The sequence below is a fragment of the Dipodomys merriami genome, unplaced genomic scaffold (genome assembly GCF_024711535.1).
Source record: "Dipodomys merriami isolate MVZ:Mamm:240054 unplaced genomic scaffold, mDipMer1.0.p SCAF_32, whole genome shotgun sequence".
Taxonomy (NCBI): Eukaryota; Metazoa; Chordata; class Mammalia; order Rodentia; family Heteromyidae; genus Dipodomys; species Dipodomys merriami.
This window is the reverse complement of record NW_027204715.1, coordinates 17,337,069-17,409,157: the sequence shown is the minus strand read 5'-3', so window position 1 is coordinate 17,409,157 and position 72,089 is coordinate 17,337,069. Positions and strand designations below refer to the sequence as shown.

Below are 72,089 nucleotides of genomic sequence, written 5' to 3'. Positions count from 1 at the left end.
AGAGTTATATTATTATAATTTCATAGAGTTTCACAATAAACTACAGTAAAATTTTTTGCAATAGAATTTAGAAAATTAAAATAACATACATCTTAAACTCTTCTCTCCAATGTTTGTTTTAAGTAAGAAAATATACCTCAAGTTAAGGACTAACTATGGAAAAAAGTGACCTGTATCATATCAAGCATTGCTTTGATATTATCAATGAAGTCTTATGATACATTATAACTCATAGTTTGATATCCAAAGTAATCACTTGAAGCTGTAATTCTATACTTTTCCCCATAAAATTTTCCTCTTAGGTAATGAACATTAACATTATTTTAAACCCAATTTTTCAGAAGCTGCCTTATAGTCTTGGATCTTGAATGACAAGACTGTTAGCCCAATTTCCACATTTTCTCCAGAATCATTCATTCTAAAAGATCTCAGATCTACATAATCCAAAGCAGAAACTGAGCACCTTTTTTTTCCAGTTTGCAGCAGGAGTGTGTTTAAGTGTGTCATGATCTCTCAGAACCCAATTTCTGTTTCCATTATGACTTTCTCATTTCCATCATTCCCAGGGTATACTGAGAGAAAGAAAATTGCCTCTGTCTAATTTATCAACTATTCCAACCTCCTTCTATCAGCACAATATTATTTTAGGAAATTTGGAAAATTAAGAAAAACATTACTCAAATGGAAATTTATACCATAACAGCAAAGCAGGGTTTAGAGGCTTTTAAAGTTTGCTTTGAAAGAAAAGACAGAACAAATAAAACGTATTCACTATCTCTAGCTCAGCACTGAGGAAGCTGAGGCAGAAGTATATGGAATCTGGGGTTAACCTGGGCTATAAAATAAATTCCAGAAAGGTCTGATCTGTATGACAACTGCCTATATATATATATATATATATATATATATATATATATATATATATATATATATATATTTACATAAATATAAATAGGTACCAAATAAATATGTATGAAAAAAGAAAAGAACAAAAGTAAAGAAAATTTACAAAAGTAAATTTCATTTCCAGTCCAAATAATTAAAGACTTTACTAACAGATATTGAAGATATTACATAAGAAAAGGAAGCATAGATGACATTGTACTGAGGTTTTACATTCCAGAATATTTTCAGAACCTGGAGCATGGTGTCATGCTGATATTCCTAGGTACTCAACAGGCTGAGATATGAGGATCATAGTTCGAAGCCAGCTCAGTTAGGAAAGTCCATGAGACTTACTTCCAATTAACTAACCCCCCCCACCAAAAAAAAGCCAAAAGTAGAGCTGTGGCTCAAGTGGCAGAGTGCTAGCCTTGAGGGAAAGCAAGCAAACCTACAAACACACTAAAGAACAAGACCTGAACTCAACTCCAGTCCTGAGTGTGTTCAGGCCTACACTGTAGACAGAACACAATGCCTAGTTCTACATAGCTTTCCTTCCCACAATGAATTCCTGTGGGATTCCTATGACTTGATATTACCAAGTTGGGGAAGATGTGTGATTCATTAGTCACAATTATTAATATTTATATATACCACTGTGTCAATATTACATTATCTTAATTATTCTAGCTATAATGTAAAACTTTCTAATAGTATAGACCATCTCCTGGCCACTTCATTTAGTCCAATATTCCTGATAATAAAGACTATTTAGTATTCCATATCAGTATTTCAGTCAACTACTGAATTAGAAAAAAATTATTTTTAAAGATACATTACTAAAATTATAGACAATAAAATAAAGTTGTTATGTTAGTTTTCCATTATGTAAATGTCTTTTCTCTCAAGTTATTCTTTGGTTTTTGCAATAAAGATATTATAGTTTTCTTATAAATTGTTTTATTACATTTATTAGATATATCAGTCCGTTAAGATATTTTATTCTATGCCCTCTAAAATGCTGTGTATATGTAATTCATGTATTTTGTATATTTTAAAAATAGCATATGTTCACTGTATTTTACAGTAAATAGAAAATATCAAATTGCATCTTCAGACAAATTTTAGAAAGACTAAATTCGTTGTGGAATTTTATTTTAATATATTATCTTATATTGCTTTAAGAAAACAAATAGTGGCTTTCAAATTCAGGAACTTATCATATATTTCAAAATAGCCAGTAAAGAGTGGAAATTCCCAACATAATAAAGTAATTATCTGAAGAGATGGAAAAGCTTATTATTGTGATCTGTTTGGATACCTAATTCATATATCTCTCTATATGTATATATATATAGATAGATAGATAGATAGATAGATAGATGTATAGATATAGGATCAAGCAAAATACTGTCTACCAAACAGTATTTAAAAGAAATAAATATTTAAAATGTCATCTAGTTCTATTTGCCTACTTCAAAATATATGAACACTAAAGAAATAAAGACTTTCAAATGTTGTTTGAACATTGAGATAGATAGCATTCAAATATTTTAGTGTTACCATTCTTAATTTTGAGATCACCATAATTATTATTGAACTCAAATAATTTTGTCTTTGATTTGTTTGCTAAAAAAGCTAACTGGATTGAATGAGAAACCAGGATAGAAATATTAATCAAAAGAAAATAATATCAAAGTATAAACCACTTGTAGTTTTAGAGTTACAATCCTCTTTAGGTAGCTAGACCTAGTAGTTTTTCTGATAAATTATCATTTGTCTATTACCTAACTTATGAAATTATAATTCTTCTGTATTTCACCTTTAATCAATCAATCAATCAATCAATCAATCAATCTATCTATCTATCTATCTATCTATCTATCTATCTATCTATCTATCTATCTATCACCCATCTGTCTGTCTGTCTGCCTATATCTAGGAGCTTCTCTATGATCCAGGAAAATAAAATTCCTCATTGATTTAGCTTTTTTTATTGCTAGATTTTTCTAAATTGTATATAAACCAATGTTTATGAGAAACAGACAATAAGAATTATAACTGAATGATGTATTATTAAATGATCAGTGTGCTAAATTAATGAAATATGGTTCTTTTTTCATGAATGGTAGTATTAAGAGCAAATGTCCTCCAACATTTGTTGTTTGGATTGACAATGTAGCCAAGCCTTATTGAGGCAATATAGACTCTGAAGACTTGCAATTGTTATTCCTCTGTATGTCGTCTCTATTGTCATAGAAAAGTAAATTAATCTTTTAAAAAGATGAAAGCTCTGTTTTCTTTTGTAAAGTGAAATAGAGAAAAAGGGGGCTATGTTTAGGATTTAGAAATGATCAAAACAAAATGAATAAAACAACCGTTGTGAAGACAAAACACTTGTAAACTGTTTCTTTTCATATCTAATGTGTTATTGTTTCTTGATGTTTAGCATTTCATTTTTGTTATCTTTAGTTCTTGGAAATTTCTTCATATCATCTTTGATGTTTGTAAGGATTTTAGCCAGCGGTCATATTTTCTTGGGTCAGTCCTCCTCAGAAAATAATTGAACAAAGAAGCAATAGGAGTGACCCTGTGTTCTCAAATGGCTTATTGAATGCTGAAAAACCATTAGCTCAAGGGTTTACTGGCACTATCTAAGGTAAGACTTTGCTCCAGAACTCTTCTTGGATCTGTCAGAAAGTGTTAAGCTTGTACTGTGTCCTGCTGGTTCATCCCATCCACAGTACTATTGTCAAAAATAGATTGTTCTAGGCTACAGACTCTCCTGTAGCATCTACTTTTCAAAGGCAACCATTAAAAATAAAAACTTGCCAGAAACAAAAAATATTATATAAATAATTGTTATATATGTTATAAATAATTTTAGAGATTAGTTTAAAAGTATTAATTTTATGTTGCTCTATTATGATTTTAATGCCTGAATTGAGGAAATTTTGATTTAAAATGAATTTATTTATATCCACTTAGATTTCCAACTTAACAAACACTTAAATTCCTTATGCCTGCTACCTCTCAGTTTAGGACCTGTGATATTCAGAATTTATGTTTCATATTCTTTATGTCATATGCATGACATGGCATTCTTCGCTACAAAATATGTAGAATGGTAGGGAAATATTTATACAGTTGTTGGGTCTTCGTCCGTCCCACAAAAGACGGACGGGGTCCGAGGAAAGGTAAGTGCGGCGCTCGCCCGTTCCCTAGCCTCCCTCAGCCCAGGAGACAATCAGACACAGCGGGGAGCCAAATCCAGCAGGCAGAAAAACTCGTTTATTAACAGAGAGCAGCCCCTTTTTTAAAGACAAAGAGGGTGGGTGGTATGGTAAGGGAGGAAGAGGAACCAATCACTGTCAAGGTCACACCCTATCATTCACCTGAGCCTTCACGGGCTGGTTAGGTACTGATCAGAAGATCAATTGGGGTCTGCCCACTCAACCCTCTCCCAGAGCCATCTTGGCTGGCCATGTGCTCCACAGATTCCCCCTTTTTTTTTGTTTTAATGACAGACCCACCTAGCACAGTAATAAACATCAGTCCCACCACAGTTAGAAATGTCCAAAGCAGTTCAATTAATTCCTGGGCACCTGGTGTCTTAAGTAAGCCAGTTCCTTGTACGTGCCTTTAAGCTAGCACAGTAGTCAAGATGACCTTTGAGCTTTACTGTCAGCTCCCAATTGCTCCCAACATCATCTCCCCCCATCTTTGCTTAAAGAAGCGAACCCGCCTGTCTTAGGTTGGGTGGATCGCCTTGTCTGCCTTACCCGTCATCGGGAACTTCTTCAGAGCGAAGCTGAAGGCCCTGTCTTAGGTTGGTCAGACTGACACCCCCTCTTACCCGTCTCTGGCTGCGATTCCTCTCGGGGGGGGGTGGAAATTCATTCATTTGGAGCTTGATAACTGGCTGGCTAAGCTCATAAGAGTTTTGCAGTGCATGTATAACCCAAGGAAGGCATAGAAAAACCATCAGCAAAAGCATTCCCAGGCCAGGAAATGTCACTACTAGTCCTTTAACCTTAGTGAAGGATGGGATAGCAGTCTTTGCCACTTCAGAGTCCAGAGGTGGGGATTGTTCCAATCTAGCTATTTGCCTGTGGGGTTGGACAAAATCTAAGCTGGAAGCATAACAAAAGGTGGTTGTTTAACAATTAAGTATGAATTCAATGCTGTTATACAAGCAATTAGTACAAGAACAATTAAAGCAGGTAACATTAAAATAATTAACTCCTAAAAAAATATTAAATAGTCCATAGGGTGGTGATCAAAATGAAGGTCAGGCAACCAGGTCGAAGGGACAGCTTCTCTTGTGGTGCTCCTGACGATTTCTGCATTGCCAGCGTTGATCACTGCCCAGGTCACTCGCTGAGGTTGATGCAGATTCCATAGGGCCGTTCACAGGATCGGGAGAGTCAGGACAGCCAACAGCTGGAGTGTCAGGACAGCTGGAGTATCGGCATCTGCAATTGTTAGAGAACACAAGAGAGCTTCTCAAGGGCTAGTTGCCCTTGGGGATGGTTAATAATTGTCTTTCTGGCTTTTGTCTTTAGCTTATTCTTGGGCATCCTCCTGTATAGAGGAAATGGGTAAAAACTTAAGGTTCCTGGCAGGGATCCAAATGGGAGCGGACTCCCCTATGGGGAAAACGCATCCAAATCCCCTGCCCATAGTAACTAGGGGGTCAGGTCCTCTCCATTGTTGTGTCAGGGGGTCCTTCCACCTGACTTTCACTTGGGGCTTAGGGTTTAGTTGTCCCCAGTGCTTCTGAAATCTGGATTCAATTGCCCCTTTTGAAAAATTTAAAATCAAAGCTATCTGTAACTGTATATGGGGGCTAACTCCCCCTTTTTTGTTTTATAGGCTATCAGAATACAAATTAAAGGGTTTTTGAATGTCCTGAAGGGCCATAATTATGGCCAGTATTTCCTTATATTGTAATTGTAGGGACAGAAACCCATGGCAACAGCCAGTTGATTTCCCCTAAAAGACTCTGAAGTTGGGTTAAGGTCAGAGAGGCTGGAATATCCAGCAAAGGCTTAAGGGGGCTGGCCTGAGTCAAGGTAAGGTGGGTCCCGAGCACCTTAAAAGGAGCCACCTTTTGAATTTTATTAAGGGCTATGGTAAAACCCCCCTTTTTTAATATGTCCAGAACCTGGGCCAGAAGGCCCTCCAGGCAGCTTGGGTCTCGGTGCCCCAGAATTATATCGTCCATGTAGGCATAGGCAAGGGAGGTATCTGAACCCAGCACAGGCTCTAACAGTGTGGCCAAGTATTGTTGGCAGAAGGCTGGGCTATTGGCCATACCCTGTGGCAGCACTGTCCATTCAAACCTCCGATCAGGCTGGGAAAAATTAAGAGAAGGTATAGAGAAAGCAAACTTCTCGCAGTCATCTGGATGCAGAGGGATAGAAAAAAAACAATCTTTAATATCAATCACAACCAAGGTATATTCTGAAGGTATAGCAGGAGTCCAGGGCATGCCTCTTAGGGGAGTTCCTACTAGCTCCATCCTTGGAGCATCCGCCAAGCCCCGGAGGCTTTTTGAATAACAAATACGGGTGTGTTCCAAGGACTTATAGAAGGGCGGATATGCCCGAGGCTTATCTGCTCCTCCACCAGAAGGTGGAGGGCTTCAAGTTTAGGTTTAGTCAATGGCCACTGCTCCACCCAGATTGGGCTTCCCGGCTTCCACCTAATGGGAGGTACCTGGGGGGCAGTGGCCTTTAGGATTGGGGGTGCACCCGAGCGGGCCCCCTATGTTCTTCTCTGTAATTATGAAAGTTAAAAAAAATCCCCTTCCTTAACTCCCTCTCCATCCTGTTTAAGCATTTGTGCTTCTTCCCCATCCAGGATATCATCATAGGATGCTCGATGGTCTGTAGTGACCACGGCATCCATTTGTCTTAGCATGTCTTGCCCTAGTAAATTGGCAGTGAGGTTCTTTGCCACTAAAGGGCGTATCTTTCCCTGTTCTCCATCTGGGCTAGTCCATGTCATAAGGGCAACCGTTTCTTTGGTCTGGGAGTTGCCCCCTACCCCCAATATCGGGGGCCCAGGTGCAAGCTTCCAGTCCAAGGGCACTTCCTCCTCCCTGAGTATGGTTCGGTCTGCCCCAGTGTCAATTAAGCAGTGAAACCTCTTTCCGCCTATGAGAATACTCATTTTAGGGTGGAGCCCGTCCACCAGGGGGATGGTCCAATGGACCTGGGCTGCCCTGCCATGAGGCTGCCTGGGCCTCACAGCAGAGGGGGTTCCTCCTTGAGTTAAAGGGGCTGGAGGATGCCCCTCTCCAAGTTTAAAGACTTCCCATCTAAATCAAACTTGTATCCCTCCATGCCCCTGGGGCAGGATGTAGGGGGCGGTTTGCCCTCAGGCCGGTTGGCGGGGGATTGTTGTAAACAGTCCCTCTTAAAGCGCCCCTCCTGCCTGCATTTAAAACAAGTCCCTCTTCCCGATAGTCTTGGGGTTTCTTGGCCCTGGGCTGCCAGCGCCTGAGTAATAGCCTCAGTCATTGTAAACGCCTGAGCCTGTAAAGCTAAAGCTAGTGATTGGGACTGGTGATGTTGCATTCCCACATCCTGTGAGGCCACCACCCATCTGCTCAGGGAACTCTCTCTCAATCCCGCGCAGGCTATGCGGTGGTCTGCATTCATCCCTTCCCAGACCAGCAGCTTAGTATTAGGTATCATTGGTTGAGCCTCCTGGTTACTCTCTGCCCACACTCTGCATTCCTCCTTAAAGAAAGCACACCATTTAATAAACTGAGAACTAGTAAGAATGGCTTTGGCCACATCCATCCAGTCCTTAGGGACACAAGGGTGATAGGCAATGTCTTGTAATAGGGTCTGGGCCCAGGTAGAGTTTGGGCCATCCTCCGCCACCGCCTGGCGGAGCTCTTTAAGATCCTTAGCTTCCCATGGATACCATTCCAGGGGCCTGTTAGCCCCAGATGCCACAATGACCGGATACGCTTGGGGAAGCGAATCCTGTGGCCGAGAGTCTGGGCTCTTGGGTGGCCCTTCCTTTCCAGGGCTCTTGGGTGGCCCTTCCTTTCCAGAGGAGGTCTCCGAGGAGGTTACTTCCCCGGCCCTCGGCCCCTCCATAGAAGGCTGGTAGGGGTCTGGGTCTTGCAAGTCCCTCTCGCAGGTCTCGTAGGGTGCCGTACCTCCCCTCCAATCAGGAGAATAGGGAGGGGGCCTAGGACCGTCAGTATCAGCTGGGTCAGAGGGGGTAATATCAGCTGGGTCAGAGGGGGTAATTTTTACCCTGGTTTTGACTTCTACTGTGCACGTCTCAGTGCGTTCTCGATTGGATTTGACCCTTTCCTTTTCCTTCTCACTTCCCACATCCTCCTGTACCCCTTCTAGGCCTGATGTTGCCTGTTCCTCCTCCTTCTGTGATATAGCATTACCCATATTTAGGGTTTCACTTACCCCGAGAGACCGCTTAGCCTCGGCCGGTATCTTTTCCTTTCGTGCCCCACGTTGGGCGCCAGATGTTGGGTCTTCGTCCGTCCCACAAAAGACGGACGGGGTCCGAGGAAAGGTAAGTGCGGCGCTCGCCCGTTCCCTAGCCTCCCTCAGCCCAGGAGACAATCAGACACAGCGGGGAGCCAAATCCAGCAGGCAGAAAAACTCGTTTATTAACAGAGAGCAGCCCCTTTTTTAAAGACAAAGAGGGTGGGTGGTATGGTAAGGGAGGAAGAGGAACCAATCACTGTCAAGGTCACACCCTATCATTCACCTGAGCCTTCACGGGCTGGTTAGGTACTGATCAGAAGATCAATTGGGGTCTGCCCACTCAACCCTCTCCCAGAGCCATCTTGGCTGGCCATGTGCTCCACATACAGTTGTCTTCACTTTTTATGTTATGTTATTTGACAAAATACCTCACCTAAGTGACTTGAGAGATGAAAATCTAACATGGCTCAGTGTGAAGGATTTCAGTTGATGTTTGATTGACTCGACCTGTTGGTTCTGTTTCATGGTCTGCTCAGGACCATGGCATTGGGCACATTGGAAGAGGAGGCTGTTGTTCTGGAGACAGACAGGAAACAGAGCATAAGGAAGGACTAGGGACTTTTTTTAGCCATACCTTCAGAGACCTACTTCCTCTGCTATGTCACACATCCTCAAGATTTCAGCTCTTTCCAGAAGTTTACTACCATCCTGTGACCAATCACTGCATGCATGAAGTCCGCGTGCTATGATAACATTATTGCTATTCATGTGCACATTTTGTAAATTAAACACCCAGTGATGAGAACCCTGGAACGTAGAATGTATTAGAGAATATTGATGATAGCTACAACAGAATTGGCAAATAACATCAACCAGCAATTTATATTGAATGATTTTAGCTTTTAGAGAAAGTTTGCTGTGTGTTGCAAACAAATCTCAAGTTTCTCTTAAAGAACAACTAAGTGTATTTGTGTCTTCTTTATAGACATACAATAAAAGATAATATCAAGAATCTAGGCAGAATCATGGACTGTGAGCTTTGGAATGTGTCTAAAGTAGTGTACTCTGCTTCATGGTACAATACCATAGAAAGTTACCTATAGCCTCACACGGTGCTGATATTGCTTCACATGATAAAGTAATTTTTGGATAACATTTCACTTATCTCACAGTTCTCCCTTTAATGATTTATATGATTGCATTAAATATTACCTGTGTAATTGTATTTAGGAATATCAGAAAATTATATGTATGTATATATATATATATATATTCTTTATAAACTGTATCATACCATTTCATCTGGTGTTCTTTCACCATGATGCTGTAGGAGAGAAACAGACTCAAGAAATTGCTATTGGTGAGAAGTACAAGTTGTCATGTCGAAAACGAACTTTATAACTTTGGTGGGTGGGGGGGAGGATTGGGTGGGGGGGCAGGGGGAGACTGGGAAGGGATGGTAAGGGTAAACAAAGGAGGAGGCTGCAATGCTTGATAAGAAATATACTCATTATCTTGCCCATGTAATTGTAACCCCTCTGTACAGTATGTTCACAATAAAAATAAAAACAACATGATATAAAAAATAAAAAAAACAAAAAAGAAATTGCTATTGGTTTTAGGCAGAGGCATCAAGTTGTTATGATAATAAACCATGGCTGTGATTGTATTTGAATTAGAAATCACATAAAACCCCTTACGTTGCACTACAGGCCAGCTGCTTATTCTTTTCACATGCCAAGCTGTAACAGAGGATACCATCAAGAGAGGCAATTTATAAATTGCCTGTACACAATAAAACATTATACCTGGATAGGAAATTGTGCTCCCTCATAGTATGCAACCTATTCACATATGGTCAATCACAGACCACACAGATTTTCAGGTAGTTCTTTTCCACTCGAAAACTCAAAAGGTTGAAAACTGATATCTGAGCTCATTAGAACAAAACAATGTGATTCTTACACAGGGATTATAGAATACAATGATGGAATAAAAATTTGAGCAGAACATAGATTCCCGTAAAATTACTATAATTCAAAATTGTTGTATTGTAGATACAAAGTTCGATGTATGACAGCTCTCCTCACTGTTCATAGTTCTCCTCTGTTCATCCAGCTTTTTATGATATGCAGGTTATGTGAATAGTCAAAATTGCTTTGCTTATATGACTAAATATTACTTTTTATATTGTACATTGATCTGAAGTAACAAATCAATGAAACTATTTCTCACAATTGGTTACATCTTCAAACCTTTTACAGGCTTTCATCTCTGATATCTGTGATTCCTACTGGTGTAGAAATTCCATAGAAGACCAGGAAAACATTTCACATCTTCTCTTAATAGAAGCTGTTTTGGGGTGAAGTGAACATAATCACATTTAGCCTGTCAATAAAAGCTAATAAAAGTTTTGGCACAGAATAACCCTGTGTTGAAATTGTGACTGACAGTGGTGTTATTAAAAATAAAATAATGTGAAATCTGATTTCACTAGTGTGTCTACTGTGTTTCTATGTTTATATCACAATATTGTCTTTTCTCCCAAGCCAGTTTAAAATACTTTGATTCCATTATTTTGGCATTTTTGTTTTCCAAATTTTCACATTTGTCAAGGAAATATATGCATGTTTAATTTAGTAAGGTTGGCAATGTATTTATAAGTGGTAGCTTAAAATAAAATGTGAAAAGTATGTTTTATTACAGTAGATGTCTGAACATGTTATTTGAATTACACTATGGTACAGATTCTTTAAAAATTTTTTCTAATTGAAGGGCTAATGTGATAATAAATACACTTTATTAGAAATATATGCATCCTGTCTGCCTTTTGAAAATAAAATATTATAAGTAAAAATTTGAAATCATACATTTTAAATGCATCTCAAGACCCTCATAGTACTTATTCCTGAACTGCACTCAACTGACTTTTGTCCATTTCCACACGGGAACTTTTCTTCTGCTTTCTAATTCCTGGTTCGTATCATTACCACCAGGTGCCAGTTAACCCAGTAGTTAACTGTAGTTAAGTGATAATGAGTGACATTACAAACTGAATGAATGATGCATGAGATTAGTATACACAACTTAATGCTGCTCAGTAAGTATAAAGTTAAATATTCACAAGTTGGGATTTGTCCCACTTTTGGGCACTTACACAAATGATCACAAACAAGACCATACTAAAGGTACCAGCACAACTATGTTTATTGCAGCATTATTCACCATAGCGAAGATATGGAACCAACCCAGATGCCTCTCAGTAGATTAATGGATCAAGAAAATATGACATTTATACACACACAGACACACACACACACACACACACACACACACACACACACACACACACACACACAATGAAATTCTATGCCTCCATCAGAAAGAATGACACTGAGCCATTTGTTAGGAAATGGAAAGACTTGGAAAAAATATATTGTCAATTAAGCCAAAGAAACATAGGTCCCATGGTTTTACTTATCTGCAATAACTAATATATGTCTAGGACAAGGAGAAGAAGAGAAAAGCTATGTACATATGACCATATAACCTGATGCTAAGTGGAATGAACCCCAAGATAGGGACACAAGAAATATTATCTTTCTTGTTATTCTTTTTAAAGTACTTATAATATATTTCTTTTTGTTGCTTTGTATGTTCTTCCCCCAAGGTATAACCCCTGTTGTCAGTGTATTTGATTCCAGTGCCCTGCATCTTCTATATACACTTTTCTAATTTGAGGAGGAGGGAAATAACAAAATGCTGAAATAAGGATACAGGATGACCCATTGTAACATGAGATGTACAAGACACTATGTTGAAAACAAAGTTTACAAGTTTGTGGGGGGAGGTCGAAAGGAGTTCAGGAGAAAAGGTATCCTAGGGGAAAATCAAAGGAGGGGTTACAATGCTTTAAAGGAAATGGACTCATTACCTTGCTTATGTCACTGTAACCCCTCTGTATAGTATCTTCACAATAAAATATATAATTAAAACAAAAAAGTAGTTGGGATTTGTAGAAAAGAAACTCGGCTAGTTCTTATATTGAGAACATTATAAAACATTTATAAAACACATTTATTCTACTTCACTATTTGTTCCTACCAGTTAAAAAAATTCACTGGACAGAAAGTCTTAGCATTATGTATATGGATGATTACCTTTTCATTCTTAAAGAGCAAAGATAGATGTGAGACAAATAGGAATTAGTTTTTGCATCATTTTCAAATATTGCATAGGCTTTCTTTCAGGAAATATTTATTTGAAATCTTAGGTTATATTCTTAGGTAAAGGGAGAGATTGTTTTTCTGCTTGTGAGACATAACCAATTGATAAGGAATTCTTTTGACAGAATGGCAATGTAGCCATGGAATGAAGAGGTCTTTGTAAGCACTCCCAGGCCCAGAGAAGGCTCACGTTACTTCACATTTTGATCTATAATTCATGTAAATACTTATCCACTTCTGCCTCAAAATTATGCACCAACTCAGGCACAGGTGGCTCACACCTGTGATCTTAGCTCCTCAGGACATCTGAGGATTGACTTTTGAAGCCTGCTCATGCAGGAAGGACCAGGAGACACTTACCTCCAATTAACCAAGGTTGAATTAGGTCTGCATTCATAAATACATATGTACACATATAGATATATAAACTCATCTATATGCATGTCTCTATATATAATCATAATATATAAACTCATCCACTCATTGGTCACATCTTTTTTTACTTTTTATTGTAGCTATCCCAAATTAATGCTTCAAGGAATATAGGATCACAACTATTTTAATAAGCTTCTGATTTCATTTCCTTTGATTATCAAACAGGATTGTTGTGTCAGATGGCAATTCTGTTTCATAATTTTGAGGTAGTTTTATACGTTTACCTTAGGGGATAAGGCAATTTACATTTTCAACACTATCCTACAAGTTTTCACTGTTATGCTAACCTTGTCCACACTATTTTCCTTCATGACTTTTTAATTTATGACCATCCTAACCTAAAAGTGACTGAGAAGAAATGCACAAACTGTTTGATCACGTTTCTTCTGTAGAAAGTTAGATAAAGATTATTTGTTCACTTTTAATTTAGTGGTAATCATTGTTTTTGAGTTCTGATATTCTTACATGTCACTTCCTATTAGAATTAATTTTCAAAATAAATTCTCCTTACTGGTAGGCTGGTCTTTTATTCTTTGTAGAACACAAGTTTCCAAGTTCAATGTATTCTATATGTTTGTGCTTTTGTTGTGTGAACTTTGATGTACTCACCAAGCAATCTATACCAAGGTCGATATCAACAAGATTTCCTGTGTGTTTACTTCCAGGAGTTTTTTGGGATCCTATGTTTAAGTCTTCAATCAATCATGGATTTTTTTATATGGTTTGGTACAAGTCCCTGGATTTTTTCTTTTGTGAGTGTAAAGATTTCAAAATACCATGTGTTAATCAAATCATCAATTCTCATTTTGGTGGTACTGTCAAAAAATGAGGTGCTGCATGTACTGCTTCTTATATTTATATTTACACCAGAGTTCTGTCATATTTCATTAGTATATGTGGCTTCTTTATGACTGTAACTTACTATTTTGTTCACTATAACTTTGTAGAAAACATTAAAACTAGGAAGGGGAATCTTATCAATTGTTTTGTCTTATGAAGATGTTAACTATTTGGGGTTTTGATAGTTTCCTACAAACCTTAGGGATTTCTTTGCTATTATTATGAAAAATGTTAGTGTAATTTTGACTAGGTTGCATTGAGTCTGTCTAATGCCTGGATAGTGTAGTCACACATCACTATTATACTGCGTTTACAATGGGGCAGGTTTTGATTTATTTCTCTGTGCTTCAGTTGCATTTGGGTGTGTTTCAAAAATGATTTTCGTTTTTGTTATACACAATTTATGCTTCTTTGTAAAGTTTATTTCTAAACATTTATGACTTTGATGAATTATCAACTGATTATTTTCTTGATTTCTATCTTGGATACATCATTATCAGTGAAAATGAATGTAATTTTTTTGAATATTGACATCTCACTATTTTACTTTACTGAATATATTACTTTATTTAGTAATTCATTTTTGTGGTTCCCTTTTTATCTATTTGTGTGACATTACTTGGGTTTGAGCCCAGGACTTTATGATTACTTGCAGGTATTCTACTTCAGAAGGCTTACCTCCAACCAGTTTTCCTTTAAAATATTTCTCAGATAGGGACTTACATTTTTGTCACTGGTTACCTGAAACCCTCCAAGTACAGGAATTCAGGCATATATCATCATAGCAAACTTGTTTCCTGAAATAGGGTCTTGTTAACTTTCTATCTGGAATCAAACTATGATCTTGATCATTGCCTCCCAAATAGCTAAGTTACAGATGTAAGACACTTTACATGGTTTGTGCTACCATGATTGCATGACTGTTATGAAATATTTAGGGATTTTACCTGAAGAAGCATGTTATCTGATCCAAGTGGTGCTTTTACTTATTTCATTCTGATTTAGATGTTATGATTTTTTTCATTTTAATTTTACAGTTCTTAATGTAATACTGAATAATTATAGGAAAAATGAATATTCTTGTCTTCAATCTATTCAAAATATTGATTATGATTTTAGAACTATGGGTTTTTGATAAGTTGTACCACGATGGTAAAATTTCCCTCTGTAAGAAAGTGTAGAACTTTCAATATGAAATATACTGAATTTTCTCAAATGCTTTATCTGTATCTATCAATAGAGAGGGTTACTCTGAATAAAATATAATGGATTCATATCTGAAACAGCATGGTAAAACTCTTTGTTATGGTTAATACACTATAAAAATATTAAAAAGAAAAAATACTTTTCTATTACAGAACAAATATATGCTAACTACATTTGCTAGGATAGGTATAATTTCTTCTCCAGTGTGAGAATGGATGAGGATGAATATGGAAAATGGAGTTTATTTGCACATTTAAAAATAGAGCAATTAAATTTGTTAAAATAGATTTAAATGCTTATTTGAGAGAAAGAAAGAGTGATAGAGGAAGTGAATTTGTTTGGAATAAAATGTGTGCATGCACAAATAAGCCTAGAGTAAAATCACTAGCACAGACATGTTCATTGCAGAACTATTCATCATTGCCAAAATATGCAATCAGTACAGATGCCCATATATATGAATACACTATGAAACTGTGGTATATATAAACAAGGGAATTTTGCTCATCCATTTGAAAAAAAGGATATTGTACATTTGACAAAAGTGTTATTAAATGAAGTAAGCCAGGCTTAGATAAACAAAACTCATTATTGGGAGGTACAATATACCTATAAATCTATAAGTAAGCATGTTGGGTAGTATGAGAGATGTTCCAAATAAATGAATTCAAATATAATAAATGATATAAAGAGCCCCAAAAGTTCATTTCTTTTAGAAAGAGTAAGTCAAAGCCAAACAAAATAAAAACCAAGAAATGGGTAGCTGCAAAGGGCAGGGAAGGAAGATGGGTAGACAATGAAAGAGGGGAGCAGGGAGATTGCATTCAAAATTTCATTATATATACCATAAAATTAGGACATGCATGGGAAGGGATAAGTCAAAGGGGATAATATTGCTGAAGGGCATGACATGGATCAAGATACATTATATTCATATACTGCTTTAACTGACACCTGCCTTGTACCATCAGTTAAAGATAACTTTGTAGGGGCTGGGAAGGTGGCCCAGTGGTAGAGCTCTTGCCTTGCATGCATGAGGCCCTGGGTTCGATTCCTCAGCACCACATAAGCAGAAAAAAGCTGGAAGTGGCGCTGTGGCTCAAGTGGTAGAATGCTACCCTTGAGCTGAAGAGCTGAGGGACAGTGCCCAGGCCCAGAGTTCGGGCCCCACGACTGGCAAAAAAAAAAAAAAAAAAAAAAAAAGATAACTTTGTAAAACTTGCTTCACATGATTATGGAGACCAAGAAGTTCCATGATACTTCTACAGTTGCCCCTGATGGAATTAAGTCTACTCTACAGAGTAAATATAATATGAAAATAAGATAGGTGAGACAATCCCTTTAAAAGACATTGTTTTTCTAGTCACATAAAGCAGTTAGTTGACAAAAATAACCATGCATGCACGGGAATGTCACAATTATTTTTTTCTTGTATTTTTAATATATGCTAGCAAAATAGATGATAATTGTACTTCTCATTTTTCATTTTTCTATTAATTTCAGTGTTTCTCATGTTTTATGGCCAAGGTTTTGCCTCTCAGATATTAATTCCACGAAATCTCGATAGGTAAAAATTTTGACATATTGTTGAATTATATTTACTGTTATTTTGTTGAGGAGTTTTGGACCTATATTGATCTACAGTTTCCTCTAATAAACTTATCATAGACTGGGTACTCAATGTTCTTTTTGGAATAATAAGCAATTTCATTTTCTTTATCTCTTTACTGTAAGAAAAAAAACTGATGTTTCAAAGAGAATGCACCTGGTTAATGTGCAGTACTTGTTTGAGAAGCAGGAGTGTGGAAATTATTTCTTCTAATTCTACCTATTTATCCCATTCCTGTGATGTGCTAATGTTGACTATTCTGATGGAATTCTGAGGAGGAACACCTGCAATATTTAAAAGCCCGTTTCTATGTTGATATATTTAAGAATCATAGAGTGGCAGATCATGACTTTGTGGGATTTATCTTCCTTCATAGTTTAAGAAATAAGTCCAAGATGGGGATTTAGAACTGCTGCATTTTGTTTCATGAATAAGGTCAAACAATAGACAAATTTTAATAATGTTGATGTAAGAAAGTTTCACTTATAAGAAACTGCATCATTTGATGAAAATTTTCATCTGTAACTTATTGGTTAGATTTATTTATAGAATTCTGTAAGTTAATCATCTGAAAGGCTGGTGTTAGAGTTGAGCAGTAGAGAACTTGTTTGATATACATAGACCCTGGATTCGATCCCAAGTGTTGAGAAAAAATACATGAGTAAACATATTTTGAATTTTGTGTGTATCTTACGTTGTAGAGTACTTATATTGCAAGTGTGAGTCCGTAGAATAACCCTCAATATCACAAAAAGGAGAGAAATTGATTGAATCTGTTTGTGATGCTCTGAAGGGATCAAGAGACTATTTTGTGTAAGAATTCAAAACAAACTTATCAACAATGAGGGACATTTATACATTTGTAATAAGTGGATAAGTAGTGCACTAAGTGAAATTATATTTTGATACAGTGCTGACTCTGAATCAAAGATGTTTAAGGAGAACTTGCAGTGCATTGCACAATCTGAATCTTCCTCACCTCTCTTTTATGAAATACTTTGTTGACCTGCAGGATAAACAGTAGCCCTTCACTCTAGAGCAAAAGAGCTGGCCTAGGTTTTAGGTTCATAAAGGAGATCTACAAGGACTCCAAGTAGTCGCCACTCAGGCTTCTGATTCATTGCTAGGTGAAGTGGTCCGATCTCTGACCCCATAGTTAATCTGTGACATTACCTGGTTCACTCTGAACTTCTCAGATTAATAATCAATAATATTTCACATATGGCATCAAAATGCTGAGCTTTTTATGAATGTTAGCCCTCACCTAGAGCCACAGGAAAATGGTCTAGTTATCAATGTACTTTCTGGTAAATTCAGTTAATACAGAATAAAACCTATTAAGGCACCCTGAAAAAATTCAAAACCCCTTGATTCATGCCTTAGAATTGCTCTACTGTTCAACAGTAAGCATTTAATGGAAATTAAACTTCAAAATTTGAATGTGGCTTTTTCCCTGAGCAGATGATATGTACCATAACATTTAAAAGATGCTGGAAGGTTCAGTGACCATCAGCCTTGTGATTTAAAGGGGCTACAGTGCTACATATTGTGCAGCTATGCTATGAGCTTTGTTAGGTTTAGTTGTGCTAAATATAGCTTTGATTTATGATGCATGTATTATGATGTAACCTCTTCATAAGTCAGAGGTTATCTGAAATCAAATTTCCTTGTTATTGTCGGTCACCATTCTTTTAGGTTATTATTTCTCTTTCATTTGCTTTTTTTTCCATTGAAAAGTTTTAACAGGGGAAGACTTGCATAGCTAGAGGGAAGCCTACTATTTTCATTCCCTAAAACTAGAAGAATTCCTTTGAGTCATGTCCTATTTGGAAAATTGAAGGAGCTTTTTTTTCAATGCAAATTGATGTCTTAATAGTGAGATTAGACATACCTAATTATCAAATTGATACTTTCTGGTTGCACCTTAATGCCACCCTAATTTTATTATTACCCAGGAGTAATGACAAATTCATAAGAATATACATGTTTTTCATTAGGAAGCTAGGAAATAGTATTCCCTCCTGAAAAAAAAAGTTTTAAATGCCAAAAGTAAAATTTCTTCTTGATTACATTTCAGTAATGGTGCACATTTAATGAAAATACTATGTACCGTGTAATATTAATTAGTATTATTTTGTCTTAGGATTACCATTTTCTGCTTTTTCATATTGTCAGGAGCCATGCACATCTTTTTTTTTTTTAAACTCTGGGCCTGAACTCTATCCCTTAGCTCTTCATCTCAAGGATAGAGCTCTACCACTTGAGCCAGAGTGGTTTTCTGGTAGCTTATTGGAGATGAGAGTCTCATAGACTTCCCTGCCTGGTCTGGCTTTGAGCCACGATCCTCAGATCTCAGCCTCCCGAGTAGCTAGGATTACAGGCATGAGCCACTGGCACCTATGCACATCTTTTAAATCACTTTATAATATCATCCTAAATCAGAACCAAATGTCATCTCTCCCTTTTTGTAGCATGTCTACGAAGAGACTCTTTCATTAATGAGTTCATTAACAGGACAAAGAGGAATGTTGAGAGCTTATAGATTTCCTGTAGCTGGCTGGGGACTATTTAGAATTATTTGATCCACTTTAGTTGAGTTTATCACTTTGTCTGAATGCAGGTAATGGCAGGAAACAACAATAGTTATATTAAAAGTTGTAACATGGTAGGATTTATCTGATAGCTTTTCTAGCATACACAATGCCTAGGATTCAATCTTTAGAACTGCATAAATACAATAAAATGATAATTCTTAATCAAAAAAAATTATAGGGTCTGGTTTAAATTGCTAAGTAGGGGCTGGGGTGTGTATCTGTGACAGGACATTTATCTAGTGTATGAGAAGCCCTTTGATCAACAGCACTAGAAAATAAAATAAAAAAAGGATGGGCAGGTAGTTTAAGCATATTTCATCTCAAGCTCCCATGCATTGGTGAAATTCTTGCCATCAGTTACTTAAAAATTAACAGTCATTTGAGTCAGTAAAGGAACAATCATTTGAGTCAAGAATTGAGCAATATAGAAACCCAGATCTTATGGTCTCAAAAGGCAAAAAGAAACATACAATTTTGAAAATGCCAAGTAGTCTCAGCACTATAAATAGTAGTGAAATATATAAACATGTGAGAATCTTGTGAATTTTACAGACAAATGACATTATTAATTCTATATTTCATTGAATATGTACTTTACTTCAACTAAGGAAAGTCCTCCCATATATTGGAAAAATAAGTACTAGCTCTCCCATAACATTGACCAGGGAAGTTGCAATTTTACTTTGTTTAAATCAAATTAAATATGTCTATGAAAAATGATCACTTTATGTTGAAAATAATCACTGATACCTTTTTATTTTTTTAATTTAATTTAGTTGTAAAGGTGATGTACAGAGAGGAGTTAAAGTTACATAAGGTAACAAGTCCATTTCTTGTCAAACATTGTTACTGCCTCCCTCCTTTTTCTCCCATTTCTCCCCCTGAAAAAACCCTTTCCCCCAAGGTTGTGAAGTTCATCCCAGCATAGTGTCTTGTGAGTATCATTGTTTCATTGGTTCATCCTAGCTCTGATTAGGTAGAGTTACACAACAGTAAGCCTGAGTCTTCTTCTCCCACAACTGTAACTGGTTCTCTGTATTTTGGCAATGAGGACTGGTTCTGGGATAAAACTATTTGATAATTGATCTGGAGAATTGACAACTGGTTCTCTGTATTTTGGCAATGAGGACTGGTTCTGGGATAAAACTATTTGATAATTGATCTGGAGAATTGACAACTGGTTCTCTGTATTTTGGCAATGAGGACTGGTTCTGGGATAAAACAATTTGATAATTGATCTGGAGAATTGACATTGTGGAAATACAGTTAATTACTAAGAGACTAACTTTTTCCCAAAGGAAAGTGGCAATTCAGCTGCTCTGATTTTCCAAGTGTTCTGGCCTTTTTTCATTTATTTATTTGATGGAGACATCAGATATATATATATATATATATATATATATATATATATATATATAAATTCACTACATATCAACATTTATATTATTTTAAAAAACACAAAATGTGCTAGATTCTCATGTATGCCAACTCTTTTTTCTAACTGTTTAAAAGTACTAAGTTATTTCATTCTTTAAAATACTTGATTCTACTAAATTTTTTAACTATTGTTTCATTGGCTCTTTTTCCCCCTCCTTTCTCTCATTAGATGTAAAACCATAAGGCCCTTGCACTATTGAATAGAATTTTTCTTGCTTCTAAGGTAGAAAGCTTTCTTGCTCAAGCAGATTAAAAGCAATGCTATGAGAGGTCATCTGCTCAGAAGAAGGATTAACTCCCTTACAGCCCATGTGTCTATTAAATAACTCCACTTTCACAGAAGGATATGAATCCTATGCTTTTCAAGCTCAGTTCTATAATTCACTCAAGGACCTTTAAACGTTAATATCTTTGTATGTTCAGCTGGCCCTAAAGCTGTCTGTGTATTTTTTCAAAATTAATGTAGACTAATCAAACCCTATAAGTAAACTCAAGGTATTTTTTTCTCATAGAGTACAAATAAATGTATCTTATACTAGAAGTTGGATGCCAAAGAGTGGAATGAGTTAAACCAGAACTAAATTAAAAATAGAAGGCTGTAGGTGTTGCTGAACACTCAGTCACTGTGGGCTGGGGACACACTCTGCAGGAAGGCATGATTGAATGACATACAATTTTCCCCATTTTCAGACATACCACATACTCTGCTGATGGATGACAGCTAAGTCAGGAAAGACCGATGCTGACTGATTGAATTGTACACCATTCCCCTGTATACGCACCTTCTAGGCCTCCAGGACTTGATTTTCCATTATTTCCCGAATGCATTTGTAATGTTTCCACTGCATATTTCATAAAGAATTTTGTCAAAGATACAGTTAGTTTTATCTCTTGGTGTATTAAGCATGAATATCTGTAACACAAATACTTCTGTACTTAGTCAATGTGTATTTCAATTGTGTTGCTACACACGTTTACTTTATTTCCTAGTAATAGGCCATGAGACTGAATTTCAGGCCATCAGAGAAAAATCACATGCTATGCATTTTAAATTTCTTCCAACATCTAGTTCACATCTCAGCTTTGCATTTTTGATGATTTCCTGTCAGTTTTAATTGTTGTTACATTATTTGGTATTTACTTTGCTATGTAAAAATAACTTTAGACTCTATCTGAAGCATTTTTAAATAAGTTTTTTATTGTGAAAATACTGTAAAGAGGAGTTACCATTACATGAGCAAGGTAGGTAATGAGTATATTTCTTATCAAGCATTGGTGAAACATTTTAAAGAGAAATTTAGTTTGAAATGAAAATTTAATGATGTAAACTTTGTAGTCCCATTAATTTATCTACTCAGTAAAGTGTAATTTTTACATAGCTGTTACACTGCTTTTCTCTAAATAAATCAAAAATCAATAAAGTTTTGAGCTAACAAACCCAAAGTATAGTCAATATTATTTTTCTTAAAATAGTATGGTTTAGCCTGCAAATGAGAAGTTACATTTTTAAGATTTTTCTTAGCAAATGAAGTCTACTAAATTTAAATATTACTTCTTAATATAGACATGAGTCTTTGAAAGGCAGGAATAAAAAAACTAAAAACATTTCTATTTTTTTTCTTTTACTTCATTTTATGGTGTAAATTTTGTCCTAGAGCTGGCATAATGTTATTTAGTCAGCATTGAAGTTAGAACGCTTCTTAAAAATCCACTTTGTCCCAGGCACATGTGGCCCATGCCTGTAATCCTAGCTCCTTAAGAGGCTGAGATCCGAGGATCTCAGTTCAAAGCCCGCCTGGGCAGGAAAGTCTTTAAGACTTTTATCTCAAATAAACAAACAGAAAACCGGAAGTGGTTCTGTGGCGCAAAAGCTCAAGAACAGCACCCAGGCTCAGCGTTCAATCTCCACAGCCAACCCCCCCCCCCCCAGCACCCCCAAAACAAAACAAAACAAACAGTTTGTGACTCTAGTAGCACTGAAATGTTGAAAGACCAATCATAAGTAACCCTTTGTTATTTTTTGTATCCATATTGTGTCAGTTGTTTCTGCAGCTGGGGTCAGTTGGTAATTTCATGTTTGTGTGTGATGAAACTATATTTGCAAGGACATTTTAACCTAGAAGCCTTAAAATGCTACCTCATGACTTCAGAAAGATTAATTGCACACCTATCACTTTCTGCTATAAAATCTTGTGTAGACAGGGAGGAATGCTCAGATATCCATTCTGTCAAGCCTCACACATTTTGTCCTGGAAGGTTTCTGTCATCTCCATTGTTCATATAGAATATTCCACTACCTGTTAACTTGAAATACATTGAAATTGAATTAATTTTCCTGACATATAGCATTCCAGGGCTTGGAGATTCAACATTTTACAGGAAATGTCTATGAAATATTTATATTTGATGCCTTTTGAATTTGTAATATTAAATGGATATCATTGCCAACTATAAACACTGAAAGCTTGGGCTTATCAGGAATGTTTTTTTTTTCTAGGTCACTCATCCATTATTCTTGACTATTCACTGACAATTTACTCTAGATCAAAGAAATGGTAGAAAGGAAAACACATTTCTCTAGGGATAAGAATTTATAATTAATTTTGATGGGTCTTTAAGAAAAAAATCTCAGAGATAAAGATATGTAACCTGGTGCTAGTTAGATATACTTTTTTTTGAAAAGAAAGAGAAAAGTAGAATGATTTCCAGCATATAGAACAGAACTTGAGCAAAATAGACATCTCAGAAATCTGAGAAAATTGCCTTATTAGAATAGAAAGTTCTAGGTAGGTGAATTAATAAATCTTGAATCTATGCAAATAGACTCATCAGGAAAAGTTCAAGAAGTTCACTGCCTAGATTCTGACCCCAGGCTCCTCTCTATGCTCAGAAAGTATGTCAACATAAAAGAGGAATGAATATTAACTTCACATAGATTCCTTTAGGTCAATTTACACAGGGCAAGGAGAGCATTATACATTCTCTTCTAAGAATCCCAGCATTTTCCTGTTCTACTCTGCTAAATGTCAAGACTGAAGAGAATACAGGTACACAAATGTTTGGCTGGAAAAGAATTCAAGTTCGTTTTGCTGCTTTAATTTATTTTGCTTTACTTGCTTATTATGCTTCTACAGGTCATTTCCAGAAATGGACAATAGAGATTTGAAGCAAGAATTCAGAGAGATTGTCCAACTAATATCAGCTAGTGTTTCCCAATTTCTTCTTACATATTACTATCAGCTTAGAATACTTTTCTAGAGAAAGATGTTCTGTCTATTAAAAGTTAGTTCATTGATCAAGTTATATATGCTTTGAGTTATGACTGTCCCGGGACTCATGTGCTTTTTCATCTTCAGGTATATAATAATGGCTTTCTTTAGTTCTCAGATTTATTGTCACAAGCTCTCATTCTAAATTTTGGTCTTTACACTTTGTTTCTACTTTGTAGAAACATTTATTTTGAAGTTTTCAGAATTAATAGTCTACAATTAAAGTTCAGTTTTATTAATCTACACTAGTCTAAAAGGAACTCTTAATGATAGTCCTTCATATCAGTTGAATAATTGATATGATATTAAGTTTATGATTTTTATTATAGGATAGGATCATTCAATGCATTAAGAAGTCAATCATGAAAAATTTGCTTACCATATTATTTTTAACGTAAACATAAATGTTCACATTAATAAAAATAAATAGCTATAAAATATTTAGCAATTTTATTATATGTTATAGACATATCATTAATAGTAATATATAATAATGAGTAAATGAACAATGTTTACTCATATAGCTTAAAATCCGGGGAGGGAATCAGGAGAATGATGAAGGCAGTTTGATACTGTGTGTACATAGAGATGGCAATTAGCAAAAGAAAGGGGCAATTTCATGACAAATAAAGATTGATTTTAGAAATACAAATGAAACTGGACTACAATTTTGAACACAGATGCTTTCCAGCTTAAAGAGTATTTACAAAAGCTCTTCAGTGAGTTCATCAAAGCACTTTCAAGGAACCAAACATTGACCTCAAAATAAGTGAAAGTAGGGGCTGAAAACTAAATAGATCCTAGGAAAGCTTGGAAGTATGCCATGGTATCTTCATTGCTCAATGAATATGTTGATATGACTTGGCTGATTGGAAGATAATGGGGAAGAAAATGAAGAAAGATATGTTATAAAATAGGGTGTTTATCTCTTCCTGTGTGACCTTCACAAGAAGGTTTCAGCACAATAAAGATAGCTGCTCTAGATGTCCAAATTTACACTGTAGTGTGTTGAGAACAATAACTGCACAAAGACTTTTTGACTCACTTTCCTGGTCTGGGAGAATGGTGAGAGAATATGCACATGTTGGGGAAACATTTGGGATATAAGAAGAGCTACTTGTTGTATATCTAGTGAAGATCTCCTCCATGTCCCTTTATCTTACGAGCTATGTCATTTGCCATTCAGAAGTTCTGCAGTTTAATGCAATGCATAGGTTTAAACTTTCTTTGATTTGTTGTGTTTCTGGGTCTTTATAAAGAAAAATTTAGCTTGTGCAAGTTGTCCTGGAGTTTCTTCTATTCCGTCCTGTGAAGTTCTCATAGTGTCTTATTTTAATTCCAGGTCTTTGATCCATTTGGAGTTGATTCTAGTGCAGGGTGATATATTAGGTTCTATTTATTTATTTATTTATTTCTGTTAATACATTTTTTATTGTGAAAATACCATACATAGGGGTTATAATTACATGAGAAAGGAAATCCTTATCAAGCATTGTTGGCTCCACCTTTGTTTTCCCTTACCATCCCTGCCCTTCCATCAACCCTCCTCCACCTTAAACAATTTGAATTTTTTCCCTTCCCCTCCACAAATTATACCAACATCAAATACAGTGAAAACAGGGGTTATACCATGGGGAAGGGACATACAAAGAAACAAAGAAGTCATTTTATAAATATGTTAGAAAAACATAGCAAGACAGAAAAAACATTTGAGTCCTTATCTTGGGGTTCATTTCACTTAGCATCAACTTCTCTGACCATTTCTGCTTGTCTCAGACGTATACTAGTTATCACAAATAGGGAACTCATGGGACATATGTTTCTTTGGGCCTGTATTACTTCACTTAATATAATTTTTTGCAAGTCTTTCCATTTCCTAACAAATGGCAATGCCTTTCTTTCTGATGGAGGCATACAATTCCAATGTGTATATATACCACATTTTCTTGATCCATTCATCTATGAGGGGCATCTGGGGTGGTTCCATATCTTAGCTATGGTAAATAATGCTACAATGAACATACTTGTGCCAAATCAAAGAAAGGTTGGAAAAATGGGATTGCATAAAGTTGCAGAGCTTCTGCATGGCAAACGACATAGCTAGCAAGATCAATAGAAAGCCCACGGATTCGGAGAAGATCTTTACTAGCCATACAACGGACAAGGGTCTCATATCTAAAATATACTTGGAACTCAAAAAATTAAATTCCCCAACAACAAATCCTCAAAGAAACAACTGCCCAATAAATAAGTGGGCAAAAGACTTAAAGAGAAATTTCTCTGAAGAAGAAAGAAGGATGGCCAATAGACACATGAAGAAATGTTCAACATCCCTAGTCATAAAAGAAATGCAAATCAAAACAACATTGAGATACCACCTCACTCCAGTTAGGATGGCAAAAATCAAGAACTCTAACAACAACAGATGCTGGAGAGGATGTGGACAGAAGGGAACCTTACTTCATTGTTGGTGGGAATGTAAACTTGTTCAACCACTTTGGAAAGCATTATGGAGGTTCCTCAAAAGACTTCACATAGAGCTCCCCTATGACCCAGCAATCCCACTTTGGGGCATTTATCCAAATGTTTACAAACAAGACCACACTAAAACTATCAGCACAACTATGTTTATTGCAGCATTATTTACCATAGTTAAGATACGGAACCAACCCAGATGCCCCTCAATAGATGAATGGATCAAGAAAATGTGGTATATATACACAATGGAATTCTATGCCTCCATCAGAAAGAATGACATTTCACCATTTGTTAGGAAATGGAAAGGTTTGGAAAAAATTATATTAAGTGAAGTAAGCCAGGCCCAAAGAAACATAGGTCCCATGGTTTCCCTTATTTGCAATATCTAGTATATGTATGAGTCAAGCGGAAAAGGTCAGATAATGTGATGTTAGGAAAATGAACCCTTAGATATGTATTTTAATGTTTTTTTCATTCATGCATGTTTTTCTAACGCATTTATAAGATTATTTCTTTGTTGCTTTGTATGTCCCTCCCCCACAGTATAACCCCTGCTTTCACTATATTTGATGTCAGTATAACTTGTGGAGGAGATGGAGAAAAACAAGTCGTTTAAGGATACAGGTGGACTGGTTGCAACAATGAGAAGTACAAGTTGTCAAGTCAAAAACGAACTTTACAACTTCGGTGCGGGGTGGGGGGGGGAAGGATTGGGGTGCGGGGGAATGGGGGAGGCTGGGAAGGGATGTGAAGGGTAAACAAAGGAGGAGGTTGCAATGCTTGGTAAGAAATGTATGCATTATCCTGCCCATGTAATTGTAACAGTATGTACAGTATGTAGCAGTAATTGTACAGTATGTTCACAAATAAAATTAAATTAAATTTAAAAAAAAGAACTGAAAAAAAAATAAACATTGTTGTGCTGGTAGCTTTAGTATAGTCTTGTTTGTGAGCATTTGGGTAAATACCCCAAATTGGGATTGTTGGGTCATAGGGGAGCTTTATGTGGAGTCTTTTGAGGAACCTCCATACTGCTTTCCAAAGTGGTTGAACAAGTTTACAATCCCACCAATAATGTAGTAGGGCTCTCATCTGTCCACATTCCCTCCAGCATCTATTATTATTATAGCCATTCTAACTCGGGTGATGGGTATCTCAGGGTTGTTTTGATTTGCATATCTTTTATGGCTAGAGAGGTTGAGCATTTCTTCATGTGTCTATTGGACATCCTTCTTTCCTATTCACAGAAGTTTCTTTTTAACACTTTAGCTCACTTATTTATTGGGCAGTTGTTTCTTTGAGGATTTATTGTTGGGGGATTTAATTTTTTGAGTTCCAAGTATATTTTAGATATGAGACCCTTGTCCATTGTATGGCTAGTGAAGATCTTCTCACAATCCTTGGGCTTTCTATTGATCTTGCTAGCTATGTCCATTGTCATGCAATGCAACTTCATACAATCCCATTTTTCCAACCTTTCTTTGATTTGTTGTGTTTCCGGGTCTCCATTAAGAAAATTTGAGCCTGCGCCAAGGAGACCTAGGCTTTCTTCTATTCCATCCTGTAATGTTTTCAGAGTGTCTGCTTTGACTCCGAGGTCTTTGATCCATTTGGAGTTGATTATGGTGCAGGGTGATAGATAAGAATATAGCTTTAATTTTCTACAAGTAGTTAACCAATTTTGCCAGCACCATTTACTGAAGAAATTGTCTTTCTTCCATTCTATTTTTTTAGCTCCCTTAACGACGATTAGATGGCTATAGGTCTGTAGGTTCACTTCTGGGTTTTTTGTGTCAGTACCAAGCTGTTTTGATTACTATGGCTTTATAGTAGAGTTTGAAATTTGGTATTGATATTCCTCCAGCAGTGGTCTTTCCGTTGAGGAGCGTTTTTGCTATTCGGGGTCTTTTATTGTTCCCTATGAATTTTTGGATTGACTTCTATTTCCTTGAAGAATGACGTTGGAATTTTGATAGGTATCGCATTGAATTTGTAGATAGCCTTGGGAAGTATTGCCATTTTCATGTTGTTACTCTTTCCAATCCAGGAGCAAGGGAGTTTTTTACCATTTTCTAAGTTCTGTTTTGCTTTCCTTTTTAGAGTTTTCATCATAGAGGTCCTTCACTTCTTTGGTTATGTTAATTCTAAGGTATTTTATTTTTTGTGGGGCTATTACAAATAGAGTTGCTTTCCTAATTTCAGCCACACCTTTCTCATTGTTGGCATACAGAAAAGCCATTGATTTTTGGGGGTTAATTTTATACCCTGCTACTTTGCCAAAGTTTTGAATCAGCTTGAGTAATTTGGGAGTGGAGTCTATGGGATTCTTTAAATACAAGATCATGTCATCTGCAAAGAGGGAGAGTTTTATTTCTTCTTTTCCTATTTGGATCCCCTTTATGGTTGCATCTTCTCTTATTGCTGTAGCTAAGCATTCTAATACTAGATTGAAGAGAAGTGGAGAGAGTGGGCATCCATGTCTTGTTCCTGAGTTAAGAGGAAATGGCTTTAGTTTTTCACCATTAAGTATAATGCTGGCTGTAGGTTTGTCATATGCAGGCTTTATCAAATTGAGAAATGTTCCATGGATTCCTAAATTTTCCAAAAGCTTCATCATAAAGGGGTGTTGGATCTTGTCAAATGCTTTTTCTGCATCTATTGAGATATCCATGTGGTTATTGTCCTTGTTCCTGTTGATGTGACAAATAATATTAATTGATTTGTGTATATTGAACCAGCTTTGCATCCCTGAAATGAATCCCCTTTGATGGTGGTGTATGATTTTTTTGATTAATTGTTGAAGTCGATTGGCCAACATTCTGTTGAGAAGTTTTGCATCAATGTTCATCAAAGAAATGGGTCTATATCTCTCTTTCTTTGATGAGTCCCTGCCTGGTTTTGGGATGAGGGTTATGATGACTTCTTAGAACGTGTTCCCTAGTGAACTTTCTCTTTCAATTTCATTGAAGAGTTGGAGGAGTATTGGTGTGAGCTCTGCTTTGAAGGCCTTGTAGAATTCAACTGTAAAACCATCTGGTCCTGGAGTTTTCTTAGCTGGGAGGTCTCTTATTGCTGTTTCTATTTCAATGCTTGATATGGGCCTGTTAAGGTGGTTTAACTCATCTTGGTTTAGTTTTGGCATGTCAGTATTTGCTAGGAAATGGTCCATTTCTGCCATGTTCTCAAACTTATTAGCATAAAGTTTTGAGAAGTATTCCCTTATAATGTTCTGAAATGTGGTTGTTTCTGTGGTGATGTTTCCATTCTCTGAGTTTATTTATTTGGGTGTGTTCTCTTCTTTTTCTGATAAGATTTGCTAAGGGTCTACCAATTTTGTTAATTTTTTCAAAGAACCAACTCTTTGTTTTGTTGATTCTTCCTATAGTTTTTTTGGATTCTAATTCATTCAATTCTGATTTAATTTTAATTATTTCTTTCCATCTACTGGATTGGGGTTCATCTTGCTGCTCTTTTTCTAGGAGGTTTAGGTGTCTCATTAAATTGGTTTCAGATCTCTCAAATTTCTTGATGTAGGAACTCATAACTATAAACTTGCCTCTGAGTACTGACTTTGCTGTGTCCCAGAGGAGCTAGTAATATGTGTGCTTATTTTTGTTGAATAGAATGAACATTTGAATTTTCTTTCTAATCTCTTCCATGACCGACTCATGATTCAGCAGTGTGTTGTTCAGCCTACATGTGTTACCAGACATTCTTTGGTGACTTTTGGTGTTAAGTTCTAATTTTATTCCCTTGTGGTCAGAGAGAATGCAAAGTATAATTTCAGTGTTCTAAATTTGGATAAGTTTGCTTTGTGGCCTAAAATGTGGTCTTTTTTAGAAAGTGTTTCATATGCTGCTTACAAAAACATATTCTGATGCTGCTGGGTGAAATATTCGATAGACATCTGTTAAATCTAGTTGATCTATGCAGCTGTTTCAAACTACGTTTTCTTTGTTGAGTTTTTGCAGAGTTGATCTATCTAGTGTGGAGAGTGGTGTGTTAAAATCCCCTACAATTGGGCTGGGAAGTAGGCTCAGTGGTAGAGCGCTTGCCTTGCATACCTGAGGCCCTGGGTTCGATTCCTCAGAACCACATAAGCAAAGAGAAATAAAGCCGGAAGTGGCGCTCTGGCTCAAGTGGTAGAGCGCTAGCCTTGAGCTGAAGAGCTGAGGGATAGCGCTCACGCCCAGAGTTCAGGTCCCACAGCCAGACCCAAAAATAAAAAACCTCAAAATCCCCTACAAATAATGTCTTTGAATCTATGTGGGATTTGAGGGAAAGTAGTGTTTCTTGGATAAATTTGGGTGCTCCGTTGTTTGGCAAATAAATATTTAGAATTGTAATATCCTCCTGAAGGAGAGATCCCTTAATTAGTATGTAGCTATGTTCTTTATCACTTCTCACGAATTTTAATTTGAAGTCTATTTTATCTGATATCAGTATTGCAACTCCTGCCTATTTATGGGGGTCGTTTGCTTGGTAGATTTTGTTCCAGCCTTTAACATTGAAAATGTTTTTGTTTTTATGGGTAAGATGTGACTCCTGAAGGCAACACATAGAAGGATCTTGCTTTTTAATCCAACTAGACAGTCTATGTTATTTAATGGCTGAATTAAGTCCGTTAATGTTGAGAGATAGGACTGAGAGGTATTTGGGAGTTCCTGCCATGTTATCCACCTCTTGGGGGCTGTGAATACTGGGTTCTTCATATTGTTCTTGGATTCTAAGTTTAGGTGAAGTTTCTTGGCCTTTATTGTGGTCTTGTTGGTTTTCTATGAGTAGGACATCTTTAAGAATCTGTTGTAGGGCTGGTTTGGTGCAGATATATTGTTTCAATTTTTCTTTGCTATGGAAGGTTTTTATTTGGCCTTCAGTTATGAAGGATAGTTTAGCTGGCTACAGTATTCTTGGTTGATAGTTGTTTGTTTTTAGGACATGGCATACATCATTCCAGGCTCTTCTTGCTTTGATTGTCTCTGCTTAGAAATCTGAGGTGATTCTAATTGGTGTCCCTTTACAGGTGATTGATATTTCCTCCTCGACAGCTTTAAGGATCTTTTCCTTGGTCTAAATTGATCCTGTACGGATTATAATGGTGGGATGTCCTATTCTGGTCTTGTCTATTTGGAGTTCTAAAGGCTTCTTGTATCTGAATAGGCCTATCTTTTTGCATGTTTGGAAAGTTCTCTGCTAGGATCCTGTTAAACAAATTTCCTACACCATTAACTTCTGTTTCTAGGTGCTCATCAACACCCATTATCCTTAGATTAGGCCTTCTGATTGTGTCTTCCAAGTGTTGGATAGATCTATCATATTTCTTGGACTTGTCTTGGATGGTTGTATATCTTTCCCTATAATATCTAGGCTGTCTTCAATCCCCAAGATTCGATCTTCTGCATGGTCTAACCTGCTGTCAAGACTTTCTATTTGTTTTTTATTTCTTTTCCTTTTTTCTGCATGGTCTAACCTGCTGTCAAGACTTTCTATTTGTTTTTTATTTCTTTTCCTTTTAATTGGTCAGCTTTGATGGCTTCAAATTCTTTGTTGAAGCTTCGTTTTAGATGTTGTATGAACTTCTTTACTTCGTTAATTGGTGTTCAGTGTTTATTCTGAAATCACTTAGTTGATTGGTTATAGTTTCCTTGGACTCCCATTCCTTCTGTTGGGTTCCATTCAGCATTCCGTTTGTGGCCTCCCTGACTTCCTTCAGCTCTTTGTTAATGGATCCCATGAATGCCTTTAGTGATCTTTGTGTATTCTCATCCTGCTCTCTCAACTCCTGTATTACTCTTTGCTCAGCTTCCTCCCTCTCCCGTTCATGTCATTCCTGTAGTTCTCTTTGAGTATTCTCAGCCTGTTCACACCATTCCTGCCTTTCTCTTTGAGTATTCTCAAGCTGCTCATGCAAATCCTGTATCAGTTTTTGAGTAGCTTCCTCACGCTCATGGTATTCCTGTATAAACCTTTGGATTACCTCCTCTCTCTCCCTATGATACTCATACAGAGTCCTTTGCAGGTTTCAATCTTTTCCTGAATTGACATTTTTGTTTGCCTCCATTGACCTTTTGTTTGCCTCCGCTCTGTCCCTATCACACTCTACAGAGTCCTTTGTATGTTTTCAATCTTTTCATTTATCATGTTTGCCAGCAGTGTTTGTAGAGTTATTTGTGAACTCTCCTCTGGATTATTCATTATCTGTTCTGTCCCCTGATTGTCATGAGGGGGAGTTGAGATACCAAGACTTGCCATTTTTCTTGTGTTTTTCTGGCTTACACTGCCCATTTGGGATGGAAAATAACACCAGTTTTATGCTAGAACACTATCTTAAGGCAAGCATCAATCAAAGCCTGAATTTGCACAGTAAATAGTTTGCAGATACAATCTAGTTCAACAGATACATCTATTCAACATCAAACAACTATATATTAATGGGCTACAAACTGCAAAGAAGAATTTGGTAAATCAGAAATTATTAGGTTTAGGGAAAGATGTGGGTAAAAAATAGGAATAGAGTGATGTGGGAAGGCACAAGGAGCGTTAACTTAACTAAGTCCTAATCTCAAAGCAGGAAATAGGTTGGATAGGATGAAAGTAGAGAGAGAGAAAAAAAGAAGAAAGAGAAAGGGGAAAAAAATAGACCAGAAAAAATAGAAAAGTAAAAATTAAAAATATTTTGCAGAAAGGAAAACAAAATATTCAGAGAAGAACGTGGATATAATGAGAGAAGGGGAGTGATATAAAGGAGATGTGAAAAACTTAAAAATAAAACTTCTTAAAATATTAAATAGGTATAAAGAGGTAGTACTGCTATTAAGGAATTTAAGTCTAAGAGGTTTTGAATTGAGTAATAAATTTGTGGATTAAGTGTGTACACAATGGGGGATAAGGTCTAATAATCGACTACGGGTTTATCTGAGGATGTGCAGAACAACAATTAAGTCACATAAAGAAGAACAAAAGAGAAGAAAAGGTGAAAAGGATAAGAAAGAAAGAAAAATGATCAGAAGTTCAGTAGAGCTAAACAAAAAACAAAAAAAATTAAAAAAGAAAAACGCAAAGTAACTAGAAAACAATTTTTTTTTCAAAAAAGGTAAAAATTAAAAATTAAAAAAAAGTTTTAGAAAAAAATTTTTTATTAAAGGTACAAAAAAAAGAAAAAAAAAGTTATTTGATTTTTGTGGGAGGGGTGGGAAAAATCTTGTATCTTCCCTTGTGTCCTTAACCACCCTCTTGTTGGAGTCTCTGGTCTGCTTGTGGTGTTTGTTTTTCCTGTGACTTGGTTGGTTTCTTAAGTCAGTTTGTTTGAACAGGCAGAAAAATGCTCTGCTTTACTCAGGATTTTGTGATCCTCCTCCCAGGTTAGTTCAGTGGGAGGGAGATCTGCTTTCAGTATCAAAAAAGAGGGAAATGTCTTTTTCTTCAAGTTTGGAGATGCTGTGATGAGGCTAGGTTCTGGGTAGAGTTGGGGCCTTTCAGCAAACAGTAGCTTCTCCCGGGGGCTAGTTTGTGAGAAACTCACAGAGCCCAGCCTGGAGCCACTCTCAGGATTTCTGTTTACCGAATTTCAATTTATTTTCGAGGCTGCTAAAGGGAGGGGCAGCCTCTGGCTCTGATTACCCAGTGAAGAAAGCCACTCCTGGGGCTGTTGCCTGAGCTGGGTGACTTCCCTGGGTGGAGCTGAGTATGGCAGGTCAGGTTAGGTTCTTGTGACCTGCTAAATGACTCTAGTTTTCTTCCAAGGCCTGAGTTGAAGCTAGAAGATCTGTCGAGCTTTGTCAGTATCCAAGATGGAGATTTCCGATACTGGGGGGGAGGGGTGGCCTTCCCTCCTCTGCTCCCTGAGAAGGAGTGAGGATGTCAGGGTTCTACTCACGCTGAATCTTGGTTCCTTGGTCGTCTCTGGTCTGCGAACTGCAGGATGAAGATGCCTGCTCCTTGTCGGTTCTTGCTGGTGTTGAGTAGAATCCGTTTGCCTGCTGCGTCTGGCTTCTTCATCCTGGACTCTCTATTTTGCAGGTATGGTGGCTTCGGCCACTGCCGCCTCCGCTGCCACTGCAGCAGCAGCTGGTGGCAAGTGCTGAGATCTGTCTCCTTGCCTTGATTTTCCCTCTCTGGCCTAACTCTCTGTCCTGTGATGGCACACTTGGTGTGATTCTCTGGCTTAGGACTGTTCACTGGAATTCTAAAACTGCTTTCTATGCGAGAGCTTGTTTAGCTTCCAGCTTCTCCTCCACCATCTTCCCAGAAACCTCGAGGGAGAGTTTTATGTCATCTTTCCCTATTTGGATCCTCTATATTTTTACAACTTGTCTTATTGCTCCTCTTATCTAACATATAGTTAGAACTCAAAATTTTAAATCCTTCAAAAATAAATCGTCAAAGAAACAACCACCTCTTTAATAAATGGGCTAAAGACTTAAAAAAAGACTTCTTTAAAGTAGAAATAATAATGACCAATAGAAATATGAAGAAATACTCAACTTCTTTAAAAGAAATACAAATCAAAACAGCATTGAGATTCCACCTCATCCCAGTTAAAATGGCTATAATCAAGAAAGCTAAAAACAACAGATGATGGAGGGGATGTGACCAAAGGGGAACTCTAGTGCATTGTTGATAGTTGTATAAACCTGTTCAACCACTCTGGAAAGCAATATAGTTTCCTAAAAAGACTACATGCAGAGCTCCTCTATCACCCAGCAATCTTACTTCTGGGCATTTACCCAAATGTTCACAAACACGGCCAAACTAAAGATACCAGCACAACTATGTTTTTCACAGCATCATTCACCATAGCTAAGATATGGAATCAACCCAGATGCCCCTCAGTAGATGAATGGATCAAGAAATGCTCATTTGATAAAATTATCCTACACATATATCAATTAGGTCCCATGGTTTCTCTCATTCAGGACCTAATTAATATATGTGTAGGATAATTTTATCAGATGAGCAGCAAAATCTCAAAAGATAGGTACATGTGATCATATAAGATATTGGTAAGTGAAATTAACTCCAAGATATGGACACAAAAAGTCTTTCTTTCTATAGTTTTTAATGTACTAAGTGAGTTTCTGTTTCCTTTGTATAGTCTTCCTCTGTGATATAACCCATGTTGCCATTGTACTTAATTTTGCTACCCTGCATCTTGTTTGTACATTTTTTTCTAATTTGGGCGTGGAAGGGAAATAACAAAATATTGAAGCAAGAATACAGTATGATCTATTGAAACAATGATACTCACAAGACACTATATTGGAAATAAACCTTACAACTTCATTGGGGGATGAGTGAGAGAGGAGGGGGAAGGAAGGAATGGAGGGGAACAACAAAGGAGCAGGTAATAATGTTCTACAAGAAATGTACTCATTACCTTACTCATGTAATTGTAAGCCTCTGTATAACATCTTACAATAAAATATAAAAAAAGAAGAGCTATTTTTTCCCACTGTTTTTGATTTCACAAAAGATACATATTTGTGATCAATCTACTATTACATAGAGTATTTGGAGTCGGAAGAGATGGGGAAAAATGAGAAGGAAATCAAAGGGATAATCAAACAAATGCTCTTCACACCAATCAGTTGGGAGCCTGAACCCTGTAATAGTTATTTGAATTAAATGAACAAAACCAATAAATTTATTGTCAATAGAATACAATGAAAAATATGTGAACATAGAAAAGTTGCTGATCAAGGTTGGTGTACATTACTGTTTGTGTGTGTGTGTGTGTGTGTGCGTGTGTGTGTGTGTGTGTGTGTACATGCACATTTGTTTTAGATGCTTTTTTGTTTAGATGCTAACTTTTGTTTTCATATATGATGGAAAATACTTGCTGTGGAAAGAGAAATGTGAGCTAGAAGAGTTTTAAGAAGACCCCATGAAATAACATCTGTTGGGCACAGAGAGATAAATGTTTGGTATGGTGGTTTTTAGACCTTTATTGGTACTGGATAGCTTGAATTCAAAATACAAACAGGTTTTCAGCTGAATAATTTTTCATTAACAATGCTTAGTAAACATTGAATAAGCAATGGAATACATGGAAGACTCATAATTGAATTTTTTTCAGAATGGTGGGAAAATGTAAGGAATTTGGTTGCAGCAGCTGGATTCAGCTCAGCTATGAATTAATTTGCTAGTAGAAAACATTGTTGTGGAAGCAGTATTGATGAAAAGACTAAGAAGTAAAAAGTTCTAATAGTAATCAAAACAGCTTGGTATTGGCATAAGAACAGACCTCAGGACCAATGGAATAGAATTGAAAACCCAGAAATGAACCTACAGACCTATAGCCATCTAATCTTCGATAAGGAAGCTAAAAAAATAGAATGGAAGAAAGACAACCTCTTCAGTAAATGGTGCTGGCAAAATTCGTTAACTACATGTAGAAAACTAAAGCTAGATCCTTATATATCACCCTGCACCAGAATCAACTCCAAATGGATCAAAGACCTTGAACTCAAAGCAGACACTCTGAAAACATTACAGGATGGAATAGGAGAAATCCTAGGTATCCTTGGCTCAGGCCGAAATTTTCTGAATAGAGACCCGGAAACACAACAAATCAAAGAAAGGTTGGACAAATGGGATTGCATAAGGTTGCAGAGCTTCTGCAGGGCAAATGACATAGCTAGCAAGATCAATAGAAAGCCCACCGATTGGGAGAAGATCTTTACTAGCCATACAATGGACAAGGGTCTCATATCTAAAATATACTTGGAACTCAAAAAATTAAACCCCCCAACAACAAATCCTCAAAGAAACAGCTGCCCAATAAATAAGTGGGTGAAAGACTTAAAGAGAAGCTTCTCTGAAGAAGAAAGAAGGATGGCCAATAGACACATGAAGAAATGTTCAACATCCCTAGCCATAAAAGAAATGCAAATCAAAACAACATTGAGATATCACCTCACTCCAGTTAGAACAGCAAAAATCAAGAACTCTAACAACAACAGATGCTGGAGGGGATGTGGACAGAAAGGAACCTTACTTCATTGTTGGTGGGAATGTAAACTTGTTCAACCACTTTGGAAAGCAGTATGGAGGTTCCTCAGAAGACTTCACATAGATCTCCCCTATGATCCAGCAATCTCACTTTTGGGCATTTACGCAAATGTTTACAAACAAGACCACACTAAAGCTACCAGCACAACTATGTTTATTGCAGCATTATTTACCATAGCTAAGATACGGAACCAACCCAGATGCCCCTCAGTAGATGAATGGATCAAGAAAATGTGGTATATATACACAATGGAATTCTATGCCTCCATCAGAAAGAATGACATTTCTCCATTTGTTAGGAAATGGAAAGGTTTGGAAAAAATTATATTAAGTGAAGTAAGCCAGGCCCAAAGAAACATAGGTCCCATGGTTTCCCTTATTTGCAATATCTAGTATATGTATGAGTCAAGCGGAAAAGGTCAGATAATGTGATGTTAGGAAAATGAACCCTTAAATATGTATTTTAATGTGTTCGTTTCTTTCATGCATGTGTTTCTAACGCATTTATAAGATTATTTCTTTGTTGCTTTGTATGTCCCTCCCCCACAGTGTAACCCCCGCTTTCACTATATTTGATGTCAGTATAACATGTGGAGGAGATGGGGACAAACAGGTCGTTTAAGGATTCAGGTGGACCTGTTGCAACAATGAGAAGTACAAAATGTCATGTCAAAACCAGCTTTACAATGTCGGTGTGGGGGGGGGGGAGGGGGGTATGATTGGGTGGGGGGGAGGGGGGAGGCTGGGAAGGGAGGTGAAGGGTAAACAAAGGAGGAGGATGCAATGCTTGGTAAGAAATGTATGCATTATCCTGCCCATGTAATTGTAACCCCTCTGTACAGTATGTTCTCAAATAAAATAAAATTAAATTAAAAAAAAACTTTATAGTGTAGATTAATCAAGAAAGGACTTTAAAAGGACATGAGGCTTTTGTAGCAAACATTCATCAACCTGAATGTCTCTCCTTGAGTCATCATAGTCACATGGGATTAAATCAACCCCAGTGAAACAACACACACTGTTCATAGAGTGTTTAAAGTGATCTAAATTGTTCAAATCAGGATAAGAAACTATGCTATGTAAAACTGTGGATATTGAAGGAAGAATGTAGGGAAAATTATTGGAAATGAATCAATGCAGTGAATTTGGAGAATAAAATAGTTGACCAGTGAAATTTGTTTTGATTAGCAAACAAGAGACTGGATTTGAGAAACAATGTTTTCATAGTCATTTTTCTAGTGTGTGAAGAGTTACATAATAACATTTCTACAGATGCAAATAATGCAGTTTGATTATTCATCTCTTCTATTGCTCTTTCTTATTATGCTTCTTGGTCCTTTTCTCTTCCCCTTTTAGTTCCCTAATACTCACCCTTTTATTCTCATGATTTGTGCCTTTTTTGGTTTGTTTCTCTCCTAAAAGAGAAAATATTTAATATTTGTCAATTTGAGATTGGGCATATTTCTCTTACCATAATGATCTCAATCCGTTAATTTCTGAGGAAATGACATTATTAGTAGCAGTAGTAGTAGTAGTATTAGTAGTATCTTAGTAGGACTTAGAATTGCCTTCAGGGTCTCACACTTGCTAGGTCGTTGCTCTACTAGTTATTGATACTTTTGCTATTGTATCGTATTGCTCAAGATATGTGTTATACTCATAAAATACTTTGTTGATTGACAATTCCTGTATACAACTAATTCAAGATAATAAAAACAAAACTTTTACAAATAAATTAAAACATGAAACTGGCATGATTTTTTTTTTTGGTCATTCATGGGGCTTGAACTCTGGGCTTGGGTGCTGTCCCTCAGCTCTTCGGCTCAAGGCAAGTGCTCTACCGCTTGAGTCACAGCGGCACTTCCAGTTTTCTAGTGGTTTATTAGAGATCAGAGTCTCCTGGAGTTTCCTGCTTGGGCTGACTTTGAACAGCCATCCTCAGATCTCAGCTTCCTTAGTAGCTAGGATTACAGGCATGAGCCACTGGCACCCGGCCAATAATAATTTTTGTTGCCATAGATTTTACAATTCAATTTCAGCTGATAACTGACAATTATAGGAAAATAGAGATAATAGCTTTCATTCTAATAACTACTGCATGAATATGTAAAAATTATGGGTACATTTCAACTTTTAATAGAGAGCAGCATAATGGTGATGCATTAAAATTTTGGCAATAGTAATGTATTGAAACATTTTACCATTTACATCAATATTGTATTAAAAATGGCAGTGTGTTGAAATAATCAGCCCATACATTGTTTTGACCTGTCCAGGTTAATTCTGTATTTACATAATGTGTACGTTTATTTTAGTGTGTCTTAGAAATAAGCTTTATGTAATTAACAATTATTTAAAATTACAGAGTTACATTAACAGTAAAGAATAGCACACATTACAATTTTTGTTTTTTGTTTTTTGTTTTTTTTGGGTCCAGTTGTGGGGCCTGAACTCTGGGCCTGGATGCTGTTCCTCATTTCTTCAGCTCAAGGCTAGCGCTCTGCCACTTGAGTCACAGCGCCACTTCTGGCTTTTTTCTTTTTTGCTTATGTGGTGCTGAGGAATCGAACCCAGGGCCTCAAGCAGGCAAGGCAAGCGCTCTACCACTGAGCCACCTTCCCAGCCCCACAAACATTATAATTTTTAAGAACAAATGTCTGATTATATTTTTGCAGTATCAGGAACATTTATTTAAATGCTGAATTCTTTCTTTCCTTATACTTATTTTTGAACAATATTATTTTGTGTCAGTTATGTTCCAGCTCTCCAAATGTATCCAGCACTGCTTAAAGCAGTTGAATCAGACTCCTTATCATAAAACAAACTTCATATAACTCAAATTTTATTTTACCCCTCATATGAATACTTTCTAGGTAGATTATACATGTAAAAGCTGGTTAAGATGGATATCACAGAATACTTATTTTTGTGAGTTTCAGTTCTCTAGGATATGAACCATTTCTTCTGTGTTTCTTCTTCACACTTACATGGGCTGCATATTGGTTTGGTGGTGCAAATTCAAAGCATTTCATATGTCTTGGACAGTGAGGGAAATAAATCAGATAGAAATAGTCACACCTATACTTAAGAGACAAAATGTGTCCAAAATTGTAAAAGTCAAAGATGAATTTATCTTTCTATATTTTATATTCAAGTATTGCTTTAGGATCATTAAAATAACATAAATGATGGAAACCAACATAGAAAATATCTTCTAGACAATTCTATACTCAGAACTGTAACACTGACATATCCACTGTAAATATCCCTGTACAGTCTGAAAAAAAATTACTTCCTCTATTCAGTAATGCAGCTTGGAGTAAATAATTTATGGGAAATTATTCGGTCTTGGCCACCATGTATTGATGAATAGCTGTCCAAAATAATTAATATTACCCTTTATTCACAAATAGTTTATATGTCTTCACCTATTATTTCTCACAATGTAAGTTAGGAAAGAAGTAAGTGAGGGAAAGAACATGGTGCTGATGTTAATGAGGAGTTCAGTGCCTCACAAACGGAATTAAACAGAAGATTCCAGAGCAACAAAGGCAGTAACAAATGATTGTTTCTTAGAATCTTTCTCTAGTAGGCATAATTACAATTTAGAATTCTTTCTTAGATGTTGATGCTTATAGTGATCTGCCTATTAGGTGGTATGGGAATCACAGTTCCCATCACCCCTGGAAAGATAATGATCCAGAAATGAATATTCAAGATGAATCAGAAAACATTACAAATGTCAGTCAATAGCTTATTTATTTTTAAGTATGAGCAAAGATAATCTTATGCTTAGAAAAAAAATGAAAAAAAGTTTTAGGCAATTAATGAATTGCATTCCCAATTCTAGTATATTCCTTACTTACCAAAACTCTTCAACTAATTGCTAGAGAATTAACAACTATATTTAGGAATAGAGAAAAATTAGTATGTGGGATATATGCTGATATTGACATATTTAATATAGTAAGTTTATGGGTTTTTTTGTTGTTTTTTATGTTGAGTAACATAAGTAATGTATTTAGTCCCTGTTCTGTTGGCTTTTATTTTCACATTTAGAGAGCACAGGGTATTATTCAGTAATAATATTTAGCTTCAAACACTTAAAGTAATGTAAGATACTCTTTTCTTATTCATTCTGTGGAAATTGCCACATATTTCTAATTTGTTGTTCTGCAAACATGGACATAATAAGTAATTAATTTTCAAATAAAAGTTTATGTTCTTTGTCATTGAATTATAGAAAGCAATGAAATGACAAATTGAAATCATAAACTATTACTGATTTAGATGCAAATGCATGGAGACAATAACTACAGAATTTTAGAAATGAAGTATTCTGTTTTGTGGAGCATTTTAGTGTTCATAAACCACAGTAAATTTTTGTTAAATAAAGGGAATATGACTATTATGCATATTTAAATATAAGGAATAGAGTGAACATATTCATGGGTCTCATAATAGAAATAAAACACGGTAAATAAGTCTAAAATGCCATACAAAATTAAGTTTGACAAATACAAAAGCATTTTTACCTAGCTTCATATACATGCTGTCCTTTGTTTTTCTACACTAATGTTATTTTCTTAAGATACTTAAAAGGTATTTTAGGTTTAGCAGGGGTGAGGGGAAATTGAGGAAAGAAGGTGTGCTCATATTTTCCTAAAGTTAAAATATCAAATCGATTGTTTGCATTTTTATTTTAAGTTAACATATATCATAAATGATTTTGAATTCCATTTCAAAAATCACAAAATATACTTTGGTGTAGCTTAATTCAAACAGCTCTTGACACACTGACTCATATCTTCTTATGTTAGAAGTAAAGAAAATATTGTGTTTTTTTTTCTTCCATCCACCTGTTCAAGATAAAATGCTGAGTAACAAAGTATTCAATCATGCAGCTCATTGTAAAGATCTTGGCTTTGTAGCCAGAAGTCTTGGAGAATACATGACTCTGAATATCAATTGTCATACAGCTCAATGTTTTTGAGCTGAGTACTTTTGTCAGGTTATTCAACCATCTCAGATTGTATCTGTAAAATAGATGGAACTTTACTTTCACACTCCTGAGAAGGTTGATATAATGTTGACATGATTCCTATTATTTGGAATTGTACCTGACATATAATAAACATTTCCTGACAGAGAGTGATTATTATGATTACTATTTCATTAACCTGTTTGAAGCAGAAAATACAGTACTGCTGTTAGTTCTCCATGAAAATAAAAATTGTTTGTGTGGTTTAAGAATGACTATCATTATCCATTGCCTGTAACTATGTTTGCAGGAGCTAAAACAAAATCAGCAGTTAAATTAAGACATTACTCTAGAATATTTCTTCCAAAGTGAATTAAGGAGATTTAGTTGATGTTTCCAATTCATGAACATTAAATTATTTGTATGAACTCTTCTTCTGCAATGGGATTGTGAAAAAAATAATCTTAGTCATCAATTTAATTATTGTCTTAAATGAGTCAAGTTTGTGAAACTGTTATAAGATGAAGAATATAGAGAAGCCACATTTTGGAAGATCAAATCATGGAGTCTTTATTAAAAGGCTAGTGACTTCATGAGGGATTCCTATCTCAAAGACTAGCAGTCCACAAATACAGCAAATACACAGCCTGCCAGGAAACTGAACTGAAGGCCACAGAGGAAAGAAAGAATAAAAAACAATACCAACAAACAGCTTTCCATCGGAGCTGAATTGGGACACCATAGTGAGGGAGAAGAGGCAGGAACCAGGCCACAAACACGGAGACCTATAGCATGGTATAATGGCACCTGAGTTGCTCTAGGCTAAATAGGGTCAAATGTGGGGGGGGGCCAGGTCCACAGGAAACTCCCAGTCCCAGTAGTAACCTATCAGCCAAGCCCTGCTCCCCCGCCACCCCACACCTCCTCCAGGGATTCAGGCATGCCCCTCACCTGGGGAGGCAGGAAGCTTCACTTTCCCCCACCATGAAGACAAGATGTCAGACCCTATCATCCACAATGTGGCCAAGATGGTGACAGCCCTGCACTCCCTATTTCAAAACAAAGAAATTAATTTAAAACTTAATATTGGGAGTAAAAATGAAATTAAATTTAAAATGTTTTATTCTTTTTTATTATTCTCAAGGGTATATACAGAGGAGTTACAGTTACATAACTAAGGTAATAAATACATTTTGTGTCAAATTTGTTACCCCTCCCTCATTTTTCTCCTACTTTCCCTCCCCAACCCAGTCACCACCCCCACCAAAGTTGTACCAATCATTTCCAACATATTGTTTTATAAATATTGCTAATACATTAGTTCCTACCCTGTCCTTTGTATCACCATTGTGTTGTTCACCTTCCCTAATTTGGATAAATGTATATACAATACCAGGGTACCCAGTGACAACAGGGGTTATACCATAGGGAGGAGGACATCCAAAAGAAACAAGAAATCATATAGTATATATCAGATGATGCTAAGCAAAATGAACTCCAAGACATGGACACAAGAGGTGTTTTTTGGTTGTTGTTATTTTGTTTTTGGTTATTGTTTTTAATGTTTTATTCTTAATCACTATAATATTTGATATTTCTTCAAAGTTTTGAAAAACCATAAAAATATAATTTCACTTTTTTTGTTTGTTTGTTTTGTCGGTCGTGGGGCTTGAACTCTGGGCCTGGGCGCTATCCCTGTGCTCTTCAGCTCAAGGCAAGTGCTCTACCACTTGAGTCACAGCACCACTTCTGGTTTTCTGATGCTTAATTGGAGATAAGTGTCTCACAGACTATTCTGCTCTAGCTGGCTTTGAACCATGATCGTCAGACCTCAGCCTCTTTAGTAGCTAGGATTACAGGCATAAGACACCCTCACCCAGCTACTTTCACAATTTTTATCTAAAATGTATATAAATATGTATATGAAGTTGGTGAATGTCAAGCATTTTAGAATAGAAGATGCAAAAAAATATCCTCAATTAGCTGGGTGAGAGTGGCTCATGCCTGTAATCCTAGATACTCAGGAGGAATTACTCAATTAAAATATTCAGTCTACCCTAACAAGAAAATTCCTGAGGCTGAGCACTGGTAATTCCCACCTGAAATCCTAGCGCTAGCTCTTCAGGAAGCTGATATCTGAGAACTGTGGTATGAAGCTAGCTCTGGTAGGGAAGTTCATGAGAATTTTATCTCCAATTAACCACCAGAAAGCTGGAAATAAAGCTATGGCTCTACATGGTACAGCAATAACCTTGAACAAAAGAGTTCAGAACAGAGCTCAGGCCCCAAGTTCAAGTTCTACAATTGACAAAAAAGAAAGAAAGCAAAGGAAGGAAGGAAGGAAGGAAGGAAGGAAGGAAGGAAGGAAGGAAGGAAGGAAGGAAGGAAGGAAGGAAGGAAGGAAGGAAGGAAGGAAGGAAGGAAGGAAGGAAGGAAGGAAACTCTTGAAGTCAACTTCCTTACATAATCTGGGAATGTCCTTGGATTTCAGAATCGGCTATTTGACTCAAATAGTCCTTTCCCCCCACCCTTACAAAATGCTTCATCTTTTCCAGTACATACAGGTATACTGATTAATGTTTTAACACTTCGGTCCCATCTTACTTTTTTTCTCAATACTCCAAATAAAACAACTGAGAATATATGGCATGTAGTTGCATCCATATCTTACAGGGCTAATTTATCACCACTATTCCATAATTACTGAACAGCAACTTTATATTTCCTTTCCCTCATCAACTGATTCCTTCTTCTTGAGTTTGCTCATTGTTTATGTGGTTTACTATTATTTTCTGATGAAGGTTTGACTTTAATCTTCATCTTAGTATCTGTGTATCCTCACAGACATTACCCAACTCACTGAGACACATTGCTAATAATTAATAAAAATGATATTATATATAGATATCTTAAAGAAATTCTGATACCTTTCTAGTTACCATAATCAATTGGAGCCATGAAAATTATTGTCATTCTTGTTAGTGTTATTAGTGATGATGCAGTTTATGTTGGATGATTTTTCTTTGGTCTTTCTGAGAGACTTTCCCTGAAAAATTTTGATTTGCAAATTAATTTTAATTTGTAATTGTAATTAGAACATCTTTTAGGCCTTTACACTAGATCTGTTCTAGCATATTATTTTGTGAACTTTCCAGATTTACTCTTAAGTAGTATTGAATTGGCTGTGTGATCCAAATCTTTCACTTTAATGCATGTCATCAGTGAATCCAGCATAATTAACTATTAATCAGGTTTATTAGGATAGAGTATTTGTTCATATGGCACCCATCCTATCATATCAACTGGTATTTACCATCACCCTTGGCCAAACATGTTATCTTAATATGAAGCCTTTCCAAAAACTTCTTTTTTTGTTTCCCTTCAGCTCTAGCATCATGAAATTTCTGCTACAGTGGTTGCTGGGAGAGTTATCTACCACATGCATTTTATAATCTTTAATTACTCACTTGAAAGTATCTCCTTTCCAAAACAATTTTCACTTCCCAATTTGAATGTGTTACATGTGTGATCAGAACTCAGACTTACAATCCTTGCCAGAATTGTACAGAACGTTACCTGATCAGACTTACAATCCTTGCCAGAAATATACAGAAAGTTACCTGATATGTTAGACTTGAGATGGGTTTCTTGAAAGTGCCACTAAAAAAGAAAAAAAAAAGAATGCTAAGCTGGGTGCCAGTGGCTCACACCTGTAATCCTAGCTACTCAGGAGGCTGAGATCTGAAGATCACGGTTCAAAGCCAGCCCAGGCAGGAAAGTCCATGAAACTGTCATCTCCAATAAACCACCAGAAAACTGGAAGTGGCATTGTAGCTCAAGTGGTAGAGTGCTAGCTTTGAGCTAAAGAGCTGAGGGACAGTGTTCAGGCCCAAAGTTCAAGCCCCATGACTGATAAAAAAAATAATAATAATGCTACTTGGCTAATTTTGTGAGTAGACTCTTGGTTTCCTGGAGTAAAGATGATAAATGATTGAATTTCTTTGCATTTTTTTTTAAGAAAGAAAACAAGATGTTGAGATGGAGGTAAATCATGAAGTATATATAGTAGTGGGTTGCCTCTTCGATTATATATTACAATGACAAACTTGTAGTTGGACATTCTATAGAGAATCACTAGGAAAGGTAACGATCAACCTTAGTGGAAACGCGTGAGGTGGTGATTCTTTACAGGTAGATATGAAATGGATGAAGCCATGATGCACTTGAATTTTTCCATTGAATGGAACTTCTGGAATTTGAATGGAGGCTAGAATTTGTGTTATACCAGAAAGACAAGGGAATTCATCAAACATAACCAATGAAATTATTAGAGCATTTTTCAACCAGAAAAATATCCCAGTCATGATTACTTAATTATGGAGTCTTGACTGGGAACTCTATATGATTATTCCTGACATATGTTACCATTGGAGGAATCTATCAGTCCATCAAGAATTGAGTAGCATAAGACAATCAATCATAACATTAGACATGTAGATCAATAATTTGTTGGTAAATAGAATTGGCAAATATTAAAGCAGGACTGAAAAATTATGCAAGAAAAGATTCAGATAATGGTGGGCTGAGAATGTTTAATAAGCAGCTTCCTATATTTTTGGGAGTGTGGACTCAAAAAACTTGATTGCAAGCAGTTACTAATTCATACAGTGCAACATGAAGATGAATAAATATGCATTCATGACATGACATGACATAAGACAACTTCAATAACCCCACTGGGTCAATATGATTCATGCTTATACCAGTCAATTGGTAGTTTCCCATTATCTGTTAAATAACTAGTTTTCACACTGGTAAAAAAGTTGGGGTAAAGAAATTGGGGGATGGGGCATGAGAAGATGAGCAGATGCATAAAGGCAAGATGGAAGAATGGGAGGGGAGAATGCAACCGCGAAGTTAACGTATATCTTACAAAATTAAGAAAGAAGTGAAGGAAGGAGGGCTTGGGAAGGATGGGTGAGAATATTGTTAAAGGGTGACATCAATCAAGATGTACTGTGGTCAAGAATACAATTTAAAATAGCAATTCTTTTATACAACTATTTACAGTTAGTGAAAACAAAAGCAATGTTCATTAATCAAACAGATTACAATCTGCCAAATTATAGGTGTTCGTCTTAACATGTCATATTATTTGTGTAACTTTAATTTGATTAAAACACTAGCTCATTAATTTGCTTATGTATTGTTTGCTATTGTTTGTGTTCTTAGAACTACAGAAATAAGTAGCTTAAGTAAACATAATACAGATAGCAAAGTCTTATACAACCAGAAATTAATGGAGATACAGAATAGAATAGAAGCAAAACGTTTAAAACTAATAGATGTCTTTTCTGTTTTTACCCTGCTACCTCAACCTTCTTTAGGAGCTTACGCAAAAGTTGTCATGAAATGGACTAGATCCTGATAATATGAGTGTTCATTTTAACCCAACATATTGACTGATCAATTACATGAAATATTTCATAGAAGGCCCAAGTAGCAGATGGGTTTAATTGGATCACTTTTATGTAGTCATCTAACCTTGAAATCCAGAAATGCTATTTTGGATGTAAATTTACTTTGCTGGCAATGTCTCTGCCATTATCATCATATTTTTAATAATATAACATGAAATGGCAGAATTTCTTTCTTTCTTTTTTTGGTTCTAATATTAATACCTGAACTCAGATCCTAGTTCTCTCATTCAGCTATTTCTACACATGCCTGATATGCTACTAATTGAGCAACATTTCATGTCTGAAATTTTGCTGCTTACTAGGAAATAGAATCATGTGGAGTTTTCTTCCCTGGGGTGGCTTTGTAACAGGATCCTCAGACCCCAGGTCCCTGATTAGCTAAGATAATATTATAAGGGCAAGCAACCAGTGATGGGAAACAGCCTTTTTCATGGAGAAAATATTGGGATAATCAACTCAAATAAAATTTAATTTTGGGGTGCTTCCATACCATACACTGAATGACAGTATACAGTCTGGGAGTTCTGATTTTTATTATATTTTATTTTTTGGTCACAATTCTGCAGGAAGACATTTAAGGAACTTCCATTTTTATGTGTCAAAACAAGGAAATATATAGTGTCATATCTGTTGAACCTGAAGAGAGAGATGTGAATAGTATGAAGAGTTTGACAGTGACCATTCTCATTATGGCCACAAATAATCTACTAATTATATATTTGTTTCCTGCTCATATAAGCTTTGGTTCTGTAAGAATGAAAGCCTATGGCCTTAAGAGAAAAATAATTTGTACATATATGCTCTTTTATTTCCAGGTTATTTTGGAAGCCAATGGTATTTTCTGGACTTAAATGTTAGACATAAGAATGGTTTCATAGGGGAAGAGATCCTGGCTCCCAAGGGAAAATTTTACTAAGAAGGACTCTAGACATAGGAATACTGAGTGAAATATTAGTCTCAAAGTTCTGATTCAAATACAGAAATGCAGTAAACCTAGAACACTAGGATATCAGATTTCATAGAAATAAACGATTGGGCCATCTCCACTCTTGCTCAATTCTTCCCATGTGCTGGAAAATTTAAGACACTTCAACAAAGAAGGAAGCCATTACATGCTTAGGCTTTGTCCCCATACAGAAACAGAGATAATGAAACTGCATTTTAATTTAATTTAATTAATTTAAATGTGTATCTTCCTCTTTTCCCCAGTGGATTATATAAAAGTTATTGGTGATCACTAGTTGATCTGAGTCTACATTCTTGTTTTGGCAGACAACATTTTGTGTGTTATCTCAGAAAAATGGATAGAGGGCTGGGAAGTTGGCTCAGTGGTAGAGCGCTCGCCTTGCATGCTGAACGCCCTGGGTTCGATTCCTCAGCACCACATAAGCAGAAAAAAAAAGCCGGAAGTGGCCCTGTGGCTCAAGTGGTAGAGTGCTAGCCTTGAGCTGAAGTGCTGAGGGACAGCGCCCAGGCCAAGAGTTTAGGCCGCACGATCGGACCCCTCCCGCCAAAAAAGAAAAATGGATAGAAAGAACTTAGCTATACTGAGTGATTTTCTTTGATTCTTCGCAGGCTTAACCCGCTGTTTCTTTTTTTCTTCTATCCTGTTCAGACTATACTAAAGCTGTTTATTTTTCTGGAATTTTTATACAAAATAAATTTCACTATTTTCTGGCTTCCAGGTGGATTTGTGACACATAACAATTAAAAGAGATAAGAAGTTGGTAACATTGCAGGATTGGTCTGTCTACAATTCTCCACACATCAGTTTCTGATAATTTTATCTTCCCTAAATAGAGTTATAAACAGGACTCTGTTTTGGCTATGTACTCAATTCCCTTTAGTTCTGAGAGACTTTTTGAGGGGTTTCAAGAATGTAAAAATAAATTTCAGGGATTTTTAAGCATAAATTGTGCAGCTGTGCTCTGTTTCAGATGTAAAAAAAAATTGCCTTGTGGTTGTCAGCAGCATAACTACCATAGTTAGTGATTATTGATCTCACCAGCACAAATCAGACTTGAAGAGAATTATCTGAGGGGATGATTACATAGAATAAAAATAGAATATAGTTGTGAGGTGCTGGAATTGATGTCATGCCAAAAAGAATTCCTATACAAAAATTGAAAACTGCTTGTTTTTGGTATTGTTACATGTTAGAGAAAGTACAATAAGAGAGAACGTATCAGTGTTGAAGGTGAGATGGTGATAGTGATAGATGGTGATAGATATTTATTCCCAATAATACTGGATTGTCTGGTATAATTAGGAGAATCTACCAGAAACATATTAAAACTGAATTCAGAGCTGGCCACCAGTGGCTCACGCCTGTAATCCTAGCTACTCAGGCTGAAATCTGAGGATCGTGGTTCAAAGCCAACGGGGGCAGGAAAAGCTGTGAGATTCTTATCTCCAGTTAATCATCAGATAACTGGAAGTGGCACTGTGGCTCAAGTGGTAGAGCTCTAGCCTTGAGCTGAAGAGCTGAGGGGCAGCGCCCAGGCCCAGAGTTCAAGCCCCATGACCTACAAAGAAAAAAAAAACAGAATTAAATAAGAAATGTAATTACCACCAGAGTAATGTTGCCTCACACAAAAAACTTAAAGGCACCAATCACAGTCATAATACACTCTTCACAACTTCAACATAAATCTGATACAAAAGACTGGGAACTAAAGGTCCTGGATTCCCTTATGGAAGCAATAATTGTCTGGACACAGGTTTAGGAAGAGGAAGAATAATATTATTTCATTGTTTCCATGGATACCACACAAATATTAGAGAGAATCTGGCTAAGGAAAAAAATGCTAGGTTCTTATTTTTTTCAATTAGGAATTTTTTCTACCATACAGGATTACTACTTCTCAGATGATTTTGCAAATGCAAGTACATTGAGAAGAACATTTCCAATGACACACTTCACACAGTTCAATCATTTTCCTAGGATGTGGACTCTGCACTTAGGTGTGCTGTAGAGCACTGGACTAAATTCTTAGATCCCAGTTTTCCATAAATTCTAATTATTTCTCTAGTAATTAAGGAGTGTGATGTGTGAATGTGACTATGTTAATATCTAATATTGTATAGAAATCAGAAAATGCCTTTTAAATGTTATTTTTTGTCTTTTCCTTCCTAAGATCCTGGCTGAGAAAGACAGCTATCCCCTGAAGACCAGGCTTTGTCTCATGAGGCAGTTGCTTAGACACAGCTGCTAGACAGGCACTGCCCTCCTCACACCCTCTTCCAGATTCATGGAACCATGTTAATAAGTTTTGCCACTGGTGTTCAGACCTATGTGAAAAGTCTTTTCAGAAGAGAGATGCTAAAATCAATGTGCCAGACATCCAGTTTCAGTTCTGATAAGTCAAGGGATTTGAAGGTTTTGCTACTAGTTTTACACACAAGGTGACAGCACATTTTTTGTTTCTCACAGTTTTACACCAAACCACCTGGGCTTCCATTGCATGACATAGACTGAAGTTAAGGAAAAGATATTTGGGAAACTTGAAGACTGTCGGTAACTTAAACTCAAGGACAGGTAAATACACTTTTGGCATCAAGAATTATAATTACAAAAATGAAAGCCATAACCAGAATGAAATACAGACTTTATGTAGTAGAGGAAATAAGAATGGCCAATAGACACATGAAGTAATGCTCAACCTCTCTAGCCATAAAAGAAATGCAAATCTAAACAACATGGAGATTCCACCTTACCCCAGTTAGAATGGCTATAATCAGTAAATCTATTAACAACAGATGCTGGAGGGGATATGGCCAGAAAGGAACCTTGCTGAATTGTTGGTGAAAACTTGTTCAACCACTTTGGAAAGAAGTATGGAGTTTCCTCAAAAGACGCCACATAGAGCTCTCCTATGACCCAGCAATCCCAATTTTGGGCATTTACTCTAATGATCACAAACAAGACCATACTAAGGCTAAGAGCACAACTATGTTTATTGCAGCATTATTTACCATAGCTAAGATATGGAACCAACCCAGATGCCCCTCAGTGGATGAATGAATCAAAAAATGTGGGATATATATACAATAGAATTCCATGCCTCCATCAGAAAGAATGATATTGCCCATTTTTAAAGAAATGGAAAGGCTTGGAAAAATTATATTAAGTGAAGTAAGCCAGGCCCAAAGAAACATAGATTCCATGGTTTCCCTTATTTGCAATAACTAGTATATGTTTGGGACAAGTAGAAGATGTCCAAAGCTATGTACATATGACCAGATAAGATGAACACAAGAGAAATGAACCCCAAGATAGGGACACAAGTGTTTTGTTTCCTTTCTTCCTTTCTTCCTTTCTTCCTTTCTTCCTTCCTTCCTTCCTTCCTTCCTCCTCCTCCTCCTCCTCCTCCTCCTCCTTCTTCTTCTTCTTCTTCTTCTTCTTCTTCTTCTTCTTCTTCTTCTTCTTCTTCTTCTTCTTCTTCTTCTTCTTCTTCTCCTTCTTCTCCTTCTTCTCCTTCTTCTCCTTCTTCTTCCTTCTTCTTCTTCTTCTTCTTCTTCTTCTTCTTCTTCTTCTTCTTCTTCTTCTTCTTCTTCTTCTTCTTCTTCTTCTTCTTCTTCTTCTTCTTTCTTTCTTTCTTTCTTCCTGCTTGCTTGCTTGTTTCCTATTGTTTCTTTCTTGCTTGCTTGTTATTGTTTCTAATGTATTTATAAGGCACCATGTAATTTTTTTTTTGTTGCTTTGTATGTTCCTCCCTCATGGTATAACCCCTGTTTCATAGTGTTTCATTTCAGTATAATTTAGGCAGGGGTAGGGAAAAAAACAAAAAGATTAAATAGGGATACAGTTTGACCCATTGTGACAATGAGTTGTACAAGACACTATGTTGAAAAATGAACTTTACCGGGGCTGGGAAGGTGGCTCAGTGGTAGAGCGCTTGCCTTGCATGCTCGAGGCCCTGGGTTCGATTCCACAGCACCACATAAGCAAAAAGAAAAAAGCCGGATGTGGTGCTGTGGCTCAAGTGGTAGAGCGCTAGCTTTGAGCTGAAGAGCTGAGGGACAGCACCCAGGCCCAGAGTTCAGGCCCCATGACCAGACCAAAAAAAAAAAAAAAGAAAAATGAACTTTACAACTTTTGCCAGGAGTGGGGCGGGGGGGGGGGGGAGTGTAGTTGTGGAGGTGGGAAGGGAGGGATGGTAGGAGAAAAAAAAATGAGGAGGAAACATGCTTGATAATAACAGTACTCATTACCTTGCTCATGTAACTTTAACCCCTCTGTACAGTATTTTCACAATAAAAAACACATATAAAAAAAGAAAATATCAAAACTTCACCCGAATGCTTCTTACCAAAGTTGCTATTACCCAAAAACCTCATATGTGGCTTTCAATCAAAGCACACAAAATATTGTTAAAGGTATTAAATAAATACATTTATAATGACCAAAAAAACAAAAATCAGTTCTAGATTAATTTGATATATATAGGAATTATTAGAAAAATTAAAAAATATTATTCTTATATTAAACACTTTCATGGAAAATGTAACAATATGTAACAATATGTGGAGAGGTACTGCTAATCAAATCAAATTAGTCAAAAACTATGTGAAAAATTTAGAATCCATAAGTAATTAAAGAAATTACATATGTCATACAAGGCAAAATTCTCCTAACACTTGAAAATAAAAGTAAAACATATAAACTCTTAGAGTCTTGGGTAAAAGTTCTAAAGTGACATAACAAACATCGTAGACATTAAGATTGGATATTTGCTCTGGAAAATGTGTATGTATTTCATGAGCACAATGTCAAATATGTGATAACATTATTCACCTAATATTGCTAAGGTTAGAAGAAAGAAAATATTTGTTACAGGGGAATATCTAAAACTGTAATAAATCAATTTCTTCCCCTAGATGATGGACCAGGGCATGGTATTTTGAAAAGCTATTTGGCAATCTTTTAAAAAGTAAGCACAGTCATATGATACAGTCAATCCTCTGTACTCCCAAGCATTTACCCACATTATCGTGAAACTTATTATTCTATAGAAACATGTATGTGAGTAAAATTTTTAATAACAAAAAGAACTGAGTAACAGAAAACAGCAATGAACCACAAAATATATACCTAGATAAAAGAAGCTTGTAGGTGAACTAAATACTGCATGATACCAATAGGTCACATATGAAAAGACAGAAAAAGTATAGAGAGAATAAAATGTTTAGGGGCTGTCTATATTTCTGAAAAAGGAGGAAGAGTGAATATCTGAGCACATGTAAAGAGCAGGCAATATTTTTAAGAATAGTGTAAATTATCTGTATTGTAATTTAATTGTGTATAAATAACCTATAGATTTGACAAATTTTACAAAGAATATATCTTAATGCAAAAGAAAAAAAAACTTGTAAGGCTCTGAGTAATCCCTCAATACAACAAAGACCTTGATAAAACACCTAACTTTAGGGCAAATACATAAATAAAGCTCTATGAAAACTGATTAGGGGTAAAGGGAAGGTTCTAACTAAAAACTAAAACAAAAACAAAAAACCTAGAAGTACATTAAGTCTATATTAACAAAGCAAAAATCATAATACATAATAATAGTACACTAGTTGATGATGCTATTCTAAATAAAGTACAAGTAATTTATTCAAATATTGCTGTGAATAAATCCTGGACTTTAACTCTCAAAACAAAAAGGATGAGTCAGATTTCTCAGGGATCGAAGAGGATTTTGTTGATAGTCAAACATGAATTATGAAAAGATTCATTTTGGAATGGGCAAAAGTTGGATATACCAAAATAAATTTAGTTTTACCATATTACATGCAAGTGGATCATAATTCCTGTATTGAAATAACTTCTATTAACTGTCTTATTTACCAAAACAGAAATTTCATTCATATTTATCTGGAAGCTAAAAACAAGCACATTAAAAAAACTCCATCCTATGGTAAACTTTTGACAAGTTTCAAAAAAGAAATGAGAATCCCTGTTTGTTGGAAAAGTAGATTCTAAGTTTGTGGCAATAAATATACAAAATATTCCCAGAGAATATTGTCATGATCAAGAGCAGGGAAAGGCATAGAAATTAAAATACATATGTAATCCACAAAATGCCTAATGTATGAATGTAATAAAAACAAAGGAAATTCAAATAAATATATCCTAGAATAACTTTAATTTAGATAACAATTAGCTATCAAACATACCTTCTATGGGATCACAGAACAGAAAGTATACTTGTTAAAATATCAAAAATAACACTTCAATATTGGTTCAGTGATTGCCACAAATATTGTAATATGAAGTGTTAAAAGAGAAGAAACTAAGGGAGGCCACAGAAGAAGTCTTTGCATTACCTTCTCATTTTTTGAAATACTTCATTAATATGTTTGTAACACTATTTCAAAAATGAATGTGATTTTGAAAGAGAACAGTGTTTGTATATTTCATGCTCTCAACTTCAAGAAATACCAGAATGAAGAGTGTACAAATTGCTTCATATAACAATAATATAGAAGTAACCTAGTCTTTGAATCACAATGCAGGCTACTTGCAAACATATGATGTTATATTGCACTATTATTTGAGCATCAGTGTCAATCATGTTGAACCAAAAATTTAGGAATTGTTCATTACAACAGCTAAAACCACATAAAGATATAATGATTTGTGATGTTGAGTCTACAATTTTTAATATTTGATATGTGCAAATGTGAATGATATATATTACAAATTTAATAATTTGCTAAACTTGTGGGCTGTGAAAGACACATTATATATTTATGATTTTTCTGATTTTTCAAAATACTAAATTATGCACATGTTAAAAGTTTGTCATGTGGGTTAATCTGTGAGAATATAGACATGAGGAATGCAGCAATTAAAATGATTCCCTCTGTGTGAACAACAAGGTTGTGTACAAAGCAGAATATAGGTGATGAGGAAGAAAGTAAAGGAGGAATAAGTTGTGATATTAAATAAAATAGAGCCCCAGAACCCTAGTAACTGGGTTACTTTTGAATAGGAGAGAGTACAAAATAATAGAATCAAAATCTTTCATGGCATTTCTTCCACATTTTATTTGTGCTGATTTCAAAATGTAATAAAAATGATGACAAATTAGTAGAATTTCTAACCATCTTTGAAATTTTTAAGTAATTATTATCTTAGAACTTTTGCCACACACACAAACACAGACACACACATATACTTTATCTTAAATTTATTAATTTACACATTGAACATGGCTCTCATAATATAATTTTTTAATACTCTTTTCTTGAGACTGAAGCACTGAGATGATTATTATAAAATATGATATTTAGAACCCTTTGAAATGGGAAAGTCGATGAATAGCTTAAGGGAAATTTGACAAACAAAAAGTGATCTTTTTTGCATCATTTTAAGAAAAATAATGATTACCTTTCTTGAGGGGGGGGGGTCCGATCGTGGAGCCTGAACTCTGGGTCTAGGCGCTATCCTTCAGCTCTTCAGCTCAAGGCTAGCTAGCACTCTACCACTTGAGTCACAGCGCCACTTCTGGCTTTTTTCTTTTTGCTTATATGGTGCTGAGGAATCGAATCAAACCCAGGGCCTCAGGCATGCAAGGCAAGCGCTCTACCACTGAGCCACCTTCCCAACCCAATGATTACCTTTTTTATATGTTTACTTATGGTTTGTGATAGCAGAGATTGAACATAGGGCCTTACTCATGCAAGACAGTACTATATCATTAAACTAATATTCTGGGACCATTTTAGTTTTATATTATTATGAGACAAGTTCTCAATGTTGTGTATTTTCCAGGCTAGCCTCAAACATGTCCTCTTTCAGCCTCATCTACCCAATTTGCTACGATTGCAGGTATGTACCACTACACCAGTAAGCATTTTCCATAGTTAGAATTAAAGTTCACAACGAATTATCATGTAAAACTACTTCTCTGAGTAAATTGAAAGTTAAAAGAAATCAAAACCCACATTAGTATATAAAACATTCAGAAAAAATATTTGATGATCCATAAATACATTGATAATTAAGATTACATTTAATCCTTTTTCTATCTGAGATTTCTTTTATGCATTTCCATCCACGTGTGGAAAACAGTATGTGATATCTAGACAAGATTTCTTGGCTTGGTTTACTTAATCTCAAAGGAAATCTTAAATTTAGGATCCAAAAATGAGCTGAAAAGATTCATAGAATTATTACAATGGTATATTATGGCACACCTTAAGTTAAATTTAGGTTTCTTAACTTGGCTTTAAGAGAAAATAACTGAATGACTTTGTTTTATAATTGCTTTCATAAGCTTTAACACAATTTATTTGAATAAGTTCAGTCAAATTTTCAAGGAAAAGAGAATGGCCTAACACAATCAAGAAAATGAATAATTTAAAAAATTTATAAGCTAAAGTATGACAGTAATTTTCTCAAGCATTCAGGAACATTGCCCTTTTATATTACCAGACCCAATGAATTATGAATGTTGGCTGAATAAAAAGCCCCAGGGTGACAATGGAGCTGCATTTTGTCGTTTGTGCTAACAGAATGTTCTCTGTCCTTGCTGGATTGCCAAATCTTCCCAATGTCAAGGAATGTAAAGGACGCTGCAAGACACACAGAGAACTATTTGGGGGAAAAGAGAAAATAAAATACTAATTGCTAGCCACGATAATAATCCTAAAGCAGACAGATGTCTTGGTCTTTTGGACAATGCAAGTAGTCAAGATCAGCATACTCTTTGTTCCTAACCTACCTGAACTTAGAGAAGCAAAAATGAAAATAATAAAGCAGTTTTCAAGAGCCTACATCTCAGCTGCAAGGATTGTGAGTGGGATGAGCAGGTGTTCTGAGAGATTCTGCAGTACTTCAGTTGCTACGGTAACCACTTTCATCATATTGAAAAGGCTGATAACCTGGACTTTTGCAGCCAAATTGCTATCAACAAAGGTTGAGAATGGTATAAACAGGCATACGCAAACAGAAAGGACATGGGTAGTTTAAAAATAATTCAATGATAAGGTTGCACTGCTGAGAGATGCTAGGTAAAATAGTTGTATTATCAAAAAAGAAGAGTTTCATAACAGCAATTAGTTGGTAAATAATTTGAAAAGGCTTATCTGAGCACATGCTTTCAATTAAGATATAAAAATAGAAACAGTTTGTCATTTCAGTGCATAAGATATTAAGGCAATTAAGACTGTATATGTTTTAGTAATTACAGAATAAAGCCTGATTTATAATTTAATGTAATTTTAATTATTTCAAATCTAGAAGAAGAATAACTAGGTAATTTTATCACAAATATATATGGACGAATCAATTATGTTTCTGATGTTATTTCCTAGTTTTGTAGAGCTATATGTGGATGTGGAGGTGTGGAATTTGTATTGATATGATTGGTCTTTTACAGAGCAAAATATGATTAATAAAAAATAGGAATCACTCACATACTTTATTCCAGTAATTGATTTATAAAAGTATAAGAATTTCTGAATTATTATAGTTCATCTCTTATGTGATGAAATACTTATGTATATATACACATGTATATGCAAATACATATACATATAAATGAATGTATATGGATATACATATGTATATATGTATGCATATATATATATATAAACAGGAATAAGTAACAGAGTATGTGCTTTTCAGGAATCAGAGAAATGTACAGCAAGCAGGTGAATTGTGCAACTTGTTTCTTTTTGCTAGGTTTGGATAGTGCAAAGAAAAATTTACTACCTTTCATATTACCCATAATTTAAATTTTAATTTATAAAAAAATTTAATAAAATAATTTCTTTCCTTGTACATCTGATTATTTTTATGAAGATGCGGCATGATGCCCATTTGTAGAAATGGACAGGAAGATAAGTGGCAAGTCTTGATAGAATTGTATTGTATTATATTGTCTATATTTAACTCAGTGACAATTAAATTTTACTTATTTTGTGTATTCTTAAAACATGGGGTAAAAGGAGATGTTGGATTTTCACTTACTTCCATTTTCATCACAGTGATTTGTTTCAGAAACTATTATATAATTTTGGCAAAGTTTGACAGAACTGGCACATCTGCAGATAGTGGTATAATTTGATATTTATAAACTACCAACTTTTCTATAAATATATGCTACTGGTTTCCATGGAAATTTAGTAATCACTAGTGCTGATTTTTTGTTTACCATCTTTTGTAGAATTAAATAATACTACTTATACAGCTGTATTTAAAACTTTAACAATTAACTCTGATTATCTTTTCTATAAAATTAATGAACCTTTTAATATTTATAAAGTATTCACATATTCTTGAAGATCATACTTGTCAATAAGGGTCCTAAGTGTAATACATAATCAAATTGAAAATATTTTACATGATGCTATTATTTCCTATATTACTTTTGTTAGATTTGCATAGTAGAAATTGGCAAAGTGAAACTCTTAAAAATAATTTTTTCAAAATTTGTAGTTAGGATGGCCTTGAACACATAATCTTCCTCTCTCCTTCCCTCAGCCACCCAAGACCTGCAATTAGAGATCAAATAAAACTTGTCAAATAAAACATTAACATGGAATCTCTCACAAATATTGGTAAGTATTAACTGCAATATTACTTGCACAATATTTAGAAATGCAGCTTGTTCATGCTGAAATTTGGATATTTGCTAAACAAAATAATTTCTATCACTTTATGCATACTATAGTAAGAGATAGTGTATACAAATGTGTACATAGGAAATATTTTGTAACATTTTTGGGCTGAAACTCTGCCTTAGAAGACTGAAACTCTGCCTTATTTTTCTTTTTTGAGAATGAAGTATTGTTCTTGGGATTCCAAGGAGTTCAAGTTAAAACTAGTGCTTGGGGAGCATGGAAGGCAGGCAACTGAGTAATGAGGAAATCGAGAAGATGCTTATAGATATTCTAAGTTTCATATTCTTCTATAGAATAAAAAGGGCAACTGAAGTATATAGAAAAGGGTTGTGGATTACTTAGATTCATAATGCTTAAAATTCCTACAGTGAGAATATATAGTTTTCCAACATGATACAGATAGATACATAGATAGATAGATAGATCCTATCATATATATATATATATATATATATATATATATATATATATATATATATATATATATATATATGATCTGTGTACACACTCTGGGCCTGGGCACTGTCCATGAGGTCTTTAGTTAAAGGCTAGAGCTCTACCCTTTAAGCCACAGCACCACTTCCAGTTTTCTGGTGGTTAATTGGAAATAAGAGTGTCACGGACTTTCCTGCCCCAGCTGGCTTTGAACCACAATCCTCAGATCTCAGCCTCCTGAGTAGCTAGGATTACAGACCTGAGCAACTGTCACCTGGCTACTGATACATAATTTTTATGTAATAAAATTCCCAAATTTAGGCAAGTATATGAATAATTATCCAAATTTCTCTCAAGCTCTTGGCAATCAAACTTATTTGTAACTTTACACCAAGATAATAAGTAATCTTGAGTAGTCAAAAATTTGAAGCAACTCAAATGTATTGGATACATAAAACCTAGTTAGCTTTTAAAATGTGTTTTAGTAACAAAATGTAACAGATAAAGATGTATACATCCAAATAGAAGGATCACAAGCAATTTATGTTTCAGGGTAAAAATCAAGGGAAAGAAAGTACAGCTACATGAAATTCTCAACAGCAAGTAAAAGATTTTTAAGCAGGGAAAATTGCTTAAAGCAAGAAAGTTGTTTAGATAGCTTGACAAAGAGATCCTTAGGTAAGGAAACATAATGATTTTGATACATAGATTAACTTTTAAATATTTGTGGCAGTGTATTTCTTGTGTGAATATAGATACACTGGGAGGTCATAATCACACTATATACAAATATATGTATATATGTATATATACATATGTGTATACACACACACACACACATTTGAAGACAACATAATGAAACACACTGAACTTTGCTTATGGAAGAGGAAAGAAGGGAAAGGTATGGGGATATAATGAAATGGTAAATTTGTTTCAACCACACTGTGCAAATCTATGCCATAACGATGGAATGTAGTTGTAAATGTTCTTATAAAATATCAATGTGTATTCCTTAAAATTAAAATGAAATTGACTTGAAATTTCTATTTGCACTACAGTTTTATGATTTATTAAACGCAAACTCTTTAGAAATAAACGTAATTGTATCTTACTACTGGGATTCAGAATACTAAAACCAAAATTACAAACATTTGTTATTTAGCTCCAATCATCATCATGTGTCATGATGCAAGAAAAAAATGCCTAAAATATCTGAAACATCACAGTTTATACAAGTTTACAGCTAGTCACTAATAGCTCTTTTCTATAATCTTGCCTACCAAGTTGGCCAAAATCTGATGATTTGTAGATAGCCCAAGCAGACAAACCTGAAGTAATCATATTTCCAATGCATTAGCCATAATCAGGAGCTGGACACATGTCTCAAGGTACAGAGCTCTATCCTTGATTGAGGAAGTCACATGAGAACACTAGGGCCTGAGTTTAAGCTACAGTAAACACACACACACACACACACACACACACACACACACACACACACAAACACACACACACACACACACACACACACACAAAATCATATTAGAATCCCCAGGTATATCCCATTAAAATCCTTTATTGCATTAACACAATCATTTTAGAATCTCCAGGCTTACCCCATTAAAATCCATGACTGCATTAATGAAATGGATATATGACATAGAACTTATATATGTGGTTGTGGCTTATAAATTTATTTTATTTTTGAGGCATTAAATCATAGGCATCTAAATTTAATATATATTACAAATTTATTACATGTGAGGGAATTATTCATGAGTAATTTTAACATTTCACTGAAATGATAGTTTATTTCATTTTTTCTTCTTTTTACTGTGACCATCTTTCTCTAATGGACATTCAACAAATCTGACTATAGAATTTATTTCCCACTGCATGTCAAAGTTAATTTATACAAAATTAAGCAAAGTTTAGATATCAACTGAAGTTTGACACAAAATTTGAAAATTCAACACACTCTCAATTTATATGAATAATGATTAATATGAAATGTCAATACTTGGTAATTATATTATCTGATCCTGAAAATAATTAACAACATTGTTCCAAACTGAATAAAAATAATGTTCAAGCATTGGGAAGATGAATCTATTCCACATCAACTCTCAGAATAGTAAGAATTATCCTAAATTAATACAGTGCCAGAGAGCCTTCTTTAATTATAGAAATGTTTTATAATTATGGATTTTTTTCCACAGATTATCACTAGTCACAGGTAGCTTTTGAGTACTTGAATTTTGATTAACATGACTGAGAAATTAGTGACAGTACTGGGCAGAAGAGGATCAGGATGAAAATGGGGGTAATTTTCAAATAGTACAATTATCCACAGGAGAGATATTAGCTATGATGAGAGACAGTGAAAAGGAATTTGTCATTTTGGACAAAATCCATTCCCTCAATTTATGGTCTTGAGAGAAAATTGATGTGTTTTTTTTTTAACAAAGATTTCTCACAAAGCTTTTAAAGGAAGCCTTGGTCAGATGCTATGAGAACTTTTCCTTTATAGGTAGAATGTTAGAAACTGTAATTACTTGCATTAACATAGGCTTATTTAACTGAATATTCTTAGCAACTCTCAACACTCTCCCAAATATTTTTACATACAAAAATATGACTCAAAAATAAAACTTAACTGTGATGCAAAGAAATGTCTTAAACTAATATTGGATAAAATATATTGCTCACTTAGGTGAATCACGCTCTTGGAAGGAATGTACTACATATTGTAAAGCACTTTGACTGCCAAAATTTATCATATAAAGACTGTTTCCTCTTTGTAGGTATGCTTCTTAACTTCAGTGGAAATAATCATTTTTATCCATGCTAGTTCTCACACTGGAATACTTGCTATAACCACTTGTTTTCAGACTCTAATTTCCCTTTATTATCGTCCATGGACAATGTTACCTCTTTTTTTGGTGAGATTAACTAAGATTCCCATGGTAGCAGTGATTTGCACAGCTCCATTTGCCTGTAACTTAGCTTGTTTGCTCAGTAAGGTTTTTGTTGGTGTTCTTGTTGTTGTTGCTATTGTTTTGAAGATTCCATATTGCATATGTATCTTGATATAAATCACTGGTTAATAATAATTAAAATGATCAATTTGTACTTTCTGGAAAGAAATAAAAACACGTTTGAATTCCAAAATCTTTGGGAGTGAGATTAGGATAATTGCATTTTGAGTCTAGCCCAGTTGAAAAAGTTCAAAAGACCCCTTTCTCAACATAAAAAAAAATCTCCATATTGTGGTAAATACCTTCAGCCTGAAGTATAAAAAAGGAGGCCTCTCTATAAACTAACCAGAGAACATTGGGCTGGAGGTAGATCTCAAGCAGCAGAGTGACTGCCTTGCAATTCTGAAGCCCTGAGTTCAAACCCCAGTATTGCCTAAATTATATTGAAAAAGTTACATGAGATAGTATAGGATATTCCAGAAACACAATTTTTCCCATAGTATAGGATATTCAAGAAACAGTTTTTTTCCCATTAAAGTTATTACATGTATCAGGCATTTTGTTGTTCAATCACAGAAAAAGATCTTCTCTGGAAAATTCCACTTTCCACTTCATAGAAAGTTTATCAGTGAAAATGTGGAAATAAAAATGGGATCTTTTATGTCATACATATGATAAACTTTGGAACTCATTATCTGTACAGAAACACAAGAGATTTCAATTATCATATTCTGATTTTGAAAAATCCAAATTCAATTTCCCTGTTACCAATATCAAGTTCTCCTCGTGGATAAATTAGCTCCTTGGGAACCATAGTTCCCAGGAAATTCAGCAGAGGAACCTGTGATTGATGGCTGAGCAGCCTCGCAGGCCTTCCAGCGAGTGCCTGTGGGTATCTAGGTACTTAAGCACTCCTGGAGTAAAGCAGAGTGCTCATCCTATGCAGTTTCACAAAAGATTCCATTCGGAGATTTCATAAGCTCTTTGACTTAGGAATAATATGAGATAAATTGGTTATAAATATAATGACAACAGAATTTAGAAGTGCAATTGCTTATTTAACTCAATTTGTCTATGAGTATAGGCCCTTATCATCATAAGGACACAAATGTTTTTCTTTCTTGCTATTGTTTCTAACATATTTATAAGATATTTCTTTGTTGCTTTGTATGTCCCTCCCCCATGGTATAACCCCTGTTTTCACTGTATTTGATGTTGATATAATTTGGAGAGGGGAAGGGGAAAAACAAATTGTTTAAATAGGGATACTTGTGGATGCATTGCAAAAAAGGGATGTACAATGTATGTCAAAAAACGAACTTTACAACTTTGGTGCGGGGGTGGGGTGGGTGGGATGGAAAGGGATGGGATGGGAGGGGAAACAAAGGAGGCAACAATGCTTGATAAGAAATGTACTCATTACCTTGCCCATGTAATTGTAACTCCTCTGTATGGTATTTTCACAACTAAAAAACAAACAAAACTCATAGAGATGCTATGGCATCACCTTATGCTTAACAATTTCCTAAATCCAACACATTTTAATAGTGAAGCCTAAATTTAATTGGCATTTAGTTCATAAATTCTTTTGTCGGTCATGGGGCTTGAACTCTGGGCCTGGGCTCTGTCCTGAGCTCTTCAGTTCAAGGCAAGCACTCTACCACTTGAACCACAGTACCACTTCCAGTTTCCTGGGATTAATTGGAGATGAGTCTCACGGAATTTCCTGCCTGGGCTGGCTTTGAACTGCAAGCCTCAGATCTCAGCCTCCTGAGTAGCCAGGATTATAGGTGTGAGCCACTTGAGCCCGGCTTAGTTCAAAAACTTTTTTTCTTCAAAAACTTTTAATCTTTTTTTCTTTTTTTGGTTTATTGGTTTGTTTATTATAATGCCAAGGTTCAAACTCAGTACCTTGCACATACAAGGGAAGCAATTTATCACTGAGTAATATTCTGGTTCTTGTTATATGGTGGTTGTAGTTGTTTTTAATTTTTAATTGTTATTATTAAAGTGATATACAAATGGGTTACCATTTCATAAGTCAGGTAATGATTACATCTATTATTGGGCAATGTAACCTCCTTTCTTAATTTTCTAGTAACATATAGATACTATATATCTATATATCATAGTAAAATATAGAGTTGCTAAAGCTAAACTATATAAAATTGATATAAAATGGGAATAAAATTGCTGAGAAGATAATAATTGAATATGTCTTTTAAACTTACATTCTTACCCATTAGGCAACAATACTAGAATGCATTTACTATTGCCTGAAAAATGAGTTTGGCCTATGTAGCTTGAATATGACAACATGATTATAATAATCTAATGAGAGACATGATTGATTGAAGAAATTTCTTTGGTTAAATGATCTTGAATTGACAAAGGATTTTTCACAGACAGCTGGACACTGGCGGTTTATGATTGTAATCCTACCTACTCTAGATCTGGAATCAAATGATTGCAGTTCAAAGCTGTCCCGGGTAAGAAAGTCCATGAGACTCTTATCTGTAATAAATCAGCAAAAAGCAAGAAGAGGAGGTATGGCTCCAGAGTGTTTATACCAACCTTAATCATAAAAGCCAAGCAAGTGCTTGAGGTCCTGATCTCAAACCTCAATGCTGGTACAAAAATCACAGAAAAAGCAATGTTTATAATTATCATGAACAAAAAGTGAAATAATGTTTGTAATGGAAGAAGAAAAATGTTAAACATACTTGCACAGAAATTCAAAACATCAATGAAAGGCTCAAAGTGCACAGAAATGACTCCCCTCACATAACAACCAATGCACCTTATTATGTAAAACTTTAATTCAAAGTGGCCAAGCATTAGTGGCTCACGCCTGTAATCCTAGCTACTGGGGAGGCTGAGATCTGAGGATCACGGTTCAAATCCTTCTAGGGCAGAAAAGTCCATGAGACTCTTAACTGCACTACACGACCAGACAACAGGAAGTAGTGCTATAGCTCAAGCAGTAGAGCACTTGCGTTGAGCTGAAGAGCACAGGGACAGCGCCCAGAGTTCAAACCCTATGACCAACACACACACAATAATTCAAAGTTAAAGTTTACACCTAATATCATTGGAGTTAATCATCACTTTTGAAAGTTATATGACATGCCTATTTCATGGAATAAAATTACACTTTAAATAAAAATATAGTTTACCAATATAAACAATCAGACCTACTGGATGACTTATAATATTACCAATTGGCTACACTGACATATTTTTCAAAATTGCCTTTGCTCTTTACGTCTTGTCATGACGGGTCAGAAAAAGATTCATGTATTATATAAATAGTAGAATTAAAGAACAGAAATATTATATTCCCTATTGACATGTAACATATACTGTACATTTCTTAAAAATCTGCTTCAGCCTAAGTGTTGATCTGATATACGTATATGAATATATATATATATAATTTGTTTTTGTTTATTTTCAGCAAGTATTAACATTGTACTGAAGGACTTGATTATATGCCCATACATATACACAATGTACTTTGAGTGAATGCACTACCTCTATCTTTTTCATTATTTTTAAATGAGTTTCAGTTTTCTATTACCATACACTTATATATATGTTGTGAGCATATCTTTTTTCTTATGACTGGCCCTATTATGAGGACCTCGGATATAGAATTCAAGGCTGTCAGTGTCAGAATTATGCAAATACAAGCGTACTATTTTGTCCAAAATGTAGCCTCTAAAATTAAGCATTATACAATACATAATGACAGGTTGAGAAAATTAAGATTACAGTATAAATGAAATATTTTACTGCCTCTACATTTAAAATACTGAGGGTGCCATTTGCATTCATGCATTTATTATATGTTTTTGATATGGATTGTCATTTTGCTCAAAGTGCTCTGAAACCCCTGAGCTCAATGAATTCTCCTGCCTGAGCCTCTTAAGTACACAGCATTGCAGGTGTGCATAATTGCACAGCCTTATTTTCATCCTGTATATTGACACTTAATGATCAGTACACTTTGGTTAATAAAGGTTTATACTGGGCACCAGTGATACATGCCTGCAGTCATAGCTGCTGGGAGCCCTTGCATGAGGTGATTGTTTCAGATTAGCATGGACAAACAAGTTCACAAGACCTCTTGACCCACCACTGGGTGCAATGGTATTTATTCAAAAATCTTTGAGACTCCATCTTAACTGAAGATGCTGAGAGTAATGGTGTCTGTTGTTGTCCCTGGTAAAATAGGAACATAGCAGTCCTTGTGTGAACCCCGGCGGGAAGCAAGTTTCTATTTCAAAAACCATTACAGCAAAATATGCTAGAAATGTGATCAGCAGTCAGCCTGCTTAGGAAGTATAGGGGTCTGAATGTATACCCTAATTAAATGAACAAATCTTAACTAAAGGTTGAGACATTCAATGTGCATGCGAACTAAGCAAGAATCTTTACCATTGGATTATACTCATAGTCATCAAGAGTATCAGTGTAATAAATAGTATTTTTGTCTCTGGAGTTTTGTAGTGTCTTGTTTTCAGATGATCTTCCATTGACATTTTTGTAAAATGTCATCAAAGGAGACCAATCAGATAGTGAGAGATTGTAATTTCCCTTAGCTTCTCAAACCCTGCAGAAGCCTACATTTCCATCAACATTTAGCTTTCTGACATGAAATATAGGGAACCACATGACTCTGCATATTTAAACCTTTCCACATTGAGTTTCACTCAGCCTTATTCTTGCCTCACACATTACTTTGATTGTGAATTCAGATGAATTTTCTATATTCTTTAATGGACTAGATTCCCAGTGAGCTTCCTAAATCATGAACCCTTCACCCTCTCAGGAATCTCCATTTTGGTTGGCTTAGCATGAGAAATAGGAAAGAAGAAGAAAGGAGGAGGAAGGAGAATAAGGGGGAGGAGGAGGAGGAGGAGGAGGGGGAGGAGGAGGGGGAGGAGGAGGAGGAGGGGGAGGAGGGGGAGGAGGAGGAGGAGGAGGAGGAGGAGGAGGAGGAGGAGGAGGAGGAGGAGGAGGACGACGACGACGACGACGACGACGACGAAGACGACGATGATGAGGAAGAAGGCAGCAATTTAACAATACAATTGAGATGTATTTTGGTTTCTTGATTGTGTCAAAACCCAGAAAGCCTTAGGAGTATTTGATCTGGCAATTTAATTTGTAGGGAGAGGTGGTATATTTTCTTTTATGTTGTATGAAATAGAAAAGGAATGCAGTTTTAATTAGTCCTGAACCCAAGAGAAAACAATTGGAATTGGATGAGTGATTACACCTGGGAGAGATTAAATATTTCAATCCACATAAGTAGTCTTAAAATCCAGAGGACCGAGATAGACATTGTGCCTGCATTTACAAAATAATATTCTTTCCAGGGGCTCTGCTGATGATTTTTCTAAAATTTAAATCATTCTTCATTATCTGATCAAGGTAAATTGGATGTTGTTTTAGAGGTTAAGACTAGAACCCAAGGTTGAATTCAGAAGCCTTGCTTTCAGCTCAATGGTTTGTTGGATGCCAGTTGGTGCTCTACCTTGTGTGTAACATCATCAGGAATTTTTTTCTGGTTAATTGGAAATAGAGTCTTGTGAACTATTATTCCTGGGCTGGCCTTTAATGAAGAAGCATAAAACATGTTTTCCCAGGGTTGGCTTCATCATATTCATTCACTGAGGTACTATGAGGCCACAGTAGCCCTGACTTTATTGAGTCTGGTTTATGCTTAAGCCTGCAGCAATTAATCCACAGAATGCATGTTTGGGGGCCATTTAGATATGGAAGAGATATATTCTAGAATCCGTGTTTTTGAAATTTGTAATGGCAACATTTCTCAGTTGTCTTTGGAGGAGTGTATGTATATTCTGAGATCTCATGCGAATTTAATTTTTATTGTCTTTTCCTCTTTGCTCTATAAACATCTCAGGAGAAAGAATTCTTGTCATCTATTTGACTTGACAGCATTCAATCCAATATTCAGTGATTTTGGTTTCACCAGAAATTATAAAACTAACACCCATTATGAAGATATGGGACAAGAAACTTTTCCTTTGAATAAGGACACTTTGTAAATGCAGATGGCTTCCACTTGATCTTAAATTCTCAGCTTTTTAGTGTTTTTATTATTTATTTATTATCCACTCAGGTAATCCTAATCCTTTATAATATTTTAATAATTTTGTACTTTTCTCTAACATTTAATTTTGTTTTATGAAATTTTTACTTTGCCAGTATGTAAATGCATTTCATGTGATCCCTAGAATATTTGAATGAAATTATTTTCTTAATTTTCTCTTCATGATATTCCTTATTAGAGTTTTGAAATACAAATTACTGCTAATTTTGTATGCTTCAAGTTTATTAACTTTTTATTTCTTACTGCTTTGGGTAAAAAGTGTAATGCACTCAAAATATAATTAATAAGGATATATTTTTACTGCTTCCTTAGGATATGAGTTTATTTTCTTTTTAGTTCCAATTACTCCATATCAAAATGTAACAGAAGCGTTCATTTTTATCCTTAAATCCAATGTTTGCTTTGGCTTTCTAAAGAAAAAACTTTATTATGTGGAGTTATATATTCCTACAATGGTTAGTCTTCTGAGCATTTTACTATGAAAGACTACTCATTACTTTCACATGCTCATTTTGTTTTTCAATCTATTAAAAATTTGTATAATTACAACCTTTTTCTCTTAGTATGGTGTACGTTTTTTATTTTAATATGTTGAAACATCTTCAAATGCTAGGGTTTAAATTCCTCTTGAATATGATTTATGTTCTTAACATTTTGTTAAATTTGGTATTCAAGTTTTGTGGAAGATTTTGTATTTGTTTACATATAGACACTCTCCTGTGATTTTCTTTAATTGGAAGTGAATAGTAAAGGAACCAATAGAATGAAAAGATACCTTACTGAGAAAACATTTTCCTTAGCATGTATTTGATAAAAGTTCATCTCCAAAATATATGAGGAGCTTATGTGTCATTTTCTGTGATGTGAATGCTTCTCTCCCCAAAGAATTCATTCATTAGGACTTAATTTCTAATACCTTGATATTAGAAGATTGGGCTACTGAGATTTGACTATGTCATGAGAGCTTTACTTTAATGAATATGCCTATTGGCCTTACAAAACAAACCAAAGAGCCAGCCAGTTCTTTCCTCATGAGCTTAAAATATGAAGAGATTCATCTGTGAAGATAGCAAAGTACTTCACCATGCTAACATAGTCTTCCCACACACACATCTTACCTTTATCTTACCTTTTCCAGCCTATGATACATACCTTTTCTTATAGCAGTTTAAATACACTAAGATATACCTCAACAGGAAAACAACAAAAGAAGAACATAAACTTATTTTAGTTTTCAATTACTGAAAATCATTTTTAATAGGGAAAGATTTTCTGTAGGCTTAAGTGTCAATTGATGGTCACATGGCCTCAGTTTGTATCCTTGTCAAGTCAGAGCAGCATGCTGCCGCAAAGCTATGTCAACACACCACATGGCGGTCAGGTAGCAAATGTGAATTTCCATTCAGCAAAGCTCTTTTCCCAAAAATTGATTAATTAAGGTTCCTATGAACACATAGACACCTACCAACCTACCCAAACCTCCACTGCTGCCTTCAAAATATGTGCTTGGTGCACATTCAATATTCCAAACCAAACCAGAACACAAACTGATTTTAGTATGTGAAAAGTTCTTTGATATTCTTCCATGAAGAAATGAAGAAATCAGTTACTTCTAAATGGCAAAGAAACTGAGATATTACATCCCTTTATTAGAAATAGTACGCAATTGTATAACTGAGTATGTATGATTTTCATTTTTGTGTGCCCTTCAAGTAAAAAGAAATCTAGAAAGATTCACACCAAACTGACATTGATTTACAAGCAAGGTTGGTTGTTGGGATAGTTTTTTTTTCTTTTTTTTTAGGAGCTAGAGAAAATTGATTTTTTTTTAAAGGTTTCTTTATTTGTAGTTTTGCATTCAATATTAGATACATATGCTGAATTTCTTAATTTGTAAAAGCTACTAAAATGTTCTAAGTGAATACTTGAGCAATGTTTTAGTGTCTTTGAGGAAGTTGTAAGAATCTATACCAGTTTTTCTATCTCAATTATGTGTAATACATATATATGCATATAATTTTCAGTGATACATTATTACATTTAAATAAGCATGACATATTTTGAATAGAAATCATTTACTCCATGTCCTTTGATACTGGATGTAGTATGTTGATAACCATTAAATTATTAAATACATTTCAAGTAATTCATGCTATAAATGATATTAATGAATATTGCATACGATTTCAATTTATTTTTTCAACCATTACGCAAAATATATGAAACACACTTGTATAAACTAAAAACATGTATTCTTAAACTTCATTCTAATTGATAATTTGATGGGACAGATCAGATTTGTCAGATTGTGATTTAATTTTTTTTCAAGGGCCGAGGACCAAACCTAGGGCCTTGCGCAAGCCGGGCGGGTGCCCTTCCGATGGGCTAAATCCCCAGCCCCTGATTTAAATTTTATAATTAATATTTACCTTTGAAATTGGCCTTTAGGTTCAGTGTTTATTTTCATAATTGTCTTTCCAAACTCTAGTAGCAAAGTCATATCCATTTGGTAAGATAATTACCACCTTTTCTCCAGTTTCAATGACAGCTAGGAGGTAGCAAAAATTGTTATAATAACAATAATAATTAATCTTGTTATTGTTATTACACATATCCATTTTGGGGAGATTTGCTAGTCAGTAAGAATCTAATTTATGACTTTAGTTTTGGTTGTTATTTTGGGAAAAATTATTACCATCAAACATTAGGACTATTCTCTTGGGAAAAAGTGTTCAAGTATTTAGGTTTTTAGGGGTATTTTCTGTGTGTGTGTGTGTGTGTGTGTGTGTGTGTGTGAGCATGGCTATTTCATACTCATTCTCTTAGTGATATTTATGCAGTAGGAAATTTTTGCAGAATATTTTTGGAGAAGTAGAATATTGTTGACTTTCATAGAAAGTCAGACTCTATCATTTCACTTTCTGTATGTATTTAAATAGGTTCTTTGCAGTCATGTTTGTTCCTAGGGCTGAGTTCTG

General features: G+C 35.4%; 1 long non-coding RNA gene across 1 annotated transcript; it reads left to right on the top strand.

Moving 5' to 3' along the window:
* Window positions 1-41,128: 41,128 nt before the first annotated feature.
* LOC138841427 (uncharacterized) lies at window positions 41,129-59,476 on the top strand. The gene is made up of 4 exons (XR_011376431.1): window positions 41,129-41,202; window positions 51,356-51,460; window positions 56,702-56,758; window positions 59,417-59,476. It is a non-coding gene; the product is annotated as an uncharacterized lncRNA (long non-coding RNA).
* Window positions 59,477-72,089: the final 12,613 nt, after the last annotated feature.